This window comes from Bos indicus x Bos taurus, chromosome 7, assembly GCF_003369695.1.
Source record: "Bos indicus x Bos taurus breed Angus x Brahman F1 hybrid chromosome 7, Bos_hybrid_MaternalHap_v2.0, whole genome shotgun sequence".
NCBI lineage: Eukaryota > Metazoa > Chordata > Mammalia > Artiodactyla > Bovidae > Bos > Bos indicus x Bos taurus.
This window is the reverse complement of record NC_040082.1, coordinates 63387299-63459227: the sequence shown is the minus strand read 5'-3', so window position 1 is coordinate 63459227 and position 71929 is coordinate 63387299. Positions and strand designations below refer to the sequence as shown.

Below are 71929 nucleotides of genomic sequence, written 5' to 3'. Positions count from 1 at the left end.
TAGTCATGTATGGATGTGAGACTTGGACCATAAAGAAGGCTGAGCATCGAAGAATTGATGCTTTTGACCTGTGGTGTTGGAGAAGACTCTTGAGAGTCCTCTGGACTGCAAGGAGATCAAACCAGTCCATCCTAAAGGAAATCAGTCCTGAATATTCATTGGAAGGACTGATGCTGAAGCTGAAGCTCCAATACTTTGGCCACTTGATGTGAAGAACTGATTCATTGGAAAAGACCCTGATGCTGGGAAAGAGTGAAGGCAGGAGGAGAAGGGGATGATAGAGGATGAGATGGTTGGATGGCATCACCTACTCGATGGACATGACTTTGAGCAAGCTCTGGGAGTTGGTGATGGACAGGGAAGCCTGGCGTGCTTCAGTCCATGGTGTCAGAGAGTCGGACATGACTGAGCAACTGAACTGAACTGCATGGGAGATTTGTCTCCTCATTTATTTATATTAGTACAAAGTCATGAAATTAATTTTACACTTTGGGTTACAATCCAATATAGCTTTATTTTGTTGCTCAGATTATTTCAGCTTTAGCCACTTGGGAGCTGTTTGTTTTTTTGGTCATACCACACGGCATGGAGGATCTTCCCTGACCAGGGAATCAAACCCATTGCTCCTGTACTGGAAACGTGAAGTCTTAACCACTGGACCACCAGGCAAGTCCTGGGAGCTGTTTAAATTGTCCTCTGTGTCCCTTTGGACCGCATCATTGTCGTTTTTTTTGTTTTTTTTGATTACTGTATTACTTTCGGTCACTATAAGATATTCCAAGCTTGTATTATCTATTTGCTTCCTCAATCCTAGAGTCAGCCATTTCTCCAAAGAGAGTTGATACCTTTTTGGGGGGATGGCATTAGAAAGCAAGATTGAAGCAAACTAGCTGTGTTCATTGCTGCTGTTTTTTTTTTTTCTTTTCCATTATGCAGTTATATTTTTATCTGTAAGAATTGTTATATATTGTTTCCTTCCCCTAAGAGCCTGGTCTTAATTTATCGATACAATGTAAGAATAAGAATTATTAAAAATACATACACAGGAAACAGGGAGGGAAAAGTTCTCTTATGAAGTGCTTTTCCTTCAGGGTTATTTGCTCTGATTGTTTCATTGAAACCACTGAGTATTTTTATATATCTGGTAATTTTTTGCTCTGCTGATGCATATGTTGTATGCGTCAGTTGTTCAGAAAGACAATCAGAATGGGTAGCTGAGATGGGTCCCAACAGGCACTATGTAAGCCAATGTCATTTCTTTCTGTCCTTAACAAAAATAGAAGACAGCTTTAGATGTATACGTTTTCTTTAGTGGCTTAGCAACTGAATGGTTTGTTCAGGACAAGAATGGTGCTGTAAGCTGAGCTGAGCTGCTTGGGTAAAATTTCATCTTAGATCAAGAGCAAAGTCTCCTTCATGTCTTGGAAGTTGGACATTACCTGACACAGAGCCTCCCTCTAGGTGACATCTTGGCCATCAGTGACTTCACAGAGTCTCCCTCCACCCAGAGGACAAGCCCTGTCCTCAGCAGCCTCAAGGATGCAGATTTTAAACAAGGTTACTAGATTCTACTCCCCTTGGTCTCTATTACCTGCTCTGGGTACTTTACGTAAAAATACTCAAAAAAAAAAAAAAAAAAAAAAAACCCAAAATGAACTTTGTCCCTTCTCACTCCTTTTCAGTAACCTGCTCTACCTCTAGCTCCCTGGGAGGGTATGATGGCAATCCTTTCACTTACCCAGGTGAACATCTTCTCGTGGTGGGATGCCTGACCAGCTTTCCCTTACTCCAGTCCTACCTGGACCATTCCAACTGAAAACTGATAAAACGACAAGGTTGGCATATTAGTTATGACTGCCTGTTGTTCAGTCGCTCAGTCGTGTCTGACTCTTTGTGACACCAGGGACTGCAGCATGTCCATGGGGCGTCCCTGTCCTTCACCATCTCCCGCAGCTTGCTCAAACTCACGTCCATTGAGTCCGTGATGCCATCCAACCATCTCATCCTCTATCGTCCCCTTCTCCTCCTGCCTTCACTCTTTCCCAGCATCAGGGTCTTTTCCAATGAATCAGTTCCTTGCATCTGGTGGCCAAAGTACTGGAGTTTCAGCTTTAGCATCAGTCCTTCCAATGAATATTCAGGACTGATTTCTTTTAGGATTGACTGGTTTGATCTCCTTGCAGTCCAACAGACTCTCAAGAGTCTTCTCCAATATCACAGGTCAAAAGCATCAATTCTTCGACACTCAGCCTTCTTTATGGTCCAAGTCTCACATCCATACATGACTACTGGAAAACCATACTGACTGCTGCATAACAAATTACTCCAAAACTTACCAGCTTAAAAATACACACGTTTATTATCTCATAGTTTCTGTCAGGAATCAGGAATGGCTTAGCCGGGTCCCCTACTTCAAGATCTCTCACAAGATTGCAGTCAAGCGTCAACAAAGGCTGTGTGGCCTCATCCAGAGACTCAGTTTTTGGGGGGAAAGACCTGCTTGCAAGCCCACATGGTTTGGGCAGGAAATCAATTCCTCAGGGGTGGCTGGACTGAGGACTTTGTTTCCTCTCTTGGTGAAGGCTGTCAGTGCCTTGTCACAAGGGTCTCCCTAATATAAGACCCATTGTCACCAAAGTGGCCTATAGAGAGCATCTGCTAACAGGAGTCCCAATCTGTTATAACCTAATCATAGAAATGATACCCTCACTAGGTCCAGCCCCTACTCAAGGGGAAAGGATTACATAAGAACAGGAATACCAGGAGATGGGGATCCTTCGGGCTATCTTAGAAGCTGGCCTACCACATGTAAGGCCTACTCCAGTCTCCAGCTAGGATACATAATTTTTTCTCTGGTGTAGTTGGGTTGATTCTGTGGGATGTTAGGAAAGAACACACATAAGACAAGTGGGCATAAAACATTGTCTTCGTCCTGGACTCCATGAGCTTGCTTTTTTATGTGCTGAGTTTGAGATTATGGAAATAGCTTCTGGTGAAAATGGTCATCCTGTTGTTCGCTTAATAGTAATTCTTTTAACATTTCCTATAAGCCAGCTGTAAAGTTAGATATTCTGTCTATACTGTCTCTTAAAACATCACACCAATTGTTTGAGGAAGGCATTGCCAAGTGGAATGTGGGCTTCAGAAAGTTGAGAAATAGGGAATGGTGGTAAGTTCCCAATGTCTGAGCATCCTGACACCCTAAGCAGCTCCCTCCTAGCCCCAGGGCTGGCTGACTCTTCTCAAAGGGGACAGGGCTCTGTGCAGTAACACTTCTAGACTGCAGTAGAGTCCACTTCCTGTGCACCCCTCCTGTCTGTTAACTCTATCTAATCGGCCTCATATGCAAACTATTGCCTCTGTTTCCAGTTCCACCTCTCTATCTGGCTCCCTTGATGATGGAATGCATCAAGATGACCGTCTCAGTTCCTGACTCAGTCTCCTTCTGGTCATGGCAAGCCCTGCTCCTCCTCCACGACTCGTGACAGGTCTCAGAAGCTCAGCTCACCTTAGAGGGCTGGTTTCTCACTATCTACTCCATAACCCGCCAGATTACTTAGACCTCCAGGGTCACTCAGCTAGTGAGAGGCAGAGCCAGACTTCAACCCACACTCTGTATCATCTCATTTCGTCTCTCAGGTTGACCATTAAAGTAAACAGATAGTTCAGACTCAAGCACTATTTGTATGGTTCTCTCCATAGTCTGTGTGCACGCTGAGTCACTTCAGTCGTGTCCGACTCTTTGCAACCCCATGGACTGTAGCCTGCCAGGATCCTCTGTCCATGGGATTCTCCAGGCAAGAATACTGGAGTGGGTTACCGTGCCCTCCTCAGGGAGATCTTCTGGACCCAAAGCAAAGAAACAGTCACCTTCCTGTTCATGATGCTGCCTCAGAGGAGACAGGAGATCCCATGAAGGACCTTTAAAAGTTCTCAGTGACAGTGTGGGTCTCCAATAGCCAGTGATCATCAGTTCAGTCATCCCAATGGGCTTCCACTTTGGCTCAAAGATTGCAGAAATTGCTGAATAGAGTATCATCTTAGTTAAAAAGGGCTACACGATATTATGAAGTTTTGTTACTACCTAATGGTCCTTTTAGATAAGGTATGTTTTATTCATTCCAACTCATTCTTATTATCCTTCTAAGGAAGAAGTTGGGGTCTGAGATAGGGCCGGGATCAGAGTGTGGAGAGGGTCCTTTCTTAGGCTTGCTCCCCTGGGAACGTTTGATTCAGTTGAACACTCCCTTTTGCTGAAGGCTTGCTCCTCTTGTGGGCCCAGTGACAGCACATGCTCCTAACTGTCTGCTGTTTCCTGCATGGCTTCTCAGTGTCCTTCACTGGCTCCTGCTGCCTGTCCAGCCTCTCTGTACTGGGTTGTCCCAGCACTCAGTTCTGGGCTCTCAGCTCTTTTCTGCATGACTTAAGTGCTCTCCCTCACTCCTAGCTTTATCCCATCCACATTGCTTGTTACTCTCAATTGTATCTCCAGCACTGACAGCTTCAGCGAGCTATACACTTGTGTTTCAAGTGTAATACATTTAAAGATGTCTAGATCGTGTTTCCCTCTGAATAATTACGTCACCATTTCCCACAATCCCTTGGCCATAGCAATGTGACTGGAAAGAATTTTTATATCCTTCAACATATTAGAATTCTGCATATAGGGAGAAGATTCCATGTCCCCTACCGCATCTCTGCTATCTGGGCTGTGATGCTTGCTTCCAAGGGCAAGAGAAGAGTGGACCAGGATGAGTGAACCTTGGAAGCCCATTTCTTCTGGGACGAAGGGCTTGTTGGGGAAAGAAGATGGAGCAGAAGAGGCAGATAATGAAAATTTTTATTCAGCCTACTTTGGAGACTAAGAGAGGAGATTGTCACCCATCTGGTCCTTATGCCAAACCGGCTGATGGGAGGCAGGTGGTGGACAAGCATATCAGAGTAAAGTTAGTGCTGTGGCATAGCCAGGCAGAGACAGGGGTAGGTGGTAGCTCTCTATAGCTACCCTCAGTTCCCATGTGATGAGAATGGGACTCAGAAATGCCCACATGTTACCAAAGTGTCCATGGATTATGGCTGGATGGAGAGCTAGTAACCATGGTCCATCTAGTCAAAGCTATGGTTTTTCCAGTAGTCATGTATGGATGTGAGAGTCGGACCATAAAGAAAGTGGAATGCCTAAGAATTGATGCTGTCAAATTGTGGTGCTAGAGAAGACTCTTAAGAGTCCCTTGGACTACAAGGAGATCAAACCAGTCAATCCTAAAAGGAAATCAATCCTGAATATTCATTGGAAGAACTAATCCTGAAGCTGAAGCTCCAATACTTTGGCTATCTGATGCGAAGAGCTGACTCATTGGAAAAGTCCCTGATGCTGGGAAAGATTGGGGACAAGAGGAGAAGGAGGCAACAGAGGGTGAAATGGTTAGATAGCATCACTGACTCAATGGACATGAGTTTGAGCAAACTCTGGGAGGCAGTGGAGGACAGAGGAGCTTGGCATGCTGCAGTTCATGGAGTCTCAGAGTTGGACATGACTTAGCGACTGAATACCATCCATCCATAGGGCTACAGTGTGCGTTTGGGTCAGGAGCTAGGCAGAGGTTATGGGAGGTACTCAGAGGGCCTTAAAGAGCCAGGTGACCAGAGGCTGAATCAGCCAGGGAGTCCCAGAGCCTTTACTGACCTCTCACCAGCCCCTGGCCACCAGTGTCAGCAGTGAGCGCCAGCAGGGCAAGCAGTGACCAGGGCCATACAAACAAGGTCCCCTGCTGTAGAGTCCAAAGGTGGCAGAAGACACCACAAGGTGCAAGACTCCTTCCAGGCACAGCTGAGTGTGCACCGTGGGCACCCACCACCCTGGGGGAGAGAGCAGTGTTGGGGCAGAAAGCTGAGAGATTGAATCTGTTTAAATGCTTCCCTCAGTGGAAGAAGACTAGACCCAGACTGACTCTAGTTCTGTTCCACCTGTCCCCATCCCTCAGTGAGTGAGGAATCCCGAGGAAGATCTAAGAGGCTACGGTTTCTTTGCACTTGTGAGTTATATTTAATGGAATGAAAAATGTCCTCAACTCTTAAGTCTGACTGTTAGACATCTAACCCGTATCTTAGGCTAACGTTGCCTAAATTTAATTCTTGATCCCTGTCTAAAAATAACCTGGCCCACTCCCCAGTGTCCCTAGCTCCATCATGACAGTAACATACCCCATGAGTTTAAGAATCACCATTGATTTCTCCCCGGCCCCTCACATCTAATCCATCAGTAAGTCCGGCCATCTCTTCATCCAGGCATATCCTAAACCCATTTTTTTTTCTTTTCCACCATAATTATTATCTCTGCAAAGGTTATTTCAATATCTTCCCCTCTGTTCTCTTTCCTGAAGGTGCTCCCTGCCCATATGATACATTGTGTGTGATAGAAAAAGATACCCCTTTCTCCAAGTGAATGTAGCCCCAAGCTGGACACAAGGCTTAGTGAATGGTGCAAAAGCTGGATTTCAACCCCACCCACCTACTCTGCCTGCCTTCCTTGCATAGGATCCAGCCTAAATGAACAGTACCAGCCACCCTTCTCACTCCTAAACTTCTCCCCATCATCCATACCCACCAGGAGCCAGAGTAATCTTTAAAAAACATGAATCAGATATCACTGCTCTGGAATACCCTCCATGTCTTACCCAAGCCCTTATCACAGAACTTCAGCTTCCCACCCCTGTCACCTCTTGACCTACAGTGTCCTGTGTGCTGGGACCCCCGATTCCCTCTCCAGCTTCATCATACTCCCTCGGAGTCGCTCTCTCTCTTCCCTCCAGCATGATCCCTCACCCTGGAATATGCAGCCCGGCTCCTGCTTGTCATCCAGGTTCAAACTCAAATCTCACCTCAGTAAGGACTTCTCTAAATGCCCCTATTTACCCCACCCTCCTCCCACATCCTCTATCACATTACCTGTTTTGTTTCCTTGAGAGGATTTACCAACCTCTAAAAATCATCTTTTTAATGTTTTCATTTCTGTCCCCTTTCTCTGTCTCTCAAGAATAAAGGTTCCAAAAACAGGAACCATTTTTGTCTGGTCTCCCTTCGTTTTCAGTCGTGAACAATGAAAGGCACATGTTTGTTGAATGAACGCTTGAAGAATGAATGGTGAAGATGCATGTGGTGCTGTTGTAGATGTTTCATAAAAAACTGCACTGTTGATCTGCAAAGCCAAGTCTTTAGTGTTTCTCTGAGAGACAGTGATGTGGCCCTACACACATACAGAGGGAAGAATAAGCACAAGAAATCGGTGAGCGGTTTGCTGGACACTGAACCATACTATAAATTTCTCAGTAATAAATGATGTGGCCAATTGATACCAGTGACATTGCTGAATCTTTTTTGAAAAAAATAAATGTATTAATTTATTGGCTGTGCTGGGTCTTCTGTTGCTGTGTGCAGGCTTTCTCTAGCTGCGGAGGATGGGGGTCACTCTACTCTGTGGCACACAGGCTTCTCACTGTGGTGGTTTCTCTTGTTGCAGAGCACAGGCTCTAGGATGCTGGCTCAGGAGCTGTGCTCCCCAGCTCTAGCGCACAAGAGTTTCAGGAGTTGTGGCTCACGGCCGTAGTTGCCCCTCTGCACGTGGAATTTTCCTGGAGCAGGGATCGAACCCCTGTCCCCTGCATTGGCAGGCGGATTCTTAACACTGGATCACCGGGGAAGTCCCGCCATTGGTGAATCTTAACAAAGTCACACTTAGGTAAAGTTTTATCAGTATTTTAAAAGTTCTAGGAATAATTATAATAATGTACTCTGCTTGGAATACAAAACCTTTGATGAAAACTATTGTTGTCTAGATTACCATATGAGTTAAGGGAAAGCTTTCTTACCTAAAGAAAAACTTATTTGAACAAATGATTCACATAGTATATTCTATTTTGCTAATATGATGAGGGTAAGAATGAAATCTCTCCCCTCTTCCTTTTAAATGTCTATATAACATGGTAGAAGATGCCCTTAGTTCTGTGTTTATGATACTAAGAAATCTTGATGGATATTGTCTTTCATCACTGAATTTAAAACTAGAAAAGAGCAAGTTTTAAAGTGTCTGGGTGCTTTTACAACGTCATGCAAAACATATTCTCCTGGTGATCATCTTATTTTCTGACTCTGAAACTTTGTTTTTCATTATTTGTCTTCATCCTGTCTGTGGTTTAAAAAGTTTGATCACAAAGAATGATATAACATATACTAAATAATAATTCAAGTAGAGTAATCTTAACATCTATTCATCATCAAGTTTTCAAGTTTTCTAAAACATTATTCACTGTGTTACTAAATCCAGGAACTGACCACTTTCACACAGTTTACAGTTTACAGTCCTTGTAAATGAATATTACTCCTTGTGACTACTTACGTTGTAATCAGTTCATGGAACTACTACAGTTAGGGCATTTATCAAGAGTCAGCATCTTCTGTTACCTCATTTGCTCCTAATGTTCAATCCTCCACAGATGAGCTGTGGCCTGAGTCCTGACTTGACTCACAGTTTCTTCTGTTCAATGTAGGAAACACCGTAGTTGCATAACAGGCTAGGTTTCATGGTGTTTATTGAGATTACGTTATGATACTACTCATTAATACATACTCAGTTGAACAATATGAAAAGCAATTAACTTGTACTTGAGACCCACTCTCCTTTTCTTCTTCTTTCCTCTTTCTCCTCCTTACTGCCTGCTTTCCTTCCTTCTTCCATATGCATTAAGCCCAGTGTGAGGCAACTCCATATGAACACATTCATAAAATACCCTATTCTCTGCCTGGAGCTCGGAAGATATTCCACTGGCAAAAGAAAAGAATCAAGTACACAGTTTTTGCTTTTGATCCTGACGTTACTGAATCTTTTATTTGGTCTTAACCTAGACAGAGGAGAAGGCAATGGCACCCCACTCCAGTACTCTTGCCTGGAAAATCCCATGGACGGAGGAGGCTGGTAGGCTGCAGTCCATGGGGTTGCTGGAGTCGGACATGACTGAGTGACTTCACTTTCAGTTTTCCCTTTCCTGCATTGGAGAAGGAAATGACAACCCACTCCGATGTTCTTGCCTGGAGAATCCCAGGGAACGGGGAGCCTGGTGGGCTGCCATCTATGGGGTCGCACAGAGTCGGACACGACTGAAGCGACTTAGCAGCAGCAGCAGCAACCTGGACAGAAATCAATTAGTCTAAACTCGCATATCCTATCACAGAATCTTTGGTAAATGGTCCTCCTTATTTTGCTTAAATAAATGAATTTTGCCATGATTTGGTATGGTATGAATAAGTTGGTTTAAAGCTCAACATTCAGAAAATGAAGATCATGGCATCCGGTCCTACCACTTCATGGGAAATAGATGGGGAAACAGTGGAAACAGTGTCAGACTTTATTTTTCTGGGCTCCAAAATCACTACAGATGGTGACTGCAGCCATGAAATTAAAAGACGCTTACTCCTTGGAAGGAAAGTTATGACTAACCTAGATAGCATATTCAAAAGCAGAGACATTCTTTGCCAACAAAGGTTCGTCTAGTCAAGGCTATGGTTTTTCCTGTGGTCATGTATGGATGTGAGAGTTGGACTGTGAAGAAGGCTGAGCGCCGAAGAATTGATGCTTTTGAACTGTGGTGTTGGAGAAGACTCTTGAGAGTCCCTTGGACTGCAAGGACATCCAACCAGTCCATTCTGAAGGAGATCAGCCCTGGGATTTCTTTGGAGGGAACGATGCTAAAGCTGAAACTCCAGTACTTTGGCCACCTCATGCGAAGAGTTGACTCATTGGAAAAGACTCTGATGCTGGGAGGGATTGGGGGCAGGAGGAGAAGGGGACGACAGAGGATGAGATGGCTGGATGGCATCACTGACTCGATGGACGTGAGTCTGAGTGAATCCCGGGAGTTGGTGATGGACAGGGAGGCCTGGCGTGCTGCAATTCATGGGGTCGCAAAGAGTTGGACACGACTGAGTGACTGATCTGATCTGAATAAAGACCTGAACTATCATTTAGAAAGTGTTGAATAATTCACAAGACAGAGCATATAAAACACAGTGCAGTATAAAATGTGTTGGAATGGGAATCAATAGATCTGATTTCAAGTCCAAATTTTGTCCCCAATGAGCTATGTAACCTTTAGGCAATCACTCCCTCTGTGTGAACCTCACTTTCCCCATTTGAAAAATTAGAAGATGTGTTACTCAAGACTCTTTTAATCAAAAGTGACAGAAATCCAGATAAAGCTAATTCAGGCAAAAAAAGAGAAATTTCCAATCAAACATCTTCAGGCATGGCTGAATCCAGGAACCAAACAGCATCATTGGAACACTGTCTTTCTCTCTGCTCTGCTTGTCTCTGTATTAGCCCCACCTCTCCTCGTGCAGATGGGCTTCCATTGTGGACTCAAGGGAAGGAGCCACTGTAACCTCAGGTTTGTGCCATCCCAGCTTATTCACTCTAGAGGAAAGGACACATTTCCCAAGACCTGTATACCAATATGAGGAAATCGGAGACTGGGTCTGCTTTGGTCCTGTAGCTATCCTTTGGCCCTGTTTCTGTTGCTGAGGGAGTAGCTATTATCATCTTCCGTGTATAGATACCAAGTCTACCGCTGAACGGAGAAGGCAATGGCATCCCACTCCAGTGCTCTTGCCTGGAAAATCTCATGGACGGAGGAGCCTGGTAGGCGGCAGCAGAGAGTCGGACACGACTGAGCGACTTCACTTTCACTTTTCACTTTCATGCATTGGAGAAGGAAATGGCAACCCACTCCAGTGTTCTTGCCTGGAGAATCCCAGGGACGGGGAAGCCTGGTGGGCTGCCGTCTATGGGGTCGCACAGAGTCGGACACGACTGAAGTGACTTAGCAGCAGCAGCAGCTACCGCTGAAATTGGCTTGGTGTGGGATCTTCTTGGCTGCCACCCTGATGTCTGTTTTCTGGCCCCAGAAAATAACTGGAAAGACGAGGGATAGCACTAGTGTGTGCTCTGCACTCAGCCTTTCCAGGCAATCTGTTTCTCCAAGTCTTTGCTAGATGAGGAGACCCTGAACCAGAAAGCCTTTAAAGTAAAACCTTTTCACCTTTAAAGTAAAACTATTGCTCATTTACTTTGCACATCTCTCCATCCCGCCCTCGTGGACGATAGTAAGTTTGATTGCTTACTAGGAGGATTTCTATTGCCCAAAGAGGTGAGTGAAGTGAAAGTCACTCAGTCATGTCCAGCTCTTTGTGACCCCATGGACTATAGCCTGCTAGGTTCCTCTATCCATGGAATTCTCCAGACAAGAATACTGGAGTGGATAGCCATTCCCTTCTCCAGGGGATCTTCCCAGCCCCAGGATCAAACCCAGGTCTCCTGCATTGCAGGCAGATTCTTTACCATCTGAGCCACCAGCCCAAAGTGAAATGACTATACTGCGATGAAATCTGGCCTGAAACTCATACCTGCCTTCTCCCATCCAGTGTCCACTTCATACCACCATGCTTCTTTGCTCATACTGATTTACCACTTGGTGCCTGGGGTCCTGGGCTTCTCTAGTTTGGAGGCAGATGACAAATAGTTCCTTCTAGGCCCAACTTGAAAATTGTATTAGCTTTTATGACTTGTATTCCTAGAAAACAGGCATTTTTGGAGTATCCTGGCTATGAAGCTCAATGAAATAGCACTGCTTTTGACTATAAAGATGTCCAGAATGACTGTGTTGAATTATGGGAGGTTTTGTAAGTCATTTACAAGTACACATAAATCAAGGCATGAAATGTGCACTGAGGGGCCCACAGGACAGCAATTAACATTTAGGAACCTCGATTTTCTCACCTATAAAGTGGGAGAGTTAGACTAAATGACTTCTAAGGTCCTCCAGAAATCTGTGCATATATGATCTAAAGCTGTTGGAGTTTCTTTCAATCTTTAGACCATGTCTAAATTTTTTTTTTAAGTTTAGAGCAGCTATCTGCTGGAGATGCTTGGGGTGTAGGGGTTGTGGGTGCCCAGCCTACTGCTACTGCTGCTGCTGCAAAGTCTATTCAGTCGTGTCCAACTCTGTGTGACCCCATAGATGGCAGCCTACCAGGCTCCCCTGTCCCTGAGATTCTCCAGGCAAGAACACTGGAGTGGGTTGCCATTTCCTTCTCCAGTGAATGAAAGTGAAAAGTGAAAGTGAAGTCGCTCAGTCGTGTCCGACTCTTAGCGACCCCATGGACTGCAGCCCACCAGGCTCCTGCATCCATGGGATTTTCCAGGCAAGAGTACTGGAGTGGGGTGCCATTGCCTTCTCTGGGGTGTCCAGCCTACTAGACTCTATCTCCAGGGCACTAGCAGTCAAAGCCTTGACCCCCCCAACACAGAGGTCTGGCTTGTTGATTCCTGGAACTTCACCACTGGCACTTTGTTCATTTGGTTTCTGGCTTTGATCTCTCCAAAAGGACATATAAGAACTTTGGAAGAGGCAACTTGTTTAAGCTGTAATCAGAGGCTTTCCTGTGTGCTAGTTTGAAAGCAAGAAGAGTGAGTGTTCTGGGTACCAGAAGAGGGCATTCAAGGTGCTAGAAGCATGCTCTCAGGAAACCAGGGGCCAAAGCCACGTTCTAAACATTCGGCAGCTTTGTAGGGGCTCAGTCACATAAAGAACACTTGTCTTTACACTGTAATTGTGGTCAACACAGAGCATCTGTGTCACTCACACTTTGACCTCAGGAAAGCACTTTTGGTTAAGAAAAAAGTACCAAGAGTGAACCCCACTTCCTTTTCAGAGCCTTCTCTCAGCAATCTGCTCAACTCTGATGTGCTGAGTAGACAGGAAGAACCAAGTAAAAGCAACTGAGGTCACTGGCTGGCCCAAGGTTAGCACGACACTCTATTGATAGTCTGCATGTCAGTGCACTTTTTCTTATGCTAATGAGCAAGGCAACAATAGACTGTCTAAGGCTTAAATGCCATATTGTAAATGTCAGACTGCTGCTGGGGCTTTTCTTGCATTTTTTGTTCCATTACAAAGGTGTCAAAAGCAGTGAGATCTTGAATCCATGAAGCCTGATTTTTAAAGTGATGTATAAGTACATGTAATTATGGTACTCTTTTTTAAAAAACACATTTTAAGCTGTTGCAATGAAAGGTATTATTTAACACTTAATTTCTAAGAAATGTAAAATGTATAATGATTATATGCTATCCTACGGCTAGAATGAGAAGTTGTCTCTGTGATTCTGTAGTGGTATTTGTCCTGCTCTTCCTGCAGCAGGAGTGGGGGAGTGGTAGTGACAAGTTGTACCAGCCTATCCCTATGTAGGCTTACTCTGTCCATCCATCCATTCACCCATCCACTTTCTATCTGTTGGAACGATTTTGTGAGATGACAAGACGTTCATTTACTCATCCCCTTTACAATTGCTCATTGAGTACTTGCTACGTGCCAGGCGCTATTCTGAATAGTGAGGATACAGCAGAGAATGAAACAGACAAAAATCCTGCCTGCCTGGAGCTTACATTCTAGTGGGAACAATAGATAAGAAAAATGTATCTGTGGTTGTTGTTATTGTTCAGTGGCTAAGTTGTGTCCAACTCTTTGCAACCCCATGGACTGCAGCATGCCAGGCTTCCCTGTCCTTCTATTAGAGGAAACACACTGACTAAAACCGCCCACCCTGGCCAGGCACCCTAGTAACCATTTGTGTGAGTTATTTTATGACAGGTGGTCCTAGGAAGGAACACTGAACTAACAAGCCATCACCAACCAAAAGAGTTCAAGATAGCTCAAAAGGACACACCGCATGTCTGACCACCTCCCAGAATCCTTCTCACTGGCATCCATCTTGGCTGAGCAATGCGTGCACTGCCAGAAAGGACTCTGAGTCAGCATGATTGGCTAAAGACAACCCAGAAACTAATCCCATCACCACAAAACCTGAGACCCCGAGCCACGTGGTAGAGCAGTTCTCCTGGTTCCTTTACCCTGTGGCTCTCTTCCTGGGCACCCTTTCCTAATAAAGTCTCTTGTTTCATCAGCACATGTGTCTCCTCAGACAATTCATTTCCCAGTGTTAGACAAGAGCCCACTCTTGAGCCCTGGGAGGTGTCCCTCTTCCTGCAATACTTCACTGTCTCCTGGAGTTTGCTCCAATTCATGTCCATTGAGTCAGTGATGATATCTAACTATCTCATTCTCTGCCACACTCTATAGTATATGATATAGTCATTAGTAACAAGGAGAAAATGAAGCAAGTGAGATTTGAGTAAAGCCCTAGGCTTTCCCAGTAGCTCAAATGGTAAAGAATCTGCCTGCAACGCGGGAGTTCAGTTCAGTTCAGTTCAATTGCTCAGTCATGTCTGACTCTTTGCGACCCCATGAACCGCAGCACACCAGGCCTCCCTGTCCATCATCAATTCCCGGAGTTCACCCAAACCTATGTCCATTGAGTCGGTAATGCCATCCAACCATCTCATCCTCTGTGGTCCCCTTCTCTTCCTGCCCTCAATCTTTCCCAGCATCAGGGTCTTTTCCAATGAATCAGCCATTTGCATCAGGTGCCCAAAGTATTGGAGTTTCAGCTTCAACATCAGTCCTTCCAATGAACACCCAGGATTGATCTCCTTTAGGATGGACTGGTTGGATCTCCTTGCAGTCCAAGGGACTCTCAAGAGTCTTCTCCAACACCACAGTTCAAAAGCATCAATTCTTCGGTGTTCAGTTTTTTTTATAGTCCAACTGTCACATCCATACAAGACCACTGGAAAAACCATAGCCTTGACTAGATGGACCTTTGTTGACAAAGTAATGTCTCTGCTTTTGGGAGACCTGGGTTCAATCCCTGGATCAGGAAGATCCCCCGGAGAAGGGCATGGCAACCCTCTCCAGTATTCTTGCCTGGAGAATCCCATGGACAGATGAGCCTGGCAGGCTACAGACCATGGGGTCACAAAGAGTTTGACATGACTGAGAAACTAACATTTTCATTTTCTGAAGGAGAAGAGGGAGTAAGCCTTGTAGGTATCTATGCAAAGAGCATTCCAGGTAGAGGGGAAAGTGAATGGTGAAGGCCTGAGACAAGAGTATTCTTACAAGATTTGAGGAACAGAGACTAGAGTGAAGGATGGAGGGAGGAGGGAGTAGAAGATGAAGTCAAGGGGATGGCGTAGCAGAGGACAGATTACAGGGAGGGTTCTTAGGTCCTTATAAGGACTATGTTTTACTCTGAGTGGAAGGACACCATTGATGGGTTTCAAGCAGAGGATTGACATGAGTTGACATCCTTACAGGAGTCCTCTGGCCCTCCGCATTTAGAATACATTGTAGACCAAGAGTGGAGGCAGGGAGGCAAATGGGAGGCCCCCAAACACTCCAGGTGAGATGGCAGTGGCTTGGACCAGAGTTGTGATAGTCAGCGTGGGGAGAGGTATTTAGATTCTGGACATGTTTCGAAGATAGAGCTGAAATTTGTTGACATATTTTACATAAAGTGTGAAAGAAAATAGAGAATTCCAAAGTTCTGGGCCTGTGAAACTAAAAAGACAGTATTGCTATTTAATGAGATAGGAAAACAGCAAGAGAAACGTGTTTTTAAGAAGAGAATCTAGAAGTCACCTTGGACACAAGTTTGAGATGACTATTGTAAATCCAGCAGAAGTCAAAGGGAGAATTGGATATAAAAGTCTGGAGTTCAAGAGAGAGGGGAGGACTCGAGATCTAGATTTGGGAATCAATAACATATAGACTGAGCTTAAAACCAGGAGGAGTGATGTCACCAAGAGAATCAGCATAAATAGAGACAGAAGTGCTCCTAGAACTGAGCCGAGCCGGGGCACCCCTGCGGTCAAGAGGTTGAGGTAATGGGAGAGGGGGCAGCCAAGGAGAGGAGTTGTCAGAGCAATCGGGTTTGGAAAGCCAGAGACTGCATCCAGACTCTTTGCTGTGGAATAGGACATAATTAAACAGTGTATTCAAACATGTATGTTCATTGTAGCACTATTTACAATAGCTAAGACATGGAAGCAACCTAGATGTCCATCAACAGAGGAATAGAAAAAGAAGTTGTGGTACATATACACAGTGGAATATTAGAAGGGAACACATCTGAGTCAGTTCTCGTGAAGTGGCTGAACATAGAGCTTGTTATACAGAATGAAGTAAGTCAGAAAGAGAAAAACAAATCCCTTGTATTAATGCATATATATATGGAATCTAGAAAAATGGTACTGATGAACTTTTTGCAGGGCAGAAATAGAGATGCAGACATCGAGAACAGACGTTGGACCCAGCAGGGAAAGGAGAGGGTGCCATGAATTGAGAGAGAAGAATTGAAACATACATACTGTGCTCAGATGCTCAGTCATGTCCGACTCTTTGCGACCCCATGAACTGTAGCCCACCAGGCTCCTCTGTCCATGGGATTCTTCAGGCAAGAATACTGGAGTGGGTTGCCATTTCCTTCTCCAACATATACATTACCATATGTAAAATCGATAGCTAATGGGACGTTCCTGTATAACACAGGAGTTCAACGCGATACATGGAGAGCTTGGAGGAGTGATGGGGTTGGGGGCAGGGGGATTCAAGGGGGAGGGGCCATATGTATACTTATGACCTGATTCACATTGTATAGAAGAAGCCAACACAACACTATAAAGCATTTACCCTCCAAGTAAAAATAAATGTAATAAAATAGTGTACTCAAAAAAAAAATCATTGTATGTTACTGTCCTATATCTAGAAAAGTGTCTGTGACTTGGGTTGAGAGTAGAAGAAACCAAAGCTAAAAGAACAAGCTAATGTGATGATTTCTGGTCAGAGAAAACTGATGCCTTCCCATCATTATTCCTACTTTGCAAGAGGCTGTGCATCAAAGTTTAAAATTTGAAGCATTTGGTATAAAAACTATTTGGGGATTTTTTTTTCCCTGACATAATTCAGAAGTAAAATCATTATAATTCTCAACATATTGCTATGGAATATTAGCCAAAAAAATCTAAATTAAATTTAGGCTTCTTGAAGATAGATTTTATACAGCTTCCAGAATATAGGGGAATCTGAGTTTGTGAAAAGGAACTTTTACTCAAATCCATTATCTTTTATGGATAATGTTCTAGCTCTATATTGAGAACGGCTAGGAAAAGTGCTAGGGACGGCATGAATATTGTAGGAGAACTGCTGTGGTTCATTAATTAATGTTTTTAGCGTAGTTCTCTAGGTAGTTAATTCAAGGAAATGTAACTAAATTCTATGTGAGTTAGTGACATAGTTGCACATCATGACTGTCACTTGTCAAAGGGAACCTATATATGGCATTCTACAAGCTTGATGTTAGTTATTTTTTTCTGGATTCCAGATGAAACCTCTGCTCCAAAGGGAATACATCAATATATTAAGAGTTTGACTTGGTTCCTGTCTGAAGCACCCATAGAAGTTTTCTGTTAAAAAGAAAGAGTCACTTTCAGGATATGACTCAACAGTAATTTGTTCTTAATGAAACACCCTTCATTCAATAGTAGATGGTGTAGAGATTTTCCTTTCAAAGGTTTGAAAAGTTCCCTAAAGGCAGGAAGTTGTAATTGATGTTGATAAAGGAAAGTGAGTAACCAAATTTTCTCTGAAGAGAAAACTTCTTTTATTAAACGTAAGGGCAAAAATGCTCAGTAAGGATTTGGGGATCTAAAATACACTTTTTCACTATGATTCAGCCCAAACTGAATACACGCTCTGTGAATCATCATTAAAGGAAGAAAATAGCTCCAACTCACACATGTGATCTGCTTCCCCCTTCTGGAGGAAAATCATTGCCCCTAAACCCAAAGCTTTGTGCATTCTCAAAAGCTTCATGCATTCTCAAGACTCTTCCTCAAAGCCCAACTGAGAGCCCACACCATGCCATGTGCTGGGTATGCATGGGGTCCGGAAAGAGGTGTCACTTGGATTTTTTTTTTTTCACTTTGATTCTTATTCAACATGTTTTGCATACCTCATCCTATGTTTATAAAGCTCAAATAAGACTACTCATTTGAAAGAGTCAAAGCTGTAACACTCTCTGTAAATGCTGAGCTTTGCAATTTTACTCAACACAGGGAGTTCACACAGGGAAATATAAAAGCCAGACATGCTGTGCTTGGTTTGAATTTCTACTGAGGTAATACTTTCATTAACACCACCATCTAGAAGACGTGGTGGTAGGTGTGTGATTGATCGGCGGTGACGTGAGCAGTAGCGGACATTATGGTTGTGACATTGGCCTGTGTTTGACTGTGTGGCTCAATTTTTTTTTAATTTTACCTAATCATTTATTTATGGCTGTGCTGGGTCTCTGTTGCTACCTGCAGGCTTTCTCCTGTTGTGGCGAGTGGGGATACTCTTTGTTGTGGTGTGTGGGTTTCTTATTCTTTGTTGCCAAGCACGGGCTCCAGGTGCAGTTGTGGGGCACACAGGTTTAGTTGCCCCACGTCATGTGGAATCTTCCTAGACCGGGCATGGAACCCATGTCCCCAGCATTGGCAGGCAGATTCTTAACCACTGGACCACCAGAGAGGTCCCCCTGGGTTTGTTCTTGCTCTGTTCTCTGTGCTAGACTGCTTGCCATTGCTGTTGATTGGCAAACTCTGCTGATGTCTCTGAGCCTGTGTTTAGTGTCTCCTTGATACCTTGTATCAAAGAGCTATCCTATTTCTGTTTGCTTACTTATTGGTGTGTTTGCTGCCAGTCTACTGCTATCCTGTGATATTTAAAGTATTATTTCCCTTAAATATTATAGTATCTTTTCCATTTCTTCTGACAGTTGTAATGTAATCAACTGGCAATACAGTGTATCCTTTATGATAATGAATAATAATTATTAAAAACAAAACCTACTTTGGAGCATTTACTTTATAAAGCCAGTACATCAAATTAAACTATTGTGTATTTAATTTCCAATCTTAAGACATGGCATTTTTCAACGATTTTAAATTGCCATAGGAAAACATAATAAAGAGGAAATTTTAACACATTGAAAGCACTTGCTGTTCTTTACAAGGAAAATATTTTAGTATTAAATTTTTCCTCTAATTAAACAGCTAAGAAATTTTCATTCTTGCTAATGACTACTTTTTGAAATGCCTTTAAAGATGGCTGATCACCCGAACAGCTATAAAACATGACCTACTAACCTACTTTTACCACATGATTTGAAATGACTGATCTTGTTTCTCTCTACAATCCCAGATTTGTGTGGACAGTCAAATTAATAATACACACTTTGCCTTTCATAGCTGACTACAGAAAATTATCTATAAATTAACTATTTCTATGAAATGTTTAGTTAAACATAGCAATAAATCAGTGTCCTTTTAAAATCAAGTATATTTGCAGAATCATTTACAAATTTATGTTACAGCTTTTAAAACTAGCTAATCCATGTTACAGCTTTTAAAATCAGTTGGAACACATAATTCAATGTTACAGAAAATTATCTTTAAAAATTACAAATTTATGTTACAGCTTTTCAAATCAGTGGGAACACACAGTTCAATGTCACATTTCATTTTAAAGACTTTGTACTATAAAAACTTGACTTAGAAAAGCATTAGTGAAAAGGAAAAGGTCAAAATCATTTTTCTTCTCTGTTTTAAGAAATGATAAGTTCAGATCCACAAGATGGTACAAAACAAGGCTACCTTACATGAGACTGAACACAGTGTTTATGGAATCTTGAGCTCCACACAATCCCCTTGATTTTATTCACTTTTCAAAACAGGATAGTGGCTTTGAATCAGTATTGTCAGGGATGACTAGCCCTGACCCACTTAGAAATGCTCATTTCATAATTCCCTCTCTTTTCAGGGGCTTCATACTGTGTCTGAAAACACTGAAAACAGCAGCAAGTTCTTCCACATTCAGAGACGCACTAGCTGGCATTTCTGATTTTAAAATGAAAACCCTTAATTTTTACTTTACTAATTTTACATTTACTAATTTCCTTTGGGGAAAGCTTAATTTAAAGGAATATGGAGCAAAAGCAAAAAGTCTTAACTTATTTAGAATATAGATTATATATCTTTTAAAATATTAAACACCAACCTCTTTTTTAATTAATTATTTTAATTGGAGGCTAATTAATTTACAATATTGCAGTGGTTTTTGCCATACATTGACATGAATCAGCCATGGGTGTACATGTGTTCCCCATCCTGAACCCCCCTCCCACCTCCCTTCCCATCTCATCCCTCAGGGTCATCCCAGTGCTCCGGCCCTGAGCACCCTGTCTCATGCATCAAACCTGGACTGAAACACCAAATTCTTAAAAGAAAGGCAGAATAGATCTTCAGAGCATAATTATATTGGTAAGGCGATGGCACCCCACTCCAGTACTCTTGCCTGGAAAATCCCAAGGACGGAGGAGCCTGGTAGGCTGCAGTCCATGGGGTCGCTAAGAGTCGGACACGACTGAGCGACTTCACTTTCACTTTTCACTTCCATGCACTGGAGAAGGAAATGGCAACCCACTCCAGTGTTCTTGCCTGGAGAATCCCAGGGACGGTGGAGCCTGGTGGGCTGCTGTCTATGGGGTTGCACAGAGTCGGACACGACTGAAGCGACTTAGCAGTAGCAGCAGCATTCAGTTGGGACAAACAGTAACTGCTTTTATGACATGATTGTCTATGTAGAAAATCCAGTGGAATGTACTAGATGCCAATGGAGGCTTCTAGAACTAAAAGTGATTTGAGCAAGTTTGCTCCCTGGTGGCTCAGACAGTAAAGAATCGGCCTGCATTACAGGAGACCTGGGTACGATCCCTGGGTTGGGAAGATCCCCTGGAGAAGGGAATGTCTACCCACTCCAGCATTCTAGCCTGGAGAATTCCATGGACAGAGGAACCTGGTTGGCTACAGTCCATGGGGTCACAATGAGTCTGCCATGACTGAGCAACAAAACACAGCACAGCAAGATACAAGATCAATGTACAAAAGTCAATTATATTTCTATATATTTGCACCAAATGATTAGGAATTAAAACATATAAAGCAATATTGTTTACAACAGCCTTGTAAAAACTATAAATACCTAGGGTGTGTGTCGCTCACTCAGTCATGTCTAATTCTTTGTGACCCCATGGACTGTAGATGCTAGGCTCCTCTGCCTGTGGAATTTTCCATGAAAGAATATTGGAGTAGGTTGCCATTTACTCCTCCAGGGGATCTTCCTGACCCGGGGATCTTCCTGACCCAGGGATCAAACTCACGTCTCTTGCATCTCCTGCACTGGCAGTTGGAGTCTTTACCACTGTATCACCTGGGAAGCCGAAAGATTAGAAGGCTAAGGATTTGTGCATGCTCAGTTGCCAAGTCGTATCCAACTCTTTGCCATGCCATGGACTGTAGACCCCTAGACTCCTCTAAAATACCTAGGGTATCTCTGGGGGGGGGGGGGAAAGTGTGCAACACCTGTATAAAAACTCAAACATTGCTGAGAGAAATTAAAGAGGACCTAAATACATGAAAGCTATATTATGTTCATCAGTTTGAAGACTTGATATTTTTAAGCTATCAATTCTCCCTACACTGATTTCTAGATTCAAGGCAATCTCTAGCAAGATCCCATCAAGACTTTTTTTTTTGTAGATATTGACAAACTGAGTCTAAAATGCAAATAGAAATACAAAGAATATCGAATAGTCATAATAAAGCCTGGATGGGAGGGGAGTTTGGGGGAGAATGGATACATGTATACGTATGGCTGAGTCCTTTCACTGCTTACCTGAGACTATCACAGCGTTGTTAACTGACTATACCCCAATACAAAATAAAATGTTAAACAAACAAACCAATAAAACAAAAGAGCCAATAGGGCCTTGAAAAAGAACAAGTTGGAGGGCTAAAATTACCTGATTTTAATAATTATTACAAAGTTACAGAAACAAGGCAGTGTGATGTTGGCATAAAGATGGGAAAATATATCAATTAAACAAAATAGAGACTCTTAGACCATGTATACATGAACAACTGTTCTTCTGCAAAGATGCAGAGGCAATTCAGTGGAGAAAAGCAACAATCTTTTCAAAAGCTAGACATGAAGTAATTGGATATACATACAAAAAAAAAAGTGAACTTCGATTCATACACAAAAGTTAACTCAAGGGGGCTTCCCTGGAAGCTCAGACAGTAAAGCGTCTGCCTACAGTGCAGGAGACCCGGGTTCGATCCCTGGGTCGGGAAGATCCCCTGGAGAAGGAAATGGCAACCCATTCCAGGATTCTTGCCTGGAAAATCCCATGGACTGAGGTGCCTGGTAGTCCACAGTCCATGGGGTCGCAAAGAGTCGGACACAAAGAGCATGAAGTAATTGGATATACATACAAAAAAAAAAAGTGAACTTCGATTCATACACAAAAGTTAACTCAAATGAATCATAAACCTACATGTAAAATCTAAAATTATAAACCATATAGGAGAAAATCTTTGTGAACTTGGCTTAGGCAAAAATTTCTTAGATGGACATCATGATCCACAAAAGGTCAAATTGATAAACCAGACTTCATCAAAATGAAAACTTCTGCTCTTCAAAAGGAGAGTAGAAAGACAACTTACATATAGACTGGGGGAAAAAAAAAGGTTGTAAGTCTTATGTCTGATAGGGGATTTGTATGCAGAATGTATAAAGAATTCTCAAAATTCAGTGAGAAAACAGACAACCGAATTAAAATTAGGCAATATTTTAACAGACACATAACCAAAAAGGTTGTACAGATGGCAAATAAACACATGAAGAAATGTTCAACAGCATTATTTACTAGGGAAATGTACATTTAAACTGTATTGTGATACCTCTAGATATCTATTAGATTAAAAAGTGGGGGTGAGGATGTGGAGGAAATGGAGCTGTAACACACTTCTGGTGGGAATATAAAATAGCCTTGTTGGAAAAGACTGGCAATCTTCTTTAGAAGTTAGTTCAGTTCAGTCTCCCAGTTGTGTCTGACTCTTTGTGACCCCATGGACTGTAGCATGCCAGGCTTCCCTGTCCATCACCAACTCCTGGAGCTTGCTCAAACTCATGTCCAACGAGTTGGTGATGCCATCCAATGATCTCATCCTCTGTCTTCCCCTTTTCTTCCCGCCTTCAATCTTTCCCAGCATCAGGGTCTTTTCCAATGAGTTGGCTCTTTGAATTGGGTGGCCACAGTATTGGAGCTTCAGCTTCAGCATCAGTCCTTCCAATGAATATTCAGGACTGATTTCCTTTAGGATTGACTGGTTTGATATCCTTGCAGTCCAAGGGACTCTCAAGAGTCTTCTCCAGCACCACAGTTCAAAAGCATCAATTCTTCGATGCTCAGCTTTCTTTATTGCCCAACTCTCACATCCATATACGACTACTGAAAAAACCATAGCTTTGACTAGACAGACCTTTGTTGGCAAAGTAATGTCTCTGCTTTTTAATATGCTGTCTAGGTTGATCATAGCTTTTCTTCCAAGGAGCAAGCGTCTTTTAATTTCATGGCTGCAGCCACCATCTGCAGTGATTTTGGAGCCCAGGAAAATAAAGTTTGTCACTGTTTCCATTGTTTCCCCATTTATTTGCCATAAAATGATGGGACCGGATGCCATGATCTTAGTTTTTTGAATGTTGAGTTTTAAGCCAGCTTTTTCACTCTCCTCTTTCACTTTCCTCAAGAGGCTCTTCAGTTCCTCTTGGCTTTCTTCCAGAAGGGTGATGTCATCTATTATACAGTGCAGCTCTTGCATACTAGGTGTTCACCCAAGAGAAATGAACATGTCCAAAGATGTGTACAGTAATGTTCATAGCAGCTTTATTTGTAATAGCCAAATGTCCATCTTCAGGTGAATGTATATATAAACTGTGTTATATCTGTAAAATGGAATACTACTCAGCAGTAAAAACAAATGAGCTATGATATTCATTTCCCTGGTGGTTTCCCTGGTGGTTAAGATGGTAAAGAATCCACCTGCAGTACAGAAGACCTGGGTTCAATCCCTGGTCAGGGAAGATCCCCTAGAGAAAGGAATGGTTACCCACTCAAGTATTCTTGCCTGGAGAATTGCACGGACAGAGGAGCCTGGTGGACTACAGTCCATAGGGTAACAAAGAGTCAGACAAGACCGAGCAACTAACACTATGATACTCAAAATAATTATGCTGAGTGCAAATAACCAGATAAAAAGAGTACATACTCTATGATTCAATTTATGTAAAATTCTAGAAAATGTGAACTAATCTGTAGTGTCAGAAAGCAGATGGGGAAAGTGTTGGAGGAGGGATTATAGACAGGCATAAGGAAACTTTTGGAAGAAATGTGTATGTTCAGACTTATCGAATTGTATGTTTTAAGTATCTGCAGTTTATTTTGTCAATTATACCTTAAGAGAGTTGTTTGCAAAAAAAAAAAAAAAAAGTATGAGGGGGATTTGTGTTGATAGAGAAGTTTATAGAGAAATATGTCCGTGATGTAGTAAGCAAAAGAAGTTCCAGAATATTATATATAATTTGATCCCAGAGTTTTTTTTCAAACTTAGCAAATGAGAGTAATAAAATTCTTGCTTCTCATTGGATACTTCTGTGTATGTACGGAAGGTCTAGTAATTTACACAAGAACAGTGTTATCCTCAGGGAGTGAGATGTGGCACAGGACGGGGAGTTGATATACACATATTTAACACTGAACTGTTAACACTCTCAGTATTTTAAGTTTCATGTATCTGTGTATTAATAAAGGGTGCACTTTCCAGGGAAGTTACGTTCTAGACCCTGGAACTGTGAATTCACTCCCATTCGGATGGGCTGGTCGTTAAGATTTCACCGCGCAGGTGTCACATCAATTTAGCTGAAGGCCAGCAGGCAGAAAACCCTCCCAGTCACCACTTAAGGAGATGCCCCTGAGCGGGTGGGAGCCGGCACGCACAGGTCCCCTGAGACAGTTGGAGCTATGCGCATGCGTGGCCGCCCGGGGGCGGGGCCGGGGGAGGGCCTGGGGGACGCCCGCGAGCTCTGGGGTCTTCGTCCCCGGCCCAGCGTATCCGGTTCCAGGGCAGCTGCCCAGAGCTCGGACGGGGGGGAATTGGGCCGCCGCCGCAGCCCGGCCGGCGAAAGCCCGGGCGCGCGGAAAGACACGCGGTGGTGTGTCTCCAGGTATCCTTTCCTTCTGGGGAGAGCGGAGGTCTGCGGGGGGCTGCGCCTCCACTAGCTTTGAGGAAGCCGCGGGCAGGAGCGCGGGTCCTGCCCGGGGCGGGTTGTTTGAGGACCCGGCTAGCGCGCTTTCTCCCGGAACGGGGAGGCGCGACCTGGCGTCCTCAGCCCGGGCACTGGACTCCCCGAAACGGGGAGCGGGAGGGGGCACCCCCGGCTAGAGACTCCTCCCGACCCCAGGCCAGGCTGCCGTGGCCAACCCCCACCCCTGCATTTGCTTTTCCTCGAGGTGGGGTCTTCTGTCTGAGGTTTTACAGCCTCGGGTTGTTCGTTTCTTCCTATGGTGGTTTTTCTGCAGGGCCCAGCCCGGGACCCAGGTTTCCCGAATTTAGTCATTTTGTTCATCTTTGGAGGGTAAGCTCTGAACGGATTATGTTCGTCTTAACCTCTCTCTTAAGCGCGTATTAGTTGATGTTTTCATTACCTGTATGATTACTGATTACGCGGTCTCTTTTGCACGACGACTTGAAGTGTTTTCCCTTAACAGGAGGAGCCTGTTAAGAGTTTATGTTTACAAAGGCATGTCCTGGAGAAAAGTAGACACAAGCCTTCCCTGTAATTTGGAAGAATCTCTGCCCTTTTAGGTGTTATTGGTTTTGTCTTTATTTACCTGTGCCCAGAAATTTCCCCCAAAATATGAAGTGGAAAAACTGATTATTTGCTCAGAAAAATGTTGCAAAGTGCCTTCTTGAAACCTTTGTATTAATTGTTAAGATCCCTTGGTGTAACCAACACTGAGAAGAGACTCTCCCCATTTCAGAAGCCTTCCCTGTAAGAGAGCCTGGCTTGCAGTCCTCATTCCCTTTTCCCTTCGGAGTTGCAGGAGAGGTGGAGAGGGTTAAGAGAGGGGAACAGCTGAGACTCTCCCCCACCCCAGTTTCAAGGATTTAAACACATTGCCCAGTTCAAGTTTTTAAGAGTCACAACAGTAGAAAGTTGGCAATCACTGCTTTAAGAAAGATTTGTTTGACATAAATACATACCAGTTATTTATGTCCTGTTGGAACTTTGATGATACTGTAGTTTGACTTTCATATTTTAAAAAATTGTAGATTTTAGATTTAGAATGGAACCCAGAGGTCATGTGGGTTGCAAAGAACATAAATATTTTTGAAAACATTCTTAAAAAATTATATTTTGTCCTCTGGGCTATGTTCAGTGGGAAGACTTTGCCCTTTGGCACAATTTACTCTTCTATTAGTATTCTGTCAAGCAGTCAAGTTTCAAAACTATATTTTGAAATAAATCTTCCGCTCCCCTGTCCAGGCTACACCTCTCTGGCCATTGCACTGATGACTACTAGGATTTCAGACTCCTAACAGAGGTCCCCTGCATATGGGGGGAGCAATCTAATTTCTCAGTGTGCCACTTTAGAAGAGTTGCTTAAGGACATTTGCTCATTGTTTTTGTTCATTTTCATCTTGTTGCTTCCAACAAATATGTCTCATTTTTTTAGATAGTTTTAAATCTTTATGCTTTATCTGTAGTATTTACACAATATTTCTACTGTTGTGACTCATAAAAACTTGACGTCTTTAGAAGTGCCTTCTGTGTATTCATTTCATCAATCTGGAAGAACCTGGTGATGGTGCAGAAGATAGCTGCTTTCATTTCTGCTTCCAGGCGGGCTTTTAATGTTCAGTAACCTGTCTTTGATTATCTTTCCCTCAAGAATACTGTGGGAGAGTTCTTAGATACTTTTAGAGGCTCTGATTCACAGGGTCACCCATCTGCCAAATTAATTAACATATTTAAAAAAGGGAAATTGGGTTAGGGTGGTTAGTGAAGCCACCAAGTGGACTTTGAATCATCATTACGTTTTTTCCCCAAGTGCTGATAAACCTGTTTTGTGCTTGTGATCACTGTCAAGTTTGCTCATTTCTACATGTTTCAATTGTGGCTTACCACCTGATGGGGTCCTAAATTCTGGTTTTGTCTTCCACCAGTCCTCACTATTTGGTGACTCTTAAAACAACAGTCAACTCCCTTTAGCCACCAGGAAAGTAATTCATCTGAGTTTAAAAACTCCAGTGAGCCGATCTGAGTTAGGTACCTTCACAACGCCTACTTCTGGGTCTTAGGTAGAGACTCCCTATTTATATATCCTTTCCAGATCTCTTCAGTGTTTTCTAGCATAAAGCATGACCTGCATACATGGAATTAGCCATATTGATAGCTCAGTAGAAGAGTTTCTGTGGTAAATAAAACCATGTGTCATTTGGTTGGGAAAGTATAAGTCACTTGACTGACCTCTCTCTTCTTTTGTGGTATTCCTCTGAAAGTGTCCCTGGTGGCTCCCATCTGCTTAGTTCTGGAGTAGAATATAAAGGCGAGAGAGCTGACCTTGCCATTATCTGGAAGATGGGGTTTGTATGATAGTAGAGCAACACTTGGCAGTCTGGAAATCAAATTGTGGATATTGGGCTCTAATTCATTCTCCCTGTCTGTCTTCCAGAGCTCTATTTTAGGAGTAGGATTCAGAGAGAAGAGAGCTGGCTGATGGTGGGCATTAGAGATTGAAGATAAGGTTTTAGTGGATTATTAATAAGTTGTCTCCTCCACCTGCTGTGTGTAACTCAGTTAGGCTTACAAAAAGGAGCAGAGTGAATTTATTTAATTTTACTTTATGACACTTATTCATGATGCCCAGACAATGAGTTTTATCCTGGTATTGTTGTAGTTGTTCAATCGTGTCTGACTCTTTACAACCCCGTGGACTGCAGCACCCCAGGCTTCTCTGTCCTTCACTGTCTGCCAGAGTTTGCTCAAGCTCATGTCCATTGAGTCAGTGATGCTATCCAACCATCTCATCCTCTGCCATCCCTTTCTCCTCCTGTCTTTAATCTTTGCCAGCATCAGGGTCTTTTCCAGGGAGTTGGCTCTTCGTATCAGATGACCAAAGGGTTGGAGCTTCAACTTCAGCATCAGTCCTTCCAATGAATATTCAAGGTTGATTTCCTTTAGGATTGACTGGTTTGATCTCCTTGCAGTCCAAGGGACTCTCAAGAGTCTTCTCCAGCACCACAGTTTGAAGGCATCAATTCTTTAGGGCTCAGCCTTTTTTATTGTCCAGCTCTCACATCCATACATGACTACTGGAAAAACCATAGCTTTGACTATATGGACCTTTGTAGGCAAAGTAATGTCTCTGCTTTTTAATACGCTGTTAAGTTTGTCATTGCTTTTCTTTCAAGGAGCAAGCTTCTTTTAATTTCCTGGCTGCAGTCACCGTCCACAGTGATCTTGGAGCCCAAGAAAATAAAGTTCTGTCACTGTTTGCATTGCTTCCCCATCTATTTGCCATGCCTGGTGTAGACCTGTTTTTATTTTCTTCTGTATCCATAGACTGCTCCTAACTCTGATAAGTCACAGAAATTGATCAAACTTCAAAGAGAATACTAATAAATCATGAACAAATCAATTATGTCTGTCAATACAGGTGAAAAATTTAAAAACCACAGAAGCTTATGGTAACAGCAGACAATGGCACCCCACTCCAGTACTCTTGCCTAGAAAATCCCATGGATGGAGGAGCCTGGTAGCCTGGTAGGTCGCTAAGAGTCGGACATGACTGAGCGACTTCCCTTTCACTTTTCACTTTCATGCATTGGAGAAGGAAATGGCAACCCACTCCAGTGTTCTTGCCTGGAGAATCCCAGGGATGGGGGAGCCTGATGGGCTTCCATTTATGGGGTCGCACAGAGTCGGACACGACTGAAGCGACTTAGCAGCAGCAGCAGCAGTCAGACTACATTCATATGGGAATGATAAATAATAAAAGTTCTGTCTGCTTATTTAATTATTATAACTGTAGAGGTGTTCAATTCAGTTCATTTGCTCAGTCGTGTCCAACTCTTTGCGACCCCATGGACTGCAGCACACCAGGCTTCCCTGTCCATCACCGACTCCTGGAGCTTTCTCAAACTCATGTCCTTCAAGTCAGTGATGCCATCCAACCATCTTATCCTCTGTTGTCCCCTTCTCCTCCTGCCTTCAATCTTTCCCGGTATCAGGGTCTTTTCTAATGAGTCAGTTCTTCACATCAGGTGGCCATAATATTGGAGCTTCAGCATCAGTCCTTCCAATGAATATTCAGGACTGATTTTCTTTAGGATGGACTGGTTGGATCTCCTTGCAGTCTAGGGGTCTCTCAAGGGTCTTCTCCAACACCACAGTTCAAAAACATCAGTTCTTCGGAGCTCAGCTTTCTTTATAGTCCAATTCTCACATCCATACAAGACTACTGGAAAAACCATAGCCTTGATTAGATGGACCTTTGTTGGCAAAGTAGTGTCTCTGCTTTTTAATATGCTGTCTAGGTTGGTTATAACTTTCCTTCCAAGGAGTAAGCGTCTTCTAATTTCATGGCTGCAGTCACCGTCTTCAGTGATTTTGGAGCCCTAGAAAATAAAGTCTGTCACTGTGTCCTTTGTTTCCCCATCTATCTGCCATGAAGTGATGGAACCAGATGCCATGATCTTAGTTTTCTGATTGTTGAATTTCAAGCCAAGATTTTCTCCAGGATGGTGGAGTAGAGGGATGTGTGCTCATCTTCTCCTGTGAGAACTCCAAAATTACAACTTGCTACTGGACAACTGTCAACAGGAGAATGTTGGATCCCACCAAAAAAAAGATACCCCACATCCAAGGGCAAAGGAGAATCCCCAGCAAGATGGTAGGAGAGGCAAAATCGTGTTTAGAATCAAACCTCATACCTGCCAGAGACTCTTGGAGGGCTCAAACAAACCTTGTGCGCACCAGGACCCAAAGACCCTGCAGAGACTGAGCCAGAACTGTGTTTGAGTGTCTCCTGTGGAGGTATGGGTCAGCAGTGGACTGCTGCAGGGGCAGGGGCTCTGGGTGCAGTAGACCTGGGTATGGCATGTGACCATTAACCCCACCATAGAGCCCCCAGAACTTACACAAGACTGAGGAAACAGACTCTTGGAGGGCACAAACAAAACCTTGTGTGTACCAGGACCCAGGAAAGAGCAGCAGGGACCCCACGAGAGACTGACTCAGCCTTGCCCGTGAGTGTCCAGGAGTCTCAGTGGAGGCGTGGGTCGGCAGTGGCCTGCTGCAGGGTTGGGGGCACTGAGTGCAGCAGTGCCTGCATGGGACCTTTTGAAGGAAGTCGCCATTATCTTCATTACCTTCTCCATAGTTTGGCCTTAGGTCAAACCACAGGGAGGGAACACAGCCCTCCCCATCAACAGAAAATTGAATTAAAGATTTACTGAACATGGCCCTGCCCATCAGATCAAGACCCAGTTTCCCCCTCAGTCAGTCTGTCCCATCAGGATGCTTCCATAAGCCTCTTATCCTTCTTCTTCAGAGGGCAGACAGAATGAAAACCACAATCACAAAATCTAACCAATCTGATCACATGGACCACAACCTTGTCTAACTCAAACTATGAGCCATGCCGTGTAGGGCCACCCAAGACAGACGGGTCATGGTGGAGAGTTCTGACAAAACGTGGTCCGCTGGAGAAGGGAATGGCAAACCACTTCAGTATTCTTACCTTGAGAACCCCATGAACAGTATGAAAAGTAGTGGTGGCATGTGCTTCTAAAAACTGGAACTGAAAGATTTACATAGCCTATTAACAAATGTAATCAGGGCTACCCTAATTGTTCTGTAGTAACTCGCTATATGTTTTTATTAAAATGTGAATTTTTAGAGCCCTCATTTGACTGTTTGATCCACAGTCTTCTATTTGAGTAGAGCTTCATGTGTAATTCCTGGTGAGTGTTGCTCTATTTCTATTGATGAGGCTAGTGGTATTTTGTTCTTGTTTTTGCTTTAATGGGCAGCTTTTCTTCTGAGTGGAAAATAGTTTGGGAATCAGTAATTTTCTGATAATAACTTTCAGCATATACAATGATATATAAATGCCCTAAGTATAAAAATTGCTGAATTTTTACTTATATATTCTGATGAATGTGTTTTTGTGGTGTTTTGCCAAGCTAGGAAGTGAAATCAAATGGATATTGGTGAGTACCCTATGGCAGCAGTTACTTCATTTCATTCATTCACCGTGAACTGTAACTTGGGAGCCTTCTTTAGGTAAGAAAGTTGGTAGTTTGAAAAAGAAATGATCAGTTTTGAAAAACGATTGTATATGCTTAGGCTGGAATTTCTATATCTAGGTTTTCAAGCTAATAAAGATCCCTTTGTCTTGCACTTGATCATATGTTCCAGATGTTCATTGCTAAAAAATTATTTCATATAAAATGTATGGTTTGTGGATGGGTTTTCTATTCTGAAAGTTGATGTACATGAGGAAAAAGAAAACTAAGATGTTATTTTTTGATAGAACTATTGGTACATACTATCGTTTAGTTATTTTTGGTGACTCTGTCAGTGAATTGGGAACTTAAATTTTTTTAACAGATACACAGGTTTAACATTTAATCCCTGTTACATGCGGTTTTAATATATAGCACAGTTCCTTTATTTAGAATCACAAGGTGGTTTTCTAACTGGGCATTTGGATGAAGTCTTTGTTTTATTTTTGGCTTCACTGCTTTTTTAATGAGGGATTATGTTAGCAATAACTTTTTGGTAATTCCTTAGTAAAATTTTAGCTTTCCATTCTGTAGGCTTCCTAATAAAACAGTTACAAGCAAAATGTCCATAAATGTGCTCAGCTTCAGAGGTGAGTATCTGACGTCCATTCCTGTGCTTTCCTTGGACCGTTGTATTTCGTTTTAGGGAATTAACCCTTTAAAATAGTACATGCTTTGAATTATTGATGTCAGCAGCTGCGCATATTCTACATGGTACTGCTCAGTTACGTACGTAAACTGGTTTAGTCAGATTAAGATGCGCACTGGCTCTTCTGCCTAGTGCTCGAGATACAGTTTTTTCCTACCCCTCCTTCCCTTTCCCAAACCCTAAAGATGGCCTTTCATTTTGCTCAGTGATTTTATGGGTCATTCCTATTTCTGGGATCCATCTCTATGTTGTGGTTAAGAAATGTTTCCCATCAGACAGTGACTCGTGAGACAGGGATATTTACATATTAAATAAATATTTCATTAGATTTGAAGGTATGTTTCAGTTATGATACCAAATCTTCCACATACACATACCTAGCATCCAGGGATGAGAAGAGGGTTAAAGAGTCAACCAAAGTTAAATAAAATTCAGAACTACCCTTATTACTATTTTAAAATGTATACTTAAAATACTTTGAATTCTTATGTAAAATATATGTACAAGATAACCCTATATACTTGGCTATATCTATACCTGAATTTTGTCTGCACTTAGTTTTGTCTCCAGCTAATAGGAGTCATCCTTTCTTTATGTTGGGAAAGAATGCTCGTTCCTTTGCTATGTTTACATCAGCTAGTGAGGACCCAGTATGCTGCTGCGGCTTCAGTCCCTGCCATATCCCGCTTCTCTAGATCTCCCATGTCCTGGGTGTCATCTGAAAACTGTCACAGGCCATTTGGCTTTTCGTTGGAACTGTGCTCCAGCTTAAGCAACATAATGAAATTTGTTCAGGAAAATGCATTAGATGATTTAACAACAAGGGCGACATTTATTGAGCACTTACTATGGGCTGGCACTTGAGTTACTTTAATCCTCTCTACAACCTTATGAGACGTAATGCATTTCTCCCTGCTTTTCAGGGGAGGAAGCTGAGGCTTATATTAATTTGCTCAGACAGAATCACATGGTTGGTAAATAACAGAGTTGGGACTTACCCAGATCCATGCTTTTAGTTATGTTTTATAGCTCCCAACGATCCCCACAACCCCACCCTGCTTGGAGTTCTCAGCACAATTGCACTGTGTTAGTGAGAATACAGTAATTGACTAGGAATAAACCTGGCACATGCTCTGCTTCCTTGGACCTTTCTTCCTGGAAACTTACCCCGACTACCCCCTCCCACATACAAACTCAAGAATATGCCATTCCCTTAAACTTCCACCAGCTGGTCCCAGTTTCAGTGATGGCATTCATCACTGTATTTTGCTGTTTCACCATAGCTCTTTGAGAACAAGTTCCCTCCTATTTGGGGCTTCTCTGGTGGCTCAGATGGTAAAGAATCTGCTGGCAGTGTGGGAAACGTGGGTTAGGAAGATTATCTGAAGAGGGGAATGGCTATCCAATCTAGTATTCTTGCCTGGGGAATCCCATGGAAAAGAAGAGCCTGGTGGGCTACAGTCCATGGTGTCGCCGCAAGTCGAACATGACTGAGCGACTAACGCTTTGACTTTTCCCTCCTGTTTATCTCTGTATGTCTAGTGCTAAGTAGTGCCTATCAATGCATGAAAGTGAAAGATTCCTGTGAAAATTGTCTTAAACTGTTTCTCATTTTCTGATGTTGTTATTCCATACAATTAAAGCAAAGTATAGGATGGGAATGTGGGGAAAATGATCACTTACCATTGTTTACTGTTTACAGAATGAAGAGGAACCGTTTATCTTTCATGAATAAAGTTCTCCAGTCTTCACCTGCAGTGAAACAGCCAAAACTTGGGTGCCATTCTTCTCTCAGCCAGACTCACATGCGTGCTGCTCTTCTGGACTGGGGGAATTTGCCTCACCACGTAGTGTTACGCATTTTTCAGTATCTTCCTTTAATAGATCGAGCCCGGGCATCTTCTGTCTGTAGGAGATGGAATGAAGTTTTCCACATACCTGACCTTTGGAGAAAGTTTGAATTTGAGCTGAACCAGTCAGCTACTTCATATTTTAACTCCACTCATCCTGATCTCATTCAGCAGATCATTAAAAAGCATGCTGCCCATCTCCAGTATGTCAGCTTTAAGGTAAGAAAAATAAGCAGTACATAAAAGCGATGACTTAAGTTTTGTTAGTATTTGTGTTAGATCATTATACTGAAACAGTCAATGAATAGTTCAGAATTCTTATCCCAATCTATTTCCTGTTTGTTGTTACTTGCATAGATTTAGATGTAGTACTTGAGCTACAATTGAATAAACTTCAGCTTCCTTCATGTAGATGCCATTAATAATTTTAATAAAATTCAGGTAATCTTACAAGATTCGAAAGTATAAAGTGCTTAGAAAGTTCATTTGTCATCATCTCTGCTTTTCCTTTTTTGTCGAATATAGTGTATATTAGAGAAAAAATACTCATTTATTTTATAGTTTGAAGGGATAAGTACAGTTTTGTAGTTGAGTATTGAATTCTGTTAAATAATTATATTGCCAGTAACCTTCTAATGTTACATTCATGAAATTAAGATTTTTAATTGTCTCTGTAGGTTGATAGTAGTACTGAGTCAGCAGAAGCTGCCTGTGGTATACTTTCGCAGCTGGTAAATTGTTCTATCCAGACTTTGGGCTTGATTTCAACGGCCAAGCCAAGTTTTCTGAATATGTCCAAGGTAAAGATGATTTTTTTTGTGAGATTGACTACAATTCTTAAATATTATTGAACTAGACACACACAGGGCTTCCCAGGTGGTGCTAGTGGTAAAGAACTTCCCTGCCAGTGCAGGAGATGCAAGAGATGCAAGTTTGATCCCTGGGTTGGGAAGATTCCCTGGAAAAAGAAATGGCAACCCACTCCAGTATTCTTGCCTGAAAAATTCCATGGACAGAAGAGCCTGGAGGGCTACAGTCCCTGGAGCTGCAGAATCAGACACGACGAAGCAACTGAGCATGCATTCAGTCAAACATAATTCTTTTCCTAAAAATAGATCACAACCTTACTTGCATTCAAATAATTACTTAAAGCAGGTTTTTGTTGACTAGCACTTAGATACACATTAGATATTTTTGATGAGATATCTAATGCATGGTTTCATTCTTTAGATCTGTTTTGTAATTTTAATAATTGTGTCACAGCAGATGGCATTAATATAAAATCTAGGTGTTGTATTTAGAATTTCCAAGTGCCAGTTTACATAGTTACATTGAGTGTAGAGTGTGTAGGGCCAATAGTGGGTATCTTTCCTGAATTCAGTTGTTGCTCCATTGGAGGTGGAACAGTGTCATCTTTAACTAAATGTACTATACTGGTTAGGATAATGTTGGCATCCTTGCAGTAGAAATTCCAAAGGAACAGTGGCTTGAAAACATGGCTGAGGTTTATTTCTCTTACACTAAAGAAATCCATAGGCGCCGCAGTCCCTAGCTGTGGCCTGGCTGTCCACTAGGACTGTGGAACCCACATTCCGCCTAGGCGCTTCCTTTCTCTCCACGGTGTTGTCTTCATTTTCATTTCCCAAGATGGCTTTCTGTGCTCCAGCCATCATGTCCTTGTTCTAGACCGCTGGAGGGAATAAATGGGGGGGAAGAGTGTGCCCTCTCCCTTTCAAGGTGTACAAGGCTAGCCATAAGTACCACACAGGGCTTCTTACTGGGCAGCTTAGCTCTGTGGCCACAGCACATCTCTGGGAAGCAAGGAAAGTCTTTTAGCTGGGTGGCAATATGCCCAGCTAAAAATTAGAACCAGATTACCAAAGAAGAAAGGATGATGGTTCTTATGAAGCCACCAGCAGTCTCTGCCACAGAAATTAATGACTGCCTTCTCTTCATTCGGCTTTGACTTGAATGCCGTGTCCTCAGAGAGGCCCTCCTTGACCCATTTTGCTGAAACAACACCCCCTCCTCTAGTTACTCTCTGCAGTGTTTTATTTTCTTTACATCATTCATCAGAACTTGAAATCACCTTATTTATTTAATGTTTACTCTTCTCCTCCTGAAACAGAAGACATCAGCTCCTTGAGGGTGGGGACTCTCTTTTGCTTATTTACCATAATAAACCCAGAATTAGAATAGTGCCTCATATGTAATAAGCACTGAACTCTGGTCATCAGTGAAACTGACTAATGGAAGCCTTCCTGTAGAAGTGGATGGAGGAATAGCAGCATCTCCGTTCTCATTAACTGGGTCATGGCTCTCTTTTAGAATGCATTTCTGCTAGCCTGTTAATCTTTTTAAGAGGTATGCTGAAAAAAAATGGGTCACTTGGGGATTCAATAATCAGATGAAAACTTACTACTTCTAAATAGTTATTTTTGTTTATGAGATAGGGAAGCAGATTAGCCTGAAATTCTTAGATTCTGGGCTGTCTCTCTGCTGCACATCAGCTTCCAGGGCCAGCTTCTGGGTTACCTGAGGCAGTTACCAGAGGCTTCATTCTAAGACGCGCCTCCACACAAAATGAGCTCTGTGGCTTCTGGCAAAGTTGTGGATGTCTCTGTGCCTCAGTTCTTTGATTTGCAGACTGAGGGAAAGTGATGTATGGATACAGAATGTTGATCTGCCTGAGAAGTACTGACCTAGAGACTTCCATGGCAGTTCAGTGGTTAAGACTTTCCTTCCAGTGCAGGGGATGTGATTCAATCCCTGATTGGGGGGCTAAGATCCCATATGCCTTGTGGCCAAAAAACCGAAAACATAAAAACAGAAGCAGTATTGTAATAAATTCAATAAAGACTTTGAAAATGGTCCTCTTTTTAAAAAAAAGCAATAGTACATTGTTACTGTAATGAAATATGTACTCTAATGCTTAAGTGTGTCCTTCAGGACTGAAAGAGTCCTATGGAAGTTGATTAAAAGTGAAATAAACCTTACATTTCTTAAGGGAAAAGAGTGAACTGTTTCTTTTCCTCTAATAATTTTTGGCACCATAAAGTTTAGTAGAACTATTCAAAACCCTGAAGGACGATGCCATCAAAGTGTTGCATTCAATATGTCAGCAAATCTGGAAGACCCAGCAGTGGCCACAGGACTGGAAAAGATCAATCCTCATCCCAATTCCCAAGAAGGGTAGTACTAAAGAATGTGCTGAACATCAGATAATTGCACTCATCTCCCATGCTAGTAAGGTCATGCTAAAATCCTGCAAGCTAGGCTTCAGTATTTTGAGAACCAAGAACTTCCAGATGTCCAAGCTGGTTTTAGAAAAGGAAGAGGAACCAGAGGTCAAATTGCCAACATTCAGTGGATCATAGAGAAAGCCAGGGAATTCCAAGAAAACATCTACCTCTGTTTCATGGACTGCTCCAAAGCTTTTGACTGTGTGGATCATAATAAATTGTGGAAAGCTCTTAAAAGAGATAGGAGTACCAGACCATCTTACCTATCTCCTGAGAATCCTGTATGCAGGTCAAGAAGCAACAGTTAGAATCCTGTATAGAACAACTGATTGGTTCAGGATTGAGAAAGGAATACAACAGCGTTGTGTGCTGCCACCCTGTTTGTTTAACCTATACGCTGAGCATATCATAAGAAATGATGGTCTGGATGAGTTACAAGCTGGAATCAAGGTAGAAGGGAGTAACCTCAACAACGTTAGATATGAGGATGATACCACTCTAATGGCAGAAAGCAAAGAGGAACTAAAAAACCTCTTGATGAGGGTGAAGGAGGAGAGTAAAGGAGCTGGCTTAAAACTATATGTTAAAAAACTAAGATCATGGCATCTGGCCCCATTACTTCATGGCAAAGAGAAGGGGAAAAGGTGGGAGTAGTGTCAGATTTCCTCTTCTTGGGCTCTAAAATCACTGTGGATGGTGACTGCAGAAGATGATGATTGCTTCTTGGCAGGAAAGCTATGACAAACCTAGACAGTATGTTGAAAAGCAGAGATATCACTCTGCTGACAGAAGTCTGTGTAGTGGTCTTCCCAGTGGTCATGTATGGTTGTGAGAGATGGACCATGAAGAAGGCAGAGCACCGAAGAGATGAAGCCTTCAAACTGTGGTGCTGGAGAAGATTCCTAAAAGTCCCTTGGACAGTAAGGAGATAAAACCAGTCAATCTGGAGGAAAATCAATCCTGAATTCTCATTGGAAGGACTGATGCTGAAGCTGAAGCTCCAGTATTTTGGAGAAAAAGCAAGAGAATTCCAGAAAAACATCTACTTCTGCTTTATGGATTACACCAAAGCCTTTGACTGTGTAGATCACAACAAACTGGGAGATTCTTCAAGAGATGGGAATACTAGACCACTTTACCTGCCTCCTGAGAAATCTGTTTGCAGCTCAAGAAGCAGCAGTTAGAACTGGACATGAAACAACAGACTGGTTCCAGATTGGGGAAGGAGTATGTCAAGGCTGTGTATTGTCACCTTGCTTTTTAACTTATATGCAGAGTACATCATGAGAAATGCCAGCTTGGATGAAGCGCAAGCTGGAATCAAGATTTCCGGGAGAAATACCAATAACCTCAGATATGCAGATGATACCACCCTTATGGCAGAAAGTAAAGGAACTAAAGAGCCTTTTGATGAAAGTGAAAGAGGAGAGTGAAAAAGCTGGCTTAAAACTTAACATTCAAAATATTAAGATCATGGCATCCGGTCCCATCACTTCATGGCAAATAGATGGGAAAACAATGGAAACAGTGCCAGACTTTATTTTCTTGGGCTCCAAAATCACTGCAGATGGTGACTGAAGCTATGAAATTAAAAGATGCTTGCTCCTTGGAAGGAAATCTGTGATCAACCTAGACAGCGTATTAAAAAGCAGAGATATTACTTTGCCAGCAAAATGTCCTTCTAGTCAAAGCTATGGTTTTTCCAGTAGTCATATACGGGTGTGAGAGTTGGACTATAAAGAAAGCTGAGTCCCAAAGGAGTGATGCTTTTGAATTGTGGTGTTGGAGAAGACTTGAGAGTCCCTTGGACTGCAAGGAGATGGAACCAGTCAATCCTAAGGGAAATCAGTCATGAGTATTCATTGGAAGGACTGATGCTGAAGCTGAAACTCCAATACTTTGGCCATCTGATGCAAAGAATGGACTCCTTGGAAAAGACCCTGATGCTGAGAAAGATTGAAGGGAGGAGGAGAAGGGAGTGACAGAGGGTGAGATGGTTGGATGGCACCACTGACTTGACAGACATGAGTTTGAACAAGTTCCGGGAGTTGGTGATGGACAGGGAAGCCTGGCATGCTGGAGTCCATGGGGTTGGAAAGAGGTGGACATGACTGAGTGACTGAACTGAGCTGATGTGAACATCTGACTCATTGAAGTCCCTGATGCTGGGAAAGATTGAGGGTAGAAGGAGAGGAGGAGAGAGAATGAGATGGCTGAATGGCATCACTGATGCAGTGGACACAAACTTGGGCAAACTTTGGGAGATGGTGAAGGACAGGGAGGCCTGGTGTGCTGCAGTCCATGGGGTCACAAAGAGTCGTGCACGACTGGACAACAACAGCAAAGTTTAGTAAAGAGGTTCGGCTGTCCACCATTTGAGAATGTGTGTAACTCAGTTTACACTTGTATAAACCATTGATTTCTTGTAAAGGAATTATGATGTATAACCAATTTGGTCATTCTATTAGGGACAGTAGAGCCTTTGATAGAATCCAAGTTGATTATGAAAAGGAAAAAATGTGCATAGATTTGTTTTCTAGACTTTCTGTGTCAAAAAATGACCTGAAAAGTTCTGAAACTCCACCCATTATGAAGTCAGACTGTAACTAAACTTTTTTTTGTCAGTCTTCAAAACAGAAAGTTTTCAAAATGTATCTTTGTTTAGATAATTTGCTAGAAAAAAAAGTCTCTGAAGAATATGACATCATTTATTCATCAACAGTAAATATTGACTTTTACTATGTACCAGATACTATTTTAGGTGCTAGAAATACACGAATGAATAAAACAGATAAGAATTTATTTATCCTAGACTAGGGTGTTGACTCAGTCCAGATAGTAAATTTCAGGCTTTGTGGGGCCTATCGCTCTGCTCACTTCTCGCACTGTAGTGTGAAAGAAGAGCAGTACATAAATGAGTCCCACAGTGCTCTTCTATGGTCAGGCTTTAATTAGGGACACTGAAAGAGCTTCACTTAAGTTTTGCATATCACAAAGCACTCCTCTTTAAAAATTTTCTTTGAATCATTTGAAAATATAAAAACCATGCAGTGGCTTAGATGATAAAGAATCCACCTGCAATGCGGGAGACCTGGGTGTGATCCCTGGGTCCAGAAGATCCCCTGGAGAAGGGAATGGCGACCCACTCCAGTATTCTTGCCTGGAGAATTCCATGATCAGAGGAACCTTGTGGGCTATAGTCCATGGGATCGCAAAGAGTCAGACATGAATGAGTGACTAACACTTTTCACACTTAACTCATGAGCCGTACAATAAAGTGGACTGGACTTGGCCCGTGGACCATAACTTGCCAACCTCTATTCTAGGAAATACATAAGATTATATCCTTTTAATGTTGAAAAGTAAATCCTTAAGAATGAAAATAATTGGAAGATGTGTTTATGAAATCTTTGAGACTTCTTCCTCTCTCACTATTCCATTTAGCAATGATAAAAGTAATAAAACTGTACTTTGCTATTTCTCCTGGCTAATGGCACTATGAAAAGCAGTAATATGTTGATCACTTTTATTATGCTATTATAAGCATATGTTGATATATTAATAAATAGTTTTGATGAAATTATTGCAGCTGTAGATTTTAAAATAATGTTTTATAATTTTTTCTTATTGCCATGCTAGTCTCATTTTGTGTCAGCACTTACAGTTCTTTTTGTTAACTCAAAATCATTGTCATCAATCAAAATTGAAGACACGCCAGTGGATGATCCTTCTTTGAGCATTCTTGTGGCCAATAATAGTGGTACTCTAAGACGCCTAAAAATGAGTAGCTGTCCTCATGTTTCATCTAATGGTAGGTTTTATTTTTGAGCTCATATGATGTTTTATTATAGTAATAGTAGTAATACAATTTCCTGTTGAACACTACATGCTTATGAGATATAATTCATCAATCTTTCTTTCAAAAGAACTCAGTGTATTGATGTAAGCTAAATATAGTTTAAATTGCTTCTCCTAAGAGTATCTTACTTATATATATATTTTTTATTGTATGTATAATTATATATATGGGGCTTTTCGGTTGGTGCAGTGGTAAAGAATCTGCCTGCCAATGCAGGAGACGGAAGAGATACAAGTTCAATCCCTGAATGGGGAAGATCCTCTGGAGAAGGAAATGGCAATCCACTCCAGAAGGACTAAGTACACATATTCACATAATTATTTATATTATATATATATATATATATATATATATATATATATATGCACACATACACACATACAAATACAGATTTGCATGCAAATTATATATATATATCAGCATCCATCTCAGAAATCATTAGATGTCTATTCTAGGAAATAATGAATAACTGATACAAATTTAAATTCACAAAATGTTGTGTTAGTATCCATACTCTTTGTGTTTAAAGATTTTTCCCCATTTCCTGCAGGAATCCTTTGTGTAGCTGACCATTGTCAAGGTCTTAGAGAACTGGCATTGAATTATTACATGCTAAGTGACAAACTTCTCCTGGCGCTTTCAAACGAGACTCATGTTAACCTTGAGCATCTTCGAATAGATGTTGTGAGTGAAAATGCTGGACAAATTGAATTTCATTCTATTAAAAGACAAAGTTGGGATGCACTTATTAAACACTCCCCTGGAGTGAATGTTGTTATGTACTTCTTTTTATATGAAGAGGAAATGGAGACGTTCTTCAAAGAAGAAACCCCTGTTACTCATCTTTATTTTGGTCGGTCAGTAAGCAAAGAGATTCTAGGACGGCTAGGTCTTAACTGTCCCCGACTAACAGAGTTAGTTGTATGTGCTAATGGTATTCAGGTCATTGATACTGAACTTATTTGTATTGCTGAACACTGTAAAAACTTGACAGCCTTGGGCCTCAGTGAATGTGAAGTTAGCTGCAGTGCATTCATTGAGTTTGTAAGACTGTGTGGGAGAAAGCTAACCCACCTCTCTATCATGGAGGAAGTTTTGATACCTGATGATGTGTATAGCCTAGATGAAATTCACACTGAAGTCTCCAAATACCTGGGAAGAATATGGTTTCCTGATGTCATGCCTCTCTGGTAATTGACTACTGAACCAAAGATTCTTAACTTTTTTTTTTTTTAATCTATAAGATTAGCTTCTTTCTGTCTATGCAAATGTAAATTTTAAGATGCGTTGCTGAAATGTGTTAGGTGAAATCTTGTATTGTTTACAAACTACCTTAATGGATTATAGCAGAAGCATTTGAGAAACTATGAGAGATTTGAAAAGACAGAAATCATAAATAGAGCACAGACACTGTATGGTGGGTTAGATAGTTGATAGCTGCCGCTGCTGCTAAGTTGCTTTAGTCTCGGCCTACTCTGTGCGACCCCATTGATGGTAGCTCACCAGGCTCCCCCGTCCCTGGGATTCTCCAGGCAAGAACACTGGAGTGGGTTGCCATTTCCTTCTCCAATGCATGAAAGTGAAAAGTGAAAGCGAAGTCGCTCAGTTGTGTCCGACTCTTCGAGACCCCATGGACTGCAGCCTACCAGGCTCCTCCGTCCTTGGGATTTTCCAGGCTAGAGTACTGGAGTGGGGTGCCTTCTCCAGATAATCAGTTTGTAGATAAGTTCCTCAGCCTTCCTTGAAGGCATATTTTGACTTGCTAAATAAATTTGTAATATTGAATTTTGGATCCCTTAAATTATGTCACTTACAATTTTATATTGTTAATTGTTTCTGTTTCATCTTGGTATTAATATACTTTACAAAATATTTAGTATTAGAAACTAAGAGTACACTCAAAGTAGAGATACAGAGGCTGGCTTAATTGAACTCTATTTTTTAGCAGTATATAAGATCATGTTATGATTCAGTAAATAACTTGTAATTTCTAGTGCATTTCGAATTCTACTTTGTTGTATTAACTTGGGAGAAAATGGGCATTAGATTAACATTAAATAATGCTAATTCATTTTATAAAGATACTGTGTAATTGGTTAAACACACTACTGAGATAAAAAGTAAATTTTTTAGAGGGTGTTTGTGAGGGAATCAGCATTTACTGGATATATTTACTATGTATCTGAAACTATGCCAGATCCTTTGCAGAAGTGGTTGTTTAATTAGTAACACAGCCAAAACACTTTAATTATTGTTTATATTTTATAATTATACTTTAATGGCTACGATTTATTGCCTTTAAGATGAATATGTATCCTTAAAATGACCCATAAGACCCCACAGGTTCTGGCTTCTGGCTTCTCCCTGCTTCTTTGACCTTGTCTCCTCCCACAGGTGCCCTTTGCCCCTTCTGTTCTCATCCTCTTTCAGTTCCTTAAAATTGCCATGCACCCTCTAGTCAGAGCGCATTTGTACATATTCTAGGCAGATTTTAAAGTCATATGTTATTGTTAATATGCCCTGAGTGTGATAAATGTTGTCACAAAAATGTAGTGATTCCTCCCTGTCCAGCTATGGCCTCTTAAATTGACCACTTACCTTGTTCTTTCATTAAATTACTTTCTTTCAGAAAACTCAAAACATTTTCTAAATAAAGATGGATTTTATAGTCATTTAAGCTAATATCTGACACCAAAATTTTAAGTATATGTTATAATCACCTTCAATAAAGAAAATTAAGTTACTCAGTGCTGTTACCTCCCTGTCATTTGAACCTGTGCAGTACTTTAGACTGAACATTTTAACACTCAAACCTAAAGGAAAAGGAAATTAAGAAAACAAAACAACCTTCTGATACAGTGCACCAGAGGGCGCTATATTCTAGTGATTCTGAGGAAAGAAGTCCTTTAGTCTAAAGTTTGCATTTATGTTCAACAGATATGAGAGTGCCTGTGGGAGGCGAGGCAGAAAGCAGCATTTTCGCTCTTCTTTGGAGAAGCCGTCTGTTCTGGGTAATGAGTGTGGTTTCTAAAACAGTCACTTCAGAAGGTTGATTATTTAGAAGACTAAATGTATATGTCATTGTTCAAACATTTTAGAGCTCCTTTTAAAATTGCCTTTGAAATCTGTATGCTATTTCCTTTTTTGTGATCTCAATGGGAGCACAGGCTTTGTCTTTTGAAGAAAAATGTAATCTTTGGAAGTGACCTAAAGTTACTTGGCACTAGGGAGATGAATAAGGTAGATGATCAAACCAGACACTGCTGGTGTTGCAGTTTTCTTCTTTTTAACCAAAACTTAAAGTCTTAATTTGCTAGCCTTGTATAAGATGTTATGACACAGTAGAGAATAGTATCTAACTGGATATGAGAAAGTACTGATGGTGTTTTATAGACTAAACTATCTGAGAGCCGTCAGTGAGTCTTCTTCCTGAATACCCACCCGAGTCCCGTTGCCTCTATAACATCTTATTTGTAATGATAAATACCCGTGAAGTCACCTCCCAACCGTAAAACTACAGCATTGATAGTAACTTAAATTTTTCTATGTGGTCCTTCCCTATCCAGTCCTGAGATAACTAGTGTTTATTATTTGCTCGATTTCCTTTTTATATGTTTTTATCACATATACATGTGTTCCTAAAAATTCTGTTTTGGCTTTAGTTGTTTTGACTTAATAAAACAGTATCATGCTATATGCCCTTTTGAGCTTTTTTAATGATTCATCTATTTTGTTATGTTTAGCTGAGGTTCATTTATTACAACTGCTGTATAACATTCCATTCTGTACCGAAACCACAGTTTGTCCATCTGACTATTGACAGGCATTTGAGTTGTTCCGGGTTTTGCTATGACAAATAGTCATATTATGAGCATTCTTGTACACAGGTGCTAGTATACCAAAGCAGCCCCTTCTCTTTAGTAAAAAAGTTAAGTTGACTACATTTCCAATCGCATAGCTCCACTAGGAGTGGAGTCATTCTACTGGAGTTTTCTACATTCCAAAGAGTTTAAGCAAAAATTCATGAAAGTTTCCAGAAGGAGGAGTTCACCTCACTCATTTCTTACTGACCGACTAAGATCTACAGAGCCGTATTATTTCTCGTCCTTTGACTAGTCGTATGGTCTTATTTCCCTTTTATACTCGTTGTCAGCATAACCAGGAAAGAGTCATAAGGATAGACAATGATGTGTAAAAATAAGTAGCTGTTACGGGCATATGGCTCGATGAGGCTGATGGACTCAGTTGCATGAGATACTTCAGGTCGGGGTAGATCTCTTTCTCTTTTTAGTATTCTTTGTAATGTAGACTTTCTGAAATCAGTGTCCCACAGTACCTTGGACTGCTATCATTGATTACCTGGAAGATCGACAACTTACATCGAGTGTGGGAATGTATGGCTGTAAAGACTGGCAAATTCTGTCTTATCCGTGTAAACCCTTCACCCTCCAACCACTTTGGGTATTTCAGCAATTGGGTATACCAATACCAAAACCTAAGGGTATTCCTGAAATTCTTTACTGCCTCAACTCAAAAGAAGCCTTGAGTTTATTCACTTGGTATTTATGAACTTTTATGTGTCTAGCATTGTACAACACTCTAATCTTGTGCCCTAAAAACACTTAAGGTTTTTTAAATATTTTCAAGCAGAAAGCTAGTTTTAGAAATGTCAACATTGCTGTTGGCACCAGTTTGAATTTGTATGTTTGTTTCTCCTATTTATTTAGAACTGAGAAATCTTTTAGAAAAAACACATCCCTGATCCCATAGGTTACAGATCAGACCTGAGAAATGAACTGACCTTCAAAACATCAAAGTGGCAATGAGTTGAAATCAAAATGCTTTTTTCTCTCTTTCATTCATCATGTTTCTATTTGAGCACAAATTTGTTGAAAAGCAGGATAGGTGCCTAGGTTTTAAGAAGATGGCTGTCTTTTTAGAAGATCGGCTTGTCCTCCATCTATAGGTAGACAGTAGGATCACTCAAGTCACAGTTTTCAATATGTATGTGGGATTGTATTCCAGGGTAAACTTTTTGCAAGGGCAGCAGAGTGCCCAGTTTTTCTCCCTTCTTGATAGAACCTTTATATTTAATTGGCTTGATGTAGAACATTTTAATGCAGAAACCTGAAAGAAAAGAAGTAAAATTATTCATTATCTAGGTTTTAGTAGCCTTGAATCAGAAGTTTTCATTAAAGAGCAGAAATGAAAAAAAAGAAAGGATGATTGATTGAACTCAATGAGCGAACAGAAGAAAATGACACAATCATATCAGAAATGAAGACTAAAATTACAAGATGCTGAAGGAAGAATAGACTCAAATCACTTTAAAAAGGCATTGACAAATAGCTGAGAAACACCAGCTAGCTGAAAAAATTGACCCAGAACAATGTCAACTTCAAGACAGATTCTGATAAAACACTTTTAAAAACAAAGCAAAGTAGAAATAATAACAGGCACAAGAATACAAAGCTTTCTAAATACCGGAAGAAAAAAAGACCTGTCAGAGAAATAGAAATAATACCATTGTAATACCATAATTATAAAATAATAACAGTGCCGGGACCAAATATATGAGTTGTATCTATAAATGTTAATTCATGTATTAAAAAGATTTTCATATTGGCTTGAAAATCAAAATGAAAGTCTGTGCTGTATACAATTAGACAGTCACTGAAAAGGTATAAAAATTCAAGGCTGGGAAAGATTTACCTTGCAAATGGAAGGAAAGGGAAAGCAAGGGTTATGATCTTGTTACCTTCAGGCCAAAAAGCATTGAAGCCAGACAAAGAATGACAATTATAATGCTAAATCCAACGAAGATAAAATAGTTAAAACTATCCAGGCACTCAATGACACAGAAATCATTATATAACACAAAAATCCTGTAAAGGAGAGATTACAGGAGACACAAGGAGAAATAGAAACCCAGCAGTAGTAGAAGACTCCAACACATTTGGTGTCAGTGCAAACCGGTCGGGTGGACAGAAAGCAGAGGCAGGGCTATAGGCGCATCCTGTCCAGCACAGTAGCTGCCATCCACTGACTAGTCGACACTTGAAATGTAGCTAATTTGAATTAGATGCACTTTACAAGATACACATTGGATTTTGAAGACAGTAGCCCCTCCAAAGTTAAACATTACTAATTTCATATTAATTGCATTTTGAAATGACAATAATTTGGAGATCTTAAAATATTAAAATTAAGTTATAGTTTCTTTTTACTTAATGTGGATGCCGGAAAATTAAGATTACATATGTGGCTTTTATTATACTATTGGTGGACAGTACTGCTGTAGAAAATCTAAGTGAAATCCATAAGCTACATCTTATATACATAAGTTAAACAGAATATGTCCAAGGGTGCTGCTGCTGCTGCCAAGTCGCTTCAGTCGTGTCCGACTCTGTGTGACCCCAGAGACGGCAGCCACCAGGCTCCCCGTCCCTGGGATTCTCCAGGCAAGAACTCTGAAGTGGGGTGCCATTGCCTTCTCCAACGCATGAAAGCGAAAAGTGAAAGTGAAGTCGCTCAGTCGTGTCCGACCCTCTGCTACCCCATGGACTGCAGGCTACCAGGCTCCTCCATCCTTGGGTTTTCCAGGCAAGAGTACTGGAGTGGGGTGCCATTGCCTTCTCCAGTATAGCAGTGCAAGAAGACCTAAATAAATGGAAGATATAACATGCTCATTGATTGGAAGATCCATTACTTCTAAGACATCAATTCTTCTCAGTTTGATCTGTATAGTCAATGCAAACCCAATCCAAGACCCAGCAAGATTTTTGGTGGAGATTGACAAACTGCTTCTGTAATTTATTTGGAAATTCAGATAACCCAGGACTTGCCAAGGCAATCTGAAAAAAAGAGCAAAGTTGGAAGATTTATACTATTAAGAGATCAAGGTGTATTTTATAGCTAAGATAATTAAGACAGTGCAGTACTGCTGGAAGATTAACCAACTGACCAACGAAACACCGTAGAAAGACCATAAACAGACCCACATATATGCAGACCTTGATTTATGACAAGATACTTTTGTGCAGTGAGGAGAAAACGGTATTGGCAAGTTAATGGTATGGAGTCAGTTATCTATATGGGAGAAGAATTTGATTCTTATTCCTTACACAAAAGCCAATTCCAGATGGATTATAAATCTAAATGTGAAAGGTCAAGCAATAAAGCTTGTGGACAAAAGCCTAGGGTGAATATCTTTAGGGTTTCAGGATGGGCAAATGTGTCTTAAACAGGTAATAAAAATGTGCTAACAGTAAAGGAGGATACTACTAAATTGGACTGCATTAAAAATAATAATTTTGGTTTATTAAAAAACAACATTTGAAAAGTTAAAAAAGGAGCCCAGAAGATGGGAGAAGATAGTTATAATACATATTTGGCAAAGAATTTATGTCCAAAATACACAAAAAGCTCCCACATACCTCTAAAACACTGGGCATTTTGCAAAATATGTGAAGAGGCACTTCACAAAAGACAGTATTGATGTTATCAATAAATATGAAAAATATCAATAAATATGAAATGCAGATTAAAGTTAAAGGAGATACCATTACACACTCATGAGAATGACTGAAATGAGAAAAGCAGATAACACTAAGTATAGTGTATGGAGCAACTGGAATTTTCACACACACCTCATGGGAGTGTGAATGAATAGCACCACTTTGGGAAACCAGGTGGCAGTATCTGCTAAGGGTGCAGATACATCTACCAAGTGACCCAGCAACTCCACTCCTCTAGTGTCTGCCAGTTGCTGAGTATATTGATTCCAGCTATGCGTTCTGGACTGGGGAAGTTACTACAAGGGGGTCATGTGGATGCACTTGGTCCACTTGTAAGATGGACCCTAGCGAAAAACTGTCTTGATCACCTGACTGCATAAGCCCTAATCAGGGACCGCAGTGGCCTTTTGTGTCTTTAGGAATTAGTGTCAACTTTAAGTGTCTTCATCTCCAGTGTGCAGTCATCCTGCTAAAAGGCTAGAGCAAGTCCCTTTGAGAACAGCTATAAAGTAAGGCTTATAGTATAAATTTTTGGCTTTTGTGACAGCCCTTCCTTAGAAAGGCTCAGCCTCCCTTTCATTCAAGAGAGCCCCTGGACTGTAAACTGACTCAAGTCTGGCAATCAGTTGATAGCGTTGGGAGAAGATTTTCAGACCCAGAATTGATCGAGGTCAGAATTTTTTGTTCATCAGACCTAGAGTGTTTCCTTTTATACAAATCAAATAAAGCTTTAGTACACTGCCCATGTATTTGGTTCTAGGTCACCGTGATTAAGCAGACAGTGCCATAGATCCTTGATTCTGATGCATCTGATGACTGTTTGACCTCTGCTCCCCATTGGGTAGCCATGCCAACCTTGACTGCTCAGTGGAGTCCTTTCAATGGCAGTGGTTTCTCTTATTTCAAGCCTAGAGAAGATAGCCTCCAGATCGCTCCTTAAAGACTTGGTCTCCTTAGCAAAGTGTTTCTCATGGCCTTGGTGAGAGGAGTGTCACTAAACCCACCCCCAGCAGGCATGCAAATTTATGTTCATGAAAAGACATGTACTAGAAAGTTCATAGTAGCATTTTCCTAATTGCCTGAAACTGGATACTGCCCAAATGTCCATTTAGAGCATGATTAAATAAATAAACACACATGCATGCAATGGATACTATAGGTAAATAATGATGAATGAACCTCACAAACATGAATGAATCTTACAAACATCATGGTAATAAAAGAAGGCCCCCCCTCAAAAGAGTGCATGCTGTTTAATTCTATTTAAATCATTTTCAAAAACTAGGCAAAAAAAAAAAAAACCTAAAAGGTAGTACAAGGGGTCTCTGGGCTGCTGCTGTTGTACTTTTTCTTGAAATAGTGTAACCAGCAGGTTGCCCTGGTGTGCTTACTTTGTGAAAATTCATTGAGCCAGCCATTTTTGCTTTCTGCACTTTGCTGTATGTATGTTCTATTGCAATAGATTTAAAACACCAAATAAGAAGCCTAGGACCTGAAGTACCAGGAGACCTGCCTTTACCTAGAACATAGAGCTTTTGAAAATGTTGTTTTTGTTCAGTTGCTAAGTTGTGTCCCACTCTTTGTGACCCTTTGGACTGTAGCACACCAGGCCCTTCTGTCCTCCACTATCTCCCGGAGTTTGCTTAAGTTCATGTCCATTAAATTGGTGATGCTATCTAACCATCTCATCCTCTGTCACCCTCTTCTCCTTTTGCCTTCAATCTTTCCCAGCATCAGGATCTTTTCCATTGAGTCGGCTCTTCGCTTCTGGTGGCAAAAGTATTGGAGCTTCAGCTTCAGCATCAGTCCTTCCAATAAATATTCCGAGTTGATTACCTTCAGGATTTGATCTCCTTTCAATCCAGGAGACACTAAAGAGTTCTCCAGTACCACAGTTCAAAAGCATCAATTCTTCAGCGCTCAGCCTTCTTTATGGTCCAACTATCACATCTCTACATGACTACTGGAAAAGCCATAGCTTTGACTATATGGACCTTTGTTGGCAAAGTGATATCTCTGCTTTTTAATACACTGTCTAGGTTTGTCTCGGTTTTCCTTCAAGGAACAAGTGTTTTTTTTAACTTTATGGCTGGAGTCACCATCCACAGTGATTTTGGAGCCCAAGAAAATTAAAATCTGTCACTGTTTACAGCTTTTCCCCATCTCTTTGCCATGAAGTGATGGCACTGGATGCCATGATCTTAGTTTTTTGAATGTTGAGTTTTAAGCCAGTTTTTTCACTCTCCTCTTTCACTTTCATCAAGAGGCTCTTCAGTTCCTCTTCACTTTCTGCCATAAGGGTGGTGTCATCTGCATACCTGAGGTTGTTGATATTTCTCCCAGCAATCTTGATTTCAGCTTGTGATTCATCCAGCCTGGCATTTCACATAATATACTCTGCATATAAGTTAAATTAGCAGGGTGACAATACATAGCCTTGTCATACTTCTTTCTCAATTTTGAACCAGTCAGTTGTTCCATATCCAGTTCTAACTGTTTCTTCCTGACCCACATACAGCTTTCTCAGGAGGCAGGTAAGGTGGTCTATTATTCCCATCTCTTTAAAAATTTTCCACAGTTCATTGTGAGCCACACAGTCAAAGACTTTAGCCTAGTCAATAAAGCAGATGTTTTTCTGAAACTCACTTTCTTGCTCCATGATACAACAAATGTTTGCAATTTGATCCCTGGTTCCTCCGCCTCTTCGAAACCCAGCTTGTACACCTGAAAGTTCTTGGTTCATGTACTGCTAAAGCCTAGCTTGAAGGATTTTAAGCATAACCTTGCTAGCATGTGAAATGAGTGCAACTGTACAGCAGTGTAAACGATCTTTGGCATTGTCCTTCTTTGGGACTGGAACGAACGCTGATCTTTTCCAGTCCTGTGGCCACTGTTGAGTTTTCCAAATTTGCTGACATGTTGAGTGCAGCACTTTAACAGCATCATCTTTTAGGATTTTAAATAGCTCAGCTGGAAGTCTGTCACCTCCACTAGCTTTGTTTTTAGTAATGCTTCGTAAAGCCCACTTGACTTCATACTCCAAGATGTCTGCCTCTAGGCAGACCATATCATCGTGATTATCTGGGTCATCAAGACCTTTCTTGTTTAGTTCTTCTGTGTATTCTTGCCACCTCTTCTTAATCTCTTCTGGTTTTGCTTACTGTTTCTGTCTTTTATCACGCCCCATTCTTGCATGAAATGTTCCCTTGATATCTCCTTTTTTTTTGAAGAGATCTTTAGTCTTACCCATTTTATTTTTCCTCTATTTCTCTATTTTCCTCTATTTCCTGGCATTATTCATTTAAGAAGGCCTTCTTATCCTTTCTATTCTCTGAACTGTGAACTCAGTTGAGATTATCTTTGCCTTTCTCCTTTGCTTTTCACTTCTCTTCTCTTCTCAGCTATTTGTAAGGCCTCCTTAGACAACCACTTTGCCTTCTTGCACTTCTGTTTGTTTGGGATTGTTTTTGTCACTGCCTCCTATATAGTGTTATAAACCTCAGTCCATAGTTCTTCAGGCATTCTGTCTCCAGATCTAATCCCTTGAATCTATTTGTCACTTCCACTGTATAATCATCAGGGATTTGCTTTAGATCATATCTGAATGGCCTACTGGTTTTCCCTACTTGCTTCAATTTAAGCCTGAATTTTGCAATAAGGAGTTCATGATCTGAGCCACAGTCAGCTCCAGGTCTCGTTTTTGCTGATGGTATAGCACTTCTTCATCTTTGGCTGCAAAGAACATAATCAGATTTTCGTATTGACTACCTAGTAATGTCCATGTGTAGAGCTGTCTCTTGAGTTGTTGGAAAAGGGAATTTGCTATGACCAGTGCATTCTCTTGACAATATTCTGTTAGCCTTTGCTCTGCTTCATTTTGTACTCCAAGGCCAAACTTGCCTGTTATTCCAGGTATCTCTTGACTTCCTACTTTTGCATTCCAGTGCTCTGTGATGAAAAGGACATCTTTTTTTTGGTGTTAGTTCTAGAAGGTCTTGTCAGTCTTCATAGAACTGATGAACTTCACCTTCTTCAGCATCAGTGGTTGGGGCATAGACTTGGATTAGTGTGATGTTGAATGGTTTGTCTTGGAAATCAACTGAGACCATTCTGTTGTTTTTGAGATTACACCCAAGTACTGCATTTCAGACTCTTTCTGACTATGAGGGCTACTCCATTTCTTCTAAGTGGTTCTTGCCCACAGTAATAGGTATAATGGTCATCTGAATTAAATTTGACCATTCCCGTCACTGATTCCTAAAATGTTTATGTTCAATCTTGCCATCTCCTGCTTGACCACATCCAATTTACCTTGATTCGCGGACCTAATGTTCCAGGTTCCTATGCAATATTGTTCTTTACAGCTTTGGACTTTACTTTGACCACTAGACACATGTACAGCTGAACATTTGAAAACAGTTCACAAACTCTTGCAGAAATGCCAACATTTTCCAGTTGTGGAACTGGTAAATGAAAGCATCCATTCATTATAGCTAATATTGCTGAAAGTGATTTTGCTTGGAGAATATTAAGCAAAGCCATGTGGACCTCAGGAGGAAAGTGCCCCAGTCAGGTATAGAGCTAGGTGGGGAGTGTATGTATAAGAAAGATGACTGTAGGGAAAGTGGTGAAACATCTTGGAAAATGTGTGGGCTCTTTTAGTACAGTACCCTTGTCCTTTAGTTCCTAGGTTTTGTTCCTTTGAAAGAAGAATGCAACTTCTCTGTATAGAATACACATGAAATAAGCATCAGAGATCTCCACTATATGCCCCAGGTACATACACCACTTCTTACCTCCTCCAGAGATCCGAACACCATTATTGATGGCATTTTTGTTTTTATAAGGTTTCTCCTGGCCCATGATCTTTCCGGTGAAAGGTGCGTAAACAGTAGAGCCATCTGAGCACAAGACATCTACACCCTGGTGAAGCTTCTGATTTCTAGGATGTAAATAAGAATGAACAGACTGAAGAACTGCCCTGGGAATTTTATTGCCCAGGAACAGGGGTTAACCCACTGTTCCCAGTCCAGGGTATCAAAAATGTTGGGATGTCCCAGGTTTCCTCACTCTGTTTAGTCAGTTTTCACCTCCCTCTCCGCAGGTATTCATAATCATGTTGTAAAGGTTAAAGCACGCAAGATAGTATTTGGTACACAAGAAGTGTTTAAAAAAAAATGTTAGCCATTATTAATATATGGCATCTGGGGGAGATGAGGCAATCAATGTAAGTAAATGTTATAGATACCTGAATCTTTACATCTATAAGACCACTTAGAAAAGAGTTGACTTTTTATGGGAACCTATTTTATAAGAAGAATCATAGTCTTTTTTATCTCTCAGTGATCCATACACATCATTTATTGTGTATGACATTTTAATATGGTGACTGATAGCTCCTGCATTTATTAAACTCTGTGGAGCACAAATGGAAAACGATCCCAGGTTGTAAGGTTTCCTGAGGTTGTCTCTAACAGTCCTCACTCTTCCTGCTCTTACCAGGCTCTTCTCCTTCTAATAGGCCTCCTGAAAGTCAGATTCACCAGGATTGTTAGCATTATGTGTATAACAACATAGAGCAGGTTCCACGTGAGGAGCCAGTAAGTTATTGAATGAGTCAAGTGCACAAACTGTAGGGTTTATGGACTGATTGAGCCTGAGTTTTGGCAATTCAGGGGCCATTTCCCCCTGTGTCCCATTTCTCAGCCCTATTCCATGTATGTGAGGTTGCTTTGTGAATAGTATCTGTGTGAGTGAGAGTTCTGTGATTAGAGTGGTGATTGGTAATGCAGTTGGTGCATGTGCTATACACACTCGGTCGTGTCTGACTCATTGTGACCCCATTGACTGTAGCCCACCAGGCTCCCCTGTCCATGAGATATACACACTCGGTCGTGTCTGACTCATTGTGACCCCATTGACTGTAGCCCACCAGGCTCCCCTGTCCATGGGATTTTCCAGGCAAGAGTACTGGAGTGGGTTGCCATTTCCCTCTCCAAATGCAGTTGGACTTGTTGCTATTTCATCAGAAAGTGGCACTCCCTAAGTAGTACTGGGAATTGTTGAACATTCATAGTATGTCCCTCACCGTCTGGAAGAGATTACCTGCTTAGGGCCAGCCTTTGGAATTTACCTCCCAAAGCCTGGGTCAGTAACACCACAGTCTGCTGGCAACAAGAGCTAAAAGCCTGAATCCTAGTTCCCCAGCCTTCAACCACCTTCACTGTGTTTGGCAGGTCCCTCAGCCCTTTGGTGCCCCAGTTCAAGTTCCTCTTCTATAAAATGGGATGGTAAAGTTTGGTTTTCACTTTGGAAAAGCCAGGTGAGATGAGTCAACATATGAAAACATTGAGAGAGAAAACACAGCTCTCCTCTCTGTGGTCCTTATTCAGTGCTCTGTTCTCAATTCAGAGCCCACATCTGAAGCCCTGTTCTTGGAAGTTGCTCCAGACATGGTAATGCAACTGGTTTTGCCTCTGAATTTTCCTGCCGTCAGAAGGGAAAGGATGGTGAGCACTTACAGCGAGGACACTGAGCAAAGAGGTTGAGCTGAAAGAGTGTGTGTGTGAAACCCCATTACCTCTGAGCCGTGTACTGGCCACAGCCATGGCCATCACATGTCCTGATCTCATTGGAAGACTTGCCAGCACATATAATAGCCCATGGTCCAGCCAGTGCTGAAAAGGAAAAACATGAGAAGCAGGTTTCCTGACCACGTATTCCCAATATCCATTACCCTCATGTCTCCCAGCAGATTCAAAAATTCTTTTCATTATACTTTTTCTCTGATTTTTTCTGTAGTTTATGGGGTGGCCTGCCTTTAACTCCTGATTCAGCTGTAAAATGGCCCTTTTTTCCCTGGCCGTGGAAGTTTGTTTTCTGACGTGTAGAGTATTTGTAAGTTTATTTACAAGCACTCACCTTTATTGTTATTATTTGTTTTATATTATCCGCCGAACAATGTTGTAGATGGTGCTTTAAAATTTTTCTTTGCTTATGACTTGGCGTGGGGCCCTCTATGTTTAGGTTAAACAAAATAATTGAACAACATGGCTCAAAGAAATGATTCTAGAGTAACTTTGAAATGTTCTTTATTTTTAGTCTTGATCCAAGATGTTTGAATTGAAGGAAAAACAAACTATGAGTTAGCAAAGTGTATTTAACACTAAATGGATCTCTTTCATATCCACTGACATAGAAGAGGAGATTCTTAGAAATAAGAACATGTCAAACTAATTTAGCCTAGAGCAGAGTGTGAAGAGAAGGTGAGGAAGTGAGTAATAACAATTACTTGAAAAATTGAGAAGCCGTAAAACATGGAGGGAGGGGGCTGGCTGTCTTCATGTATTTTGTGCAAACTTTCCGTGCAACTTCTCGTTATTAGAGTAAGCACTTGATAAATATTCCTTTAAATTGTTTCCTGGATTTCTAATTATTTATATTCACAGAGAGTTGCATTAAGAAACTCATTGTTTTACTTCAAAGCAAACTAACAAAAATGGAAGCAAAAGCAGGAAATCTGCTAATTTGGTTGTTGATTATATTTAAAGGTATTTTGCTATTCATTAATATATGTGTTATGAAAAGAAGCTACAGAATATGACCATTAAGCATATTCTTGAATATACCTCTAAAAGGTATATTATGCCTTTGGACCAAGCTTCAAGTCACTTTGGCCCTAATATTTATCCTTCAGAATTGAGGCATATATTAGTTTATTAATGTATTCATTTGCTCTTTTGCTATGACAGGGGAGTGTTCCCCTTGTCCTGCTGCTGCTGCTGCTAAGTCACTTCAGTCGTGTCCAACTCTGTGCGACCCCATAGACGGCAGCCCACCAGGCTCCCCATCCCTGGGATTCTCCAGGCAAGAACACTGGAGTGGGTTGCCATTTCCTTCTCCGATGCATGAAAGTGAAAAGTGAAAGTGAAGTCGCCCAGTCGTGTCCGACTCTTCGCGACCCCATGGACTGCAGCCCATCAGGCTTCTCCATCCATGGGATTTTCCAGGCAAGAGTACTGGAGTGGGTGCCATCGCCTTCTCCGTCCCCTTATCCTAATCCATACCAATTTTTGTGTCAGGGGTTTTCTAAATCAGATTCTCATACAAACTTTATTTTCTAATTTTGTTCCAATTAATTCCAAACTAAGATTGTTTTTTCTTTTCTGCTTCTCTCATTAAAGAAATAGAACATTCAGGTGGAAGTCATTGATAACCACTCTTGACCTTGTGTATTCTTCCTTTTCTGCTTTAAAAAAAAAATTTTTTTTTATTGTGGTAGAAGTCACATAACATAAAACAGACTGTGTTAACCATATCTAACTGTGCATTTCAGTGGCACAAAGTACATTCATATTGTTGTGCAACTCTTCATCATCCAACTTCCAACTTGTTCACCTTCCTAAATGGAAACTCTGTCCCCAGTAAACAACAACTCCCCACTCCCCTCACTGCCTCCCACCCCCGACAGCATCCGCCAGTATGCCTTCTATGAAGTTGACTGTTCTAGTTACCTCGTATAAGCAGAATCAAATGATGCATGTCAGCACCTAGTATTTATTGGAATGCGTTTCTAAAGTTAACAGTGTGTGTCCTACACACAGACAAAGCTGCTTTTCCCCTGTGCAGTACAGTAGGTTCTCATTCGATTTCTGTCTTATACATGGTAGTAGATATATGTCATTCTCAATCTCCCAATTCATCCCACCCTGCCATTACCCTCTTGGTGTCCGTGTGTTCGTTCTCTGCGTTGGTGTCTCTGTTTCAGCTTTGCTTCCTATTCCACTGTTAATAACCAAATATACAAGTTTCTGTTGTGGTTGTAATGTTAATGACTTTCGAATCTATCCTTGGAATCAATTTTTAAAAGTCAGCCAGGATTCTAAGACAGTAATTTTGACTTACCAGGTGAAATCAGAGCAGCCAGAAGGAGGGTTCCTGTGGAAAACATTTGTCTTTGTCTCTCTAGAATGCTTCTTCCTCTGACCCTTAGGCTTGCCCCCACACACTCTGTGAAGAATATTCCAGTCTGAATTAGTATTATCTAGCTATTTAGAATTCTGCATCTCTCATATCTTCAATTTGGTACAAGACCCAAGAATTTACGAGAATGGAAGGAGTCAGATTTTAATACTCTGTGGACAGCTATGTAGGACCTACGTAAAAGCTTTTCATCTGAAAAAGCTAACTTTATTGGAAATGCTGACTAAATATTAACAAGTGATAAGGCTGGGTAAAGAGTGGCTTTTCTCTGGGCTGTGACTGGTGGGAGGATATCCACATGAAAAAATGAATATTTAATATTGTCTGCTAGTAGATCTGTCTTTCATTCCCTGGATAGGGTATGTTTCAGAAAAGAAGATTAATAATGTATGACCTTCTATAGTATATTTTTTAGTATTTCCCTTGGGTTTTTTTGGAGGATCAGTTAATTTTATCTGTGTAATGTTTGCAAATACTTTTATAATTTTGAGAAAATTATCTTTCTTTAAATATGTGACTTTAGATGTTTGCTTGTTTGTAATAATGAAAAATTAACATCCACAGTACCCATAAGTAGAGAAAAGGATGAATGATATACGATGGAGTATAATAGCAGTTGGAATATATATTGTCATTCCAATTTTCCAGAAGAGAAAACAAAGGCACAGTTTGATTAGGTGAATTCACTCAAGATCACATGGGGAGGACGTAACAGATTTGGGATTCAAACCTATGGGGAAGAGGGGAAGTTTTGCTGTGTTCGAATCATCTAAAGAGATTCTCTCTTAGGCATTGGTCATTTATCCACAGCAGTGGTTCTCACCAGGAATAATTTTGTCCCCCAGGAAACACTTGGCAGTGTCTAGAAATGTTTTTGGTCGTTACTGCTACACAGACGCTGTTGGAACATAGTGGGCAGAGGCCAGGGCTACTGCTAAACATCATACCAGACATAGAACATACCCCAGGGCAAAGAATTATCTGGCCCTAAACGTTCATCATTCCAAAGTTGTGAATCCCTGATAAGAAGTATGCTGTGCTGTGCTAAGTCACTGCAGTCATGTCCGACTCTGCGCCCTATGGATGTAGCCCACCAAGCTCCTCTGTCTATGGGGTTCTCCAGGCAAGAATATTGGAGTGGGCTGACCCAGGGATGGAACCTGCGTCTCTTATGTCTCCTACATCGGCAGGTTGTTTACATTTAGTGCCACCAGGGAAGCCCAGTCTAAAGTATACCTAACAATTTCTTTGTAACTAGAATGGAGAACATGTTGAATTAAATTTGTCTAGGTGTTAACTGACAATTTTAAAAACATCATGATGGGAATCAGCATGTTAAATTACTTAAACCATATTCCTAAATTTACATCAAAAAATTACCAGCTTCCAATAATTATAATGTTAATTACTGAATACAATAATTAAACTCATTATGTTTAAGGAAATAATATGGGAATTAAAGCAAATGTTGTTTATAAGCCGGCTAACTGAAGATTTGTTCTGAACAGAGCTGGCAAGTGTCCATTCTGCAATGGGCTCTCAGGACCAGAAGGCACAGTCATTGTTCTTTTGTATAGCCAGTGATTATAAGGTACGGTCAGATGGTTGCTACACGGTAGAAACCTTTTGATTAGTAACACTGATCTGTTAATAGACAGCTTTATCTTCTCTAAGCTATACTTCATAAAGAAATACATGTGGAATTACAAATTTTTGTTGGGCTACAATTATGGGTATTTAACTTTCGCAAGATGTAGTCAGCTACCAGTGCTGTAAGTTGCTTTCACATTTCTCTCCTACTCACCCCCAGCCCCCTGACACCACCCCCACCCCCACCAACTGTGCCCCGACCTGTACCTCATGCCTTGATCTTTTTATTTTTTTTCTTAACATTTCACTAAAGGTAGAGAAACCCGAGATGAGGAGAAATTCAAAACTCACTATAATTCAAATTTGAGGGCAGTGGTGATAAAACTATTCTTTTCCTATATTGATATGAACTAAGTTAGTTTCAGCACATTAGTCTCATCTCTTGTTAGAAAAGCTTGAGATAAAGTCATGTAAGTGTGTTGTCGCTCAGTCATGTCCGACACTTTGTGACCCTGTGGACTGTAGCCTGCCAGCCTCTCACCCAGTTGCAAGGCTCGATTGTCTCCTGTCCTGTCTCTGCTTCTCTATAACTCTACCTTCTGCTTCTGATGAGGTAGGTGGTGAACATGTGCTGAAATAGCAAAGTGATAATGCTGGCCAAATGGCAGGAGGTTATGAACAAATTGATTCTGATATGTTAATAGCTTGTGTTCATCTTGGTCTGTTGGGCTGCTATACAGACCACCAGAGATGGGATGGCTCATAAACAACAGAAATTTATCTCTTACGGTTCTAGAGTCTGAAAGTCCAAGATCATGGTGCTAGTATGGTCGGTTAGCATATAAAAACCTACTTATCATCCTTGATTGAGGTAAATTTCCCTTAATCCAGAGTCTGACCCTTAGTCTTTTTGTTGTCTAAGACTTTGACTCAGGGAGAATGATTCGAGTTCATCAGATTATAGGAAGCTAAACACAGAGATCGATAGATGATAGCTAGCTAGCTATCTTGATAGATGATTTTCAACAGAGATGACTCCTCTCTAATGGGAGGATGTGCTGTCTTGGTGTTAAAACCCTCGGCAAAGTGGCTTGATGAATGTGGAATGAGAACAGAAAAGATACAATTTTAAGTGGTTTTCCAACCAACCGTACCATCTAGTCAGAAATCTTTCCTTTTCCATGATAAAATGGACTAGAAAATGTATCCTCTTTGAGTGACACCAAATGGGTTTATAAACATCTTGCTCCTTGATTTCCTTCCTGGCTTCCCAGGCCCATGTTTTTCAACCAGGATTACTTGCAGGGGGGCCAGATAACACAAAAAGCCAGAGGATAAGCATGGTGACATAGGTTGTCAATATTTCTTTTGGATTTGGAAATGGGGCAAAAGGAAGAGGAATAAAACAACATACTTTTTTCTATTTACATCATTCCTTTTACATTTATTAAGTGTAATTCTGTGTGATACACAGAATAACTCCCTCCCTCAAATTTACATACTAAACCCTAGACCCCATGAATTATGATGTTACATGGCAAGGAAGAAACAAGAGTGCAGATGAAATTGTAGTTGCTAATCACCTGACAACTATAGTTTTGTGTATATCTATATACATAGAAATATCATGCATGTTTTATGTCTGCTGACATAGCTTGATCTTTTTTTAAATTGAGACTTCACATATCATAAAATTTACCCTTTTAAAATGCATAATTCAGTGGTTTTTTAGTGTATTCACAAAATCATATACTCACGCCTCTATCTAATTCTAGAGCATTTTCATCACCCCCAAACAAAAAACCTGACACATGAGCAGTGACTCCTCATTTCCTACTTTCCCCAGCCCCTAGCAACTATTAGTCTACTTTTTCACTCTCTGAACCTGCTTGTTTTGGGTATTTTATATGAATGAAATCAGAGAATATGTGATTTTTTCATGTCTGGCTTCTTTCACTTAGCAGAATGTTTTCAAGGTTCATTCACATTTTACCATGTGTGAGTACTTTATTTCTTTTTTATGACTGGATGATATTCCATTGAATGAACAGACCATGTTTTGTTTCCCCATTCATCAGTTGATGAGCAGTTGGATTATCTTCACTTTGGACTATTACAAATAACACTACTATGAACATTCGTGTACAAGTTTTGTCTGGACATATGTTTTCCGTTCTCTTGGGCATATACCTAAGAGCGGGATTGCTGGGTCATATGGTATCTCTGTATTTAGCTTTTTGAGGAACTATTAAATGGTTTTCCAAAGTGGCTACATCAGTTTACATTCCTACCAGCACTAAGAGTTGCAATTTCTCTGCATCCTTACCAACACCTGTTATTATCTGTCTTTTTAATTATAGCTATCCTAGTGGATATAAAGTAGTATATAGTTGTGGTTTTGACTTGAATTTCTCTCGTAACTAATGAAGCTGAACATCTTTTCACGTGCTTTTTGCCCTTTTGTCTATTTCCTTTGTCTTTTAAATGTCTATTTAAATCCTTTGCCCAGTTTTTAATTGGATTATTTATCTTTCTATTGTTGAGTTGTAAGAGTTCTTTATATACTCTGGACACAAAATCTTTGTTAGACAGATGATTTGCAAATACTCTTTTCCCATATGTAGGTTGTCTTTTCATTTTCTTGACAGTGTCCTTTGAATCATAGAAGTTTTTAGTTTTAATGAGGTTAAATATATCTTCCTCCTGCTTTGGCTACTCATGCTTTAGATGTCATATATAAGAAATGGTTATCCAAAGTCGTGAAGATTTATGCCTATGTTTTATTCTAATAATGTTAGAATTTTATCTCTTGCATTTAGGTTTTTGATCCATTTCAAGTTAACTTTTTTGTATGGGATGAAGTAGAGGGTTCAAATTTATATTTTTTTGTATGTAGGTGGCCAGTTCTTTCAACATTATTTATTAAAAAGACTGTTGTTTCCCCCATTTAATTTTATTGGAACCCTTGCCCAAATGAATTTGGCTGTTCTGGACTCTCAGTTCTATTTCACTGACCTATATATATATCCTGACTCATCGGAAAAGACTCTGATGCTGGGAGGGATTGGGGGCAGGAGGAGAAGGGGACGACAGAGGATGAGATGGCTGGATGGCATCACTGACTCGATGGACGTGAGTCTGAGTGAACTCCAGGAGTTGGTGATGGACAGGGAGGCCTGGCGTGCTGCGATTCATGGGGTCGCAAAGAGTCGGACACAACTGAGCAACTGATCTGATCTGATGGAAGTACCACACAGATTTGATTTTTAGCTTTATCATAAATATTGAAATCTGGAAGTATGAGTCTTCCAGCTTTTTCTGCTTTTTCAAAATTGTTTTGGTTATTCTGGATCCTTTGAATTTCAATGTTAATTGTAGAATCATCTTGTCAGTTTCTGAACAAAATTGAAAGGTAGATGAAATTTATAGAGATTGAGTTGAATCTGTAGATCAATTGGGGGAATATTGCCATTTTAACATTGTAAAGTCTTACAACCTTTGAACATGGTGGGGGGGGGGTGGCGGTGTCTTTCCATTTATTTAGGTTCTCTTTAATTTCTTTCAATAAGTTTTGCAGTTCCAGGGTATATATCTTTCACTTCTTTAGTAAAGTGTATTACTAAGTGTTTTATTCCTTTTGATGCCATTATAAATGAAATTGTTTTTTAATTTATTTTTTAATTGGAGAACAATGCAAATCAGCCATAATTATACATATATCACCTCCTTCTTGAGCCTTCCTCCCCTCACCCCATCCCACCCCTTTAAATCATCAGAGTGTCTGGCTGTGCTCCATGCATTATATTGCAACTTCTAACCACCTATGTATATCAGAGAAGGCAATGGCACCCCACTCCAGTCCTCTTGCCTGGAAAATCCCATGGATGGAGGAGCCTGGTAGGCTGCAGTCTATGGGGTTGCTAAGAGTCTGACACGACTGAGCGACTTCACTTTCACTTTTCACTCTCATGCATCGGAGAAGGAAATGGCAACCCACTCCAGTGTTCTTGCCTGGAGAATCCCAGGGATGGGGAGCCTGGTGGGCTGCCGTCTCTGGGGTCGCACAGAGTGGGACACGACTGAAGCGACTTGGCAGCAGCAGCAGCAGCAGTGTGTATATGTCAGTGCTACTTTCTCCATTCGTCCCACACTGTCCTTCCCCCACTGTGTCCACAGTCTGTTGTCTTTATCTGCATCTCTATTCCTTCCCTGAAAATAAGTTCATCAGTACCATTTCCATTCCTAATATATAGAAACACAACTGCTTTTTGTATATATGTCTTGTATCCTGTGAGCTTGCCAAATTAGTTTCTTAGCTGTTACAGATTTTTTTTATGAATTCCTTAGAATTGTCTATATACAAGTTCATTTAATCTGAAAACAGTCTTTTTTTATCTGTCTGTTTACTGCCTTCTTTTGTGGTCAATCAGTATTTTCTATTGTACTTTATAATTTCCTTGCCATTTCTTGGTGCAGTGGGAACTCTTAGTTGTGGCGTGTGGGTTCTAGTTCCCTGACCAGGGGGTTCTGGTTCCCTGCTTGGGGAACATAGAGTCCTAGCTGCTGGAACACCAGGGAAATCCCATCCTTGTCATTTCTTTTGCTGTATACTTTTGATTTATTTCCTTAGTGCTTGCCCTGGTGATTATAAATTACCTCACAATGATCTAGTTCAGATTAATACCGAATTAACTACAGTAGTATACAGAAACTTTGTCCCTGTATGGCTCCACTCTTTCCCTCTTCCTTTGTGCTTTGTCATATAACTTATACCTTTATACATTGTATGCTCATCAGTATACAGATTTATATTTGCTGCTTTATTTACTTTTGTAGTTTTGTCAGTACACTCTGTTTTTTCCAGAGATTCAAGTTACTGTCTGGTGTCCTTTGATTTCAGCTTGAAGGAGTTCCATAACATTTCCCTCGAGCAGATCTGCTAGTAACAAATTCTCTCAGTTTTTACCTAGGAAAGTCTAAACTTATCCTTCACTTTTTTTATCCTTCATTTTTTAAAGGATCAATCAGTTCAGTCGCTCAGTCGTGTCTAACTCTTTGTGACCCCATGGACTGCAGCACACCAGTCCTCCCTGTCCATCACCAATTCACGGAGCCTACTCAAACTCATGTCCATTGCGTCAATGATGCCATCCAACCATCTCATCCTCTGTCGTCCCCTTCTCCTCCTGCCTTCAATCTTTCCCAGCATCAGGGTCTTTTCCAATGAGTCAGTTCTTCGCATCAGGTGGCCAAAGTATTGGAGTTTCAGCTTCAGCATCAGTCCTTCCAATGAACATTCAGGACTGATTTCCTTTAGGATGGGTTGATTGGATCTCCTTGCAGTTCAAGTGACTCTCAAAAGTCTTCTCCAATACCACAGTTCAAAAGCATCAATTCTTTGGCACTCAGCTTTCTTTAGAAGACTGGATGTGAGAGTCCAACTCTCACATCCATACATGCCTACTGGAAAAACCATAGCTTTGACTAGACGGACCTTTGTTGGTAAAGTAATGTCTCTACTTTTTAATATGCTTTCTAGGTTGGTCATAGCTTTTCTTCCAAGGAACAAGCATCTTTTAATTCCATGGCTGCAGTCACCATCTGCAGTGATTTTGGAGCCCCCTGAAATAAAGTCTCTTACTGTTTCCATTGTTTTCCCATCTATTTGCCATGAAGTGATGGGACCAAATGCCGTGATCTTAGTTTTCTGAATGTTGAATTTTAAACCAACTTTTTCACTTGCTCTTTCACTTTAATCAAGAGGCTCTTTAAAGGATAATTATGCCAAATACAGAATTCTTGGTTGACAAGTTTCTTTTAGTACTTTTGATATGTTTCTTCTGTATCATACCACTGCCTCTGGCCACCATGATTTCTGATGATAAATCAACTGTTAGCCTCTCTAAGAATTCCTTGTTTGTGAAGAATTTCTTCTCTCCTCTTGCTTTCAAGAATCTATTTTTGGCTTTGTTTTTTGAAAGTTTGATTATGATGTGTCCAATCTTTGCATTTTTGAGTTTATCTTATCTGGATTTTGTTTATCTTCTTGGGTGTGTGGGTTAATGTTTTTCATCCAATTTGATAAACTTTCAGTTATTATTTCTTTAAATATTCTTTCTCCCCCTTTCTATCTCTCCCCTGTCCTCCTGGGACTTCCGTTGTGCATACGCTGGTGTTCTTGGGGGTTCCCCACGGTTCTCTAAACCTCTAAGTTCATTTTTCTTCACTCCTTTTTCTTCCTGTTTCTTGGACTGGATCATCTCAATTGACCTATCTTCAAGTCTCTTTAATTCCTTCTTCTCCCTGCTCAAATCTTCTTCGAGCCCCTCTAGAGAATTTTTTAATTCCGTAATTGTGTTTTCCAACCCTAGAATTCTTATTTGGTTCTCTTACATGTAGTTTCTGTTCTTTATTGAAATTCTCTATTTGTTGAGACATTGTTCTCATACTTTACTTCTTTATACATGATTTCCCTTAGTTCTTTGATTATTTAAAGTAGCTGATTTATAGTCTTTGTCTGGTATGTGGAATGTCAGGTTTTCCTAAGTATCTATTGGTTGTTCTCTGTGCACAGTCCCTACATGAAGTTGTATGGCCATGACCCTGGGAAAATGCTTATACCTATGAGGAATGTAAAGGTCCTCCTTTTTTCTGTCTACTGTGTGCTAAGGGCAGAGGGTCAAAAATGAGAAGGCTGCGCCTCACAACTCTTAATTTACCATGTCTGCCTTCTCTGCTCACAGCCATTAATATTTTACCCAAGATTGCTCTCAAGAGCACTTGCAAACCAACTGATTCTCTGTCTCTTGCATACCTTTGTAGCTAAAAGACAGTGGTGGTCATCTATGCAAAACAAGATCATTCTAGCCTTTGAGATTTAAATTGGACTTGAACTTTTACCAGTGAAGCTGTTCTGTATCTCACTGGATACAAATATGCAAAAAACCTATTCTTTATTTAAATCTGCTCGTTCAAATGAGAGTCTCTTGATTTTAAAATCCTGCCAGAGAGTTTTGTGTCAGAACTGACCATTTGATTTTAATTAAAGTTTCCAGAATGTACTAAGCCCAGTCAATAGATGGTCCTCACTCTATCAAATACTTACAGACCCACAGTGGGCATATTTCCTCACCCAGTTTCACCATCTGCTAGTACTTTGACCAACAGAAAGCAAACATCCCAGGGCCACCTAAGGAAACAAAGACCGAGATTACCCCAAGCAATGGTAAACAGATGCGACTGGCCCACTGAGCTTTGAACCCTGAAATTGCACCACACACAGACACAGAGTGTTGCCAGAGGTTACAACACACACATTCTTGGCGCCATTGTTCAGATTGACTCAGAACAGCTGAACATCTTAAACTGAGTAATAAATGAATTATGACAATGGAAGGAATGATGCTCTCCTGTTTGGGGACTGCGTTGTCTCTCTAGCTACTGATACCTTCTAAAAAAGGAACTGCCAACATAAATAGCTCTCCAAGTTACAGCACTGCTTCACTGTTCAACAACTCTAGCTCGTGTTTAGTGAGTGGTTTGTACAAGGCACTCAGCTAAGTGCTGTGAGAATGCAAAGATGATTAAAGAGGCAGGCAAGCCAGGAAAGACTTGAGAGCATGGAGGGGTCAGCCCTGGATGTGAGAATGAGGGGGAGTGCAGGTGTAGGTGGAGGGAAACGTGTAGGGGGAGTGTTGATGGTCCTGTCATTGGCCGAGCCCATGAAGCGTTTCAGACGGCCTTGTAAATCAAGACTAATCCCACTGTTTGCTTATTTCTAATAAAAAAATGGAATTTTAAAATTTTATTTCATTCTAGGGAGATCTGGAATTGCTGCAGGAATACTTGTGTTGGATGCTGTGAGAGAGGACAGGGGAGTTGGGTGTTTAGATATTTGTGCAAAGACTAGATACACTTGTGTTTTCAAATTTTACTTTTAAATTGTTTTATCAGAACATGTACCAGAGACATAAAACAATTTTTTCCTGTTATTGCTAAATAGGAACTATCAAAGAAAGGAACTTGGTTGGACCTGATAGACATAAAGGACAGAGAGTGTGACCTTCAGACTAGATGACTCTACCTAAACCTTTGCCAGACAGCAGGGTAAATAGAACTTTTCAGGGAAAGTAAAACAGTCCTAGCCTGGAAAGTAGGACTGGAGATGTTGTTTTCTGCTGGAGATGTTGTTTTCTGTCTGCAATTAACAAAAGGATATCCACTTTTATTAGGATTCTCCAGAGAAACAGCACCAGTAAGGGGGGAGGTGTGTACACAAAATAACAATATATTTTTTTCTATATATATATAAAATAACCCTCTGTATGCTATGGGATTCCCTGCTGGCTCAGTCGGTCAAGAATCTGCCTGCAATGCAGGAGACTGCCTGCAATGCAGGAGACCAGAGTTTGATCCCTGGGTCGGGAAGGATCCCCAAGAATGTGAAATGGCAACCCACTGCAGTATTCTTGCCTAGGAAATCCCATGGACAGAGGACCCTGGCAGGCTACAGTCTATGGGGGTCACAAGAGTCAGACATGACTCAGCAGCTAAACTACCACTTCCATACTATATTCTAAAAGAGAGAGTGTATGTTATTTTAAGGAATTGACTTATGTAGTAATGGAGGCTGGCAACTCCAGAATCTCCAGGACAGGTGGGCAGGATGGAGACTCAGGAATGAATTGATGCTACAGGTTGGAGTCCAGGGGAGTCTGAGGGCAGGTACCTAAGGTACCTTCTTTAGATACCTCTATCTTTTTTCTCTCAAAGTCTTCCACCTGATTGACTCAGACCTTCCCACATTATAGAGTAAGTTACTTTACTCAAAGTCTGCTGTTTTAAGTGTCAATCTAAAATATACCTTCACAGAGACATGTATATAGTCTTTTGACAAAATATCTGAGTACCATGACCTGTCCAAGTTGATATATAAGATTAACTAGCACAACATTGTAGCGCCATTGCTTCAGGAATTAAAAAATTAACTCTGGTTTGACTTCCAAGAGTTGAACCGGGACAGAAGGAAAGCTTGGCATGCCGTGGGAGCTTTCAAGGGACTTCAGAAAATTTCATTCTGTTGGTTTAATTTATGGACACTTTATGTACTCAATTACAGTCTCACTGAAAACTTTTCTTATAGTCTGTTCAATTTAAGACCTTTGATGAGGAGTTAGAGAAGAAATAAGACATAATGAAAATGATGGAGCCAGAGAGGGGAAAATCCCCGATTCCCACGTCTCATTAGCATGTTTCGCATTTTGTGAGCACGCGGCACATCCTTCTGTTTTGCCAGTGCCAAATCATAGAGAAACAGAAGGGCTGTTAGAGCCAAGAGTGGGCACGTGCGGAGCAAACAGACTCACGGGAGGGAGCGTGCATTGAGGTTAGCCTGCAGTCCCCGCATTTCATAACAAATAGCAAGTAATACACTGCTCCACTTTATCATTTAAGAGCAAAAAAAAAAAGATTAGTTAAAAAAAGATTTTCTGCCCCATAGTTTTTGAAGCAGAAATCTGCTACATGAAACCAAAGTGAAGAAGTGAAGTGAAGTAGCTCAGTCGTGTCCGACTCTTTGCGACCCCATGGACTGTAGCCTACCAGGCTCCTCCCTCCATGGGATTCTCCAGGCAACAGTACTGGAGTGGGTTGCCATTGCCTTCTCCAGGGGATCTTCCTGACCCAGGGATCAAACCCACGTCTCCCGCATTTCAGGCAGATGCTTTAACCTCTGAGCCACCAGGAGCAAAGAACCTAATTATAGTATAAACCTGAGGATGTGATGTGTGAAGGTGAGGGGGTGATCTGGAACATGGAAGGAGAATAAGTGGCAATAAAGAAACATTTTCAAGGGGGACAAGTTATGTTGGAGCCCATGTAGAAGAGCCTCAATCTTCTGAGACGAGAGGCATAGAAAATGTGAGGGTGGCAAGGAAATGTCCGCAAGAATGAGATTGAACGTGGTTTGGACTGGTCACTGATAAATGGGAAATGAAGAAAAAGATTGCCAAGCAGCTGGGACCCAGGAGCTCAGTCTCTGTGATGCCCCAGGAGTGTCTGACTGCCCAGGACTGGGAGCAGAGGGAGGCCCCAAGATAGCTAAAGCATAGAGTTGACAACCTTGATTGGAAAGGCCGACTGTGAGATCTAGCCTGGATAGAGAGGCAAGAGAGAAGCCAGCTAGGGATTGGGAGAGGTTTGGGAAACTAAAGTCACGATGCGATGAGCCATGCCAGGACTGCTCTGAACACCCTCTTTCTCTCTGTGGAACTTCCTCCTGCCTCAGCCACCACCCTGCATCCTTGTGTGTTTCCCTTTTCTGAACGCTTGTCTTCCTTTCCCTCTACTTCAGTGCCCCTCCCATCCTTTAAGGTTGGGAGTCCTGTCTCAAGTCCTGTCAGCTCCATGAAGTTCTAGCTGTTTCTACATTTGTCAGTAGCCCTTCTTGAGACTCCCTCCAAACTTTTCTCTGGGGCATTTAATTTATTTCAGAATTACAGTCACATACTGGATACACTGTGTATATCTCATTTCCTTGTGAAGATGTGCAGCTTCTCAGGATATAAGAATTGAGTCACATGCTGCTTTTATTTTCCTAACATGGTTAAACACTGTTTGAACACAGATACTCTTAATGTTTCAAGTATTGTTAATTATCCAGAAAATAAATGGCATTACTACTGTCATACTTGGGGGCTTCCCTGGTGGCTCAGATGGTGAAGAATCTGCCTGCAATACAAGACACAGAGGTTCAATCCCTGGTTGGGATGATCCTCTAGAGAAGGAAATGGCAACCCACTCTTTCCCATGGACAGAGCCTGGTAGGCTATGGTCCATAGGGTCTCAAAGAGTTGGACATGACTGGGTGACTGACTGAGTAACACACACACACACACATACACCATAATGCTTGAGATGACTTGGTGGATTTTGTCAGAATTTTTATATTTGAGAGTTAGTACTATGCTCTCCTGGTTACTCATAAGAAGTTCAAAGTATCTGTCAGTTGTTACTTCCAATATAATTTTTCTCTCTGAACAATTCTGATTCCAATAAAATATTCATGGGAGTTCTGATTCCAATAAAATATTCATTAATAAAATATTTATGGGATCCCAAGCATTTATTTGCACAGCCATTGAATGACAAAAATCAGAAGACCTAAGACTTTGTCCAGACATTTTATATTTCTTGGGTTAAGGATAGAGCCAGTTTGCACTTTCTTTTCATATGGCGATCAGGATCTTACAACAAATATGAAATGGTAGGTATGATAGAGAGCCATTGGTTGTTGTCCAAAAGATAACTTCTCCGTGTTGACCAAAATGGCTGCCAAAAGGTCAGCTCTGTCTCTAGCTAGCTGATGGCCCTGGACAAGGCACTTCCTTTTTCTCCTGTTTTCCTAGTCAGGAGATGCACGCGTGGACTTTGGGCTTAAACAGTGTGGAGCTGTTGGAACCCCAGCAGCCAGCAAGTCTGCCTCGCTACAGTGTGGCCTTCCACTAGTGGGCGCCATGGAGCAGACTTCGGAGCCTCCACCTCTGCCCCCGACAGAAAGCCTGCATGCGATTCCCATCTGGACTGACGCACTTGGGTCTCACACAGAGCAGGATTATGAAAGTCGTTGGCGTAATTCGATTCCATCAGCTCTTCTAAAGGTCTTCCCTGGCCCTCTGGTTTTGAGTCATGCCCACTCTGGAAGCTTGCAGTTTTGCTACCACAGCCAGTTGCCATCGAAACAAGAGTTGATCCTTTGTGGAAAATGCTGATCTTTCGGTGCCTGGCTCTCTTTCTTAATAGGGCGGTTAATCTTCTTCTACATAGTGAAGGAAGCTTTCAGCTTCCATGGGCTCCTGCACTGGTTTCCTCAGGCGAAATTTTAAAGGTGACTTAAGTTGTAGAAATTCAGAGCAAAGGGAAAGTTTAGGAATCATTCCAGACAGAAGAATGTCAGTCGAGAGAGGGTAAGTGATTAGTCCAAAGCCACACAGCCTCTCAAGGAGTGATCCAGGGATGCTCCCCAGGGATAACTGTGAAGCAGTGAGTGAGTGACGTCGCTCAGTCGTGTCCGACTGTTTGCGACCCGGTGGACTGTAGCCTACCACGCTCCTCCGTCCTTGGGATTTTCCAGGCAAGAGTACTGGAGTGGGTTGCCATTTCCTTCGCCAGAGGATCTTCCCAACCCAGGGATTGAACCCAGGTCTTCCGCATTGTAGGCAGACGCTTTACCGTCTGAGCTACCAGGGAGGTCAGAGGTAGAACCAAAAAGGGACCCCTGACCAGGTTATCTTTCATTACCTTAACTGTCTTCTCAGGCTTCGTCAGTCATGTGGAAGGTATGTGAGTTGCAACTTGCTTTAGTCTGTTTTTGTATAAATATCCTTCATTTTACCTTTATTGGTAGCTCATTAGATGCCAGGTGCGTGACTAAGTTACCATAATATAGTGTGTGTGTGACTCTTTGCAACCCCATGGACTGTACCCTCCTTTGTCCATGGAGATTCTCCAGGCAAGAATACTGGGGTGGGTTGCCATGCCCTCCTCCAGGGAATCTTCCCAACCCAGGGATTGAACCCAATCTCCCATTTTGCAGGTGGATTCTTTATCATCTAAGCCACCAGGTAAGCCCATGAATACTGGAGCGGGTAGCCTATCCCTTCTCCAGGGGATCTTCCCCACCTAGGAATCAAACTGAGGTCTCCGCACTGCAGGTGGATTCTTTACCAGCTGAGCTACCAGGGATAGCTCAGCTCTAACTACTGTTATACACATAACACAATACGTTTCATTTAATCCCAGGCTTATAAGAATGGGCTCTGGAGCAGGCAACCTGGGCTTAAGACCCAGCTGTACTTCTCAAGGGCCATGTGGGTTGGGGCAAGTGACATACCCTTCCTGCACCATCCTTTTGTCTGCTGAGCCTGGGGATAACTATAGGACCTTTTTCTGTTTGGTGAGATAAAGCATACTAACCACTCAGCACAGGACCTGGCCCATA

The 71929-nt window shown here is 41.3% G+C and overlaps 2 protein-coding genes across 5 annotated transcripts; one reads left to right on the top strand and one right to left on the bottom strand.

Moving 5' to 3' along the window:
• Window positions 1-24891: 24891 nt before the first annotated feature.
• Window positions 24892-44539, top strand: LOC113895336 (F-box/LRR-repeat protein 21). Of its 4 annotated transcripts, XM_027546442.1 has the most exons (6): window positions 25066-25115; window positions 25471-25526; window positions 33595-33961; window positions 34420-34542; window positions 40624-40795; window positions 41394-42355. In XM_027546442.1, the coding sequence occupies exons 3-6, from the start codon at window positions 33596-33598 to the stop codon at window positions 42035-42037; spliced, it is 1305 nt and encodes a 434-aa protein (XP_027402243.1). In that variant the 5' UTR covers window positions 25066-25115; window positions 25471-25526; window position 33595; the 3' UTR covers window positions 42038-42355. The 4 variants fall into 4 exon arrangements, with proteins under 4 accessions (XP_027402240.1, XP_027402243.1, XP_027402242.1 ...); XM_027546439.1 differs by lacking the exon at window positions 25471-25526 and having other exon boundaries at window positions 24892-25115; window positions 41394-44539; XM_027546441.1 differs by lacking the exon at window positions 25066-25115 and having other exon boundaries at window positions 25134-25526.
• Window positions 44540-45534: 995 nt separating this feature from the next.
• LECT2 (leukocyte cell derived chemotaxin 2) lies at window positions 45535-57540 on the bottom strand. Its single transcript, XM_027546443.1, has 4 exons — window positions 57265-57540; window positions 54941-55037; window positions 53157-53302; window positions 45535-45970 (listed from the first exon to the last, which is right to left on the bottom strand). The coding sequence occupies exons 1-4, from the start codon at window positions 57308-57310 to the stop codon at window positions 45804-45806; spliced, it is 456 nt and encodes a 151-aa protein (XP_027402244.1). The 5' UTR covers window positions 57311-57540; the 3' UTR covers window positions 45535-45803.
• Window positions 57541-71929: the final 14389 nt, after the last annotated feature.

Excerpts from the sequence above, each read along its gene's own strand:
- LECT2 (XM_027546443.1), bottom strand. The coding sequence starts at position 57,310 with ATGTTTTCCACAGGAACCCTCCTTCTGGCTGCTCTGATTTCACCTG. Across the intron at positions 53,303-54,940 it reads GGCCAGTACACGGCTCAGAG|AAATCAGAAGCTTCACCAGG; the intron begins GTAATGGGGTTT and ends TTTACATCCTAG. Across the intron at positions 45,971-53,156 it reads TGTTCGGATCTCTGGAGGAG|GTTTCTGCATTAAAATGTTC; the intron begins GTAAGAAGTGGT and ends CTTTTCTTTCAG.
- LOC113895336 (XM_027546439.1), top strand. The coding sequence starts at position 24,913 with ATGCGCATGCGTGGCCGCCCGGGGGCGGGGCCGGGGGAGGGCCTGGGG. Across the intron at positions 25,116-33,594 it reads ACGCGGTGGTGTGTCTCCAG|AATGAAGAGGAACCGTTTAT; the intron begins GTATCCTTTCCT and ends TACTGTTTACAG. Across the intron at positions 40,796-41,393 it reads TCCTCATGTTTCATCTAATG|GAATCCTTTGTGTAGCTGAC; the intron begins GTAGGTTTTATT and ends CATTTCCTGCAG.